Raw genomic sequence first — 67,119 nt, 5'->3', positions numbered from 1 at the left:
ACCACATTTTTTTCTTACAAAATTATAAATATTGCCGTATTAACCATTTTGATTTCTATATATATCAAAAAAATAAAATATGATTGAAATTGATTAAGAGGATGTAAAATAAAGGCAACAGTAGTATAACGCTGTTCAAACTCATAAATCCATGGACAAAAAACAAAATCGGGGTAACAAACTAAAACTGACGGAAACGCTTAAATATAAGAGGAGATCAACGACACAACACTACAATGTAACTAACACACACAGAAACGGACCAAGCATAAGAAAAAATCCCACGAAAATAACAAATATAACATCAAAACAAAATACATTTACCACACAAGTAACCCAATCACAACTCTCTCATCCCTAAGGGTGATTGGGATATAAAGGTATAGTAACTACAAGTCTTCTTCCGATCGGCAGTAAAACCCTCGTCGATGCGGTGAGTCCGTTTGGCTGTGCGGGATGTATCAAGTATTCAGCCACGTCCGATCAGAACGGGGCCGTTGAATCCGATGACTCGTACAGAGAGTGTCACGCTTTCTGCACGTTAAGAACCCCTGCAACAACTCAAATAAGGGTGATCTTAGGTGCTCCAAAAGGGTAAGCAGATCCTGCTCCACATGCGGCACCCGTCGTGTTGCTTATGTGATAACAAATCCGGTAAATAGTCTAATTCGGAAGGTCACATTCATGAAAGGGAAGGGGATTGTAGTTACGACGTAAGGAACAACATATTCGATATCATTTGTGAAACGGTTATTCCATAACGGTCAACCAACTCGTGATACTTATCCTACAGATTACATCGAAACTTGTTTGATCAACTGGTCAATGTTTTTTTAAGAAATACGAAAAAAATATACAGCAATAAATAAATCAATGGTCAGTACGGATTAAAATTACCAGTCACAATCCAACAGTTCCCATTCTCTCTAATCTGGAATGTCTTCTCTATTGATTTTCTAAGTGGCCAGTAGCATTTCCCCTAAAAAAGTAATTCATGATTTATTAATAAAATGTGATATAGAAGAATAATTATATTTTATCATGGTAAGGGAGTAGTCTTAGTACTTCATGTCCTTCTTATTGAGGAATTCATCTGTAAACAAATAATTTCTGTTTGGCAGCATTGTTTTGGTCCTGGTAAAACAATTTGTTGAATTTTAAATATTTGTCACTGGACGTTCATCAACCAATAATCGATCGATCAACTACGGATGATTTTCTACATTCCCCCCCCCCATTTTGACCGGACGTGGTTGCGTACTATTACAGTCAAACTGACGTTTCAGAGATTGTTTAAAGTATACTGTTCATGGTCAAATACATTGTTTGTTTTTGTTTTTTCAAGATCACTGACACTGCAATGCATGTTCGCTTGGTAAATCTCCGAGTATGGAGTATATGATTATTAAATATGAAATTAAAATCTGTTTAAGATTAAAGATTATACAAGATTATGAAAAACTGAACAAAGTACAGGTATAAGAACCCGTGGCGGGGCTTATTATATGATATTAAGAGAAAACTTTACAAATACTTTAGCAAAGGGGACATTGTCACCAGATTTGAAGAAGGACAGCCATTGGCCACAGGAAATGAATTGAATATATTAAAAAAAAATCTCAAATATCAGTCATTAAAAATAAATGAAAAAGACTTATATTTTACGCCAATGAAATATTAACTACCATTTCTAGAGGTCAACCCGGGCAATGTTAAAGACACAAATTTTATATCTGTTATCATAGATGGTGATGCCGACAAGGCCATTCAGTTCCAAGAAATTGTGTATCTGTTATCATAGATGGTGCTGCCGACAACATGGACAAGGCGATTTAGTCCAAAGAAATTGTGTATCCGAGATATGGAACAAATGGAAAAGTTCACAGTGCATACATATGTAGTAGCATTGAAAATGTACACACATCTGATGCAGAAAATAATGTATCTATAACTCAACAATTCCTCTGCAAGATATCCACACTCAGTCTTGACAGTCAGTCAGAGAATAGTCATATCGCCAATGATCCTGGAGAAATAAATAATGATCATTTTTTGGTTTAGCCGTTACACGAGGATTCTGTGAAAATTAAGGTTCATAGAGGAAATCTAATGATAGAAATGATGAAATATTTTCAGATCCAACAATAATGTATGCTACATTTTTTTGTATGTCAGTATGATATAACCACCTGGAAAATAAGATTCTGCAAAAGTGGCAATTCCGTTAATTGACAGTGATTTCAATATTTGGAAGACATAATATAGAGTAAACAAAAAAGGGAGAAGTGAAGCCCTTGGCCAGGATAAGAATTCTGAGACCTAGCAACTTATATGAGATTTACATACAGGAAAATAACACCGTTATAGCCTAAAGCAATGCAGAGTTCGAGACAGTTATGCTAAGCATTGGAGAATTTGTAAAAGTAGCACATGCACAACATAACAGATGAAGACCGGAAAAATTACGTTCAATTTAATGAAACTACAAATTCATTCAGCATGAATATACTTTGTATAATGTAACACTCTCAAACGTGTCCATCCCCCAAGACGTGTTCGGTTTTTTTTTTTACAATAACCCGAACTTAAACATAGAACAAAGTTGAAAGAAGAAAATTCAAAATGTAAAGTACACAAGGAGATATAATAGTACAATGATACTTGACCATATAGCTTATTGTCAGAGTTAAATATCGCTTCAGACTTGTCTGAGTGCAAAGAAGAGAAAACATTAAAAACCAAACTCTGAACAATTGAAGTTCTTTCCACATAAATTTCAAAATTATTTATGATAAGCTACTTCCGGTTTACACAAAGTTACTGTAGGCGTCCAAGCATAGGTTTCAATATAGTTTTGCCTGAAATAAGGGAGATAATTGTCAACTTCCGGTTTAAAAATGTCACTTTATGTCTCACATGATAGCTTTATTAACACAAATTCCAAAATTAAATGAATCTATACTTTTGCATTTAATAAGGAAGATATTAGGTACTTCCGGTTTAATGAAGTCTCCCTATGACTTTATCATGTACCACGTTGGAGTCATAATCAGTTTACCTTAAATTGAATCATTTCAGGTACAATAACTCCTATAAGATGTCATATGATTGTTTCAGACCAAATGTATCATATCTTAATCCCAATTAGGCAAACATTTTGCACTAATTCTTTTATATATATCTTTAAAAGTGACGGAGATGATCATTAAACAAGGAAAAGTGAAAATTTTGAACTGGACCTTTGACCTTGACCTCGATTTCATTTATATGAATCGAAGACCTCAAATCAATACGCCTCAGGTCTCTATCACTAACCATTCATGCCGTACATTTATATATCCCTTATGTCTAATGCAGAAGGAGAAATAACTCTCATATGGAGCTTTCGTATCGCTTCGGTCGAAATTTGACAAAACATCCAGAGGATTTAACGAACAATTTGGTAAAATATATTTGTCGCTTTCTTTTACGGTTATGGAGGAGATGCACTCACAACGAAAACAGTGTTCGGGGAGATAACTCCTACAAAAAAGGGCATTTGGTTACACAGGGTCAATTTCAAAGGCGAATTAACTGTTCGATAGCATATACCAAACATTTAAGCGACATCTTGCGAAACAAAATGTATACGCAAGAAATAAAAGTGTCAACAGATCTTTCCACAGAAAAGTGAAAAGACCTAATAAGTGAGGTAAAATATTAAGCAAAAACTTGTTGCGTTTTTTTCAAAAGTGATAGGACACACTGTAGGAGTTGTTGCCACTGAAATGTTAAAATTAATGATTTTATCACGTACTAGTTTCTGGGGCTTTTTATATGTTTCATATGACGTGATACTAAACAAAACGATTCATTTAATGTAATTGATATTATATCATTTCAGATTTATTTTACTCGATGAACCGTGTTACAATTTCTGAGTGGTGTTGTAAAATACTATCGTCCTAATTATTGACTTGTAATACGATTCATAAAGTGTAGAGTTTAACATAATTAAACTAGGAAGAATGCATGCATACTGAATTTCATTTCTTAGAATTCATAGTTATTCGAAAAATTCAACATAAAATCCTATTTTATAAAAATGAACGTTGTTAATCTCTTCAAAATGTAAGGTTTATAGACATTTGAACCAACTTCCCTACCCCGTTATTGGTCAGGATAAAGACTTGGAGTCTTTAATGTTTTTGCAAGTTCCTTAGCCGAACATAGAAAATTTGTAAATTTAACAAAAAGGAAAAAGGGAAGACCTTTCAATTGTTCATGAACAACTGACTTTTAATATGTTTCTTTTCTTTACCACGACATAGACAGAATTCAAATAAACGTTCGTGACATTGTACTTTTTCAACAAATGTCGTCATCAGAATTCATTATTATTCACAAATATGTTACACTACATGAAAAACAATCTACTGTATACATGTAAAAATGTAAGTTGTAAATATTTTTGTCATGTTATTTTGGTGACAAAATTAAAATTTATTCAATGACATTTTAAGGTACTTCCTGGTACTTTTATAGTGTACTACATGTACTATACTGCATTGTTTATGCAGATGGTTAAATGATGTACAGTTGCCTAGCATTATTCAAATCCGAAACTATTCTTTTATGCGGATAAGTTGCCTCCATGGCAATCAAATACATCTTTCTATTTGATATTGTATTGTTTATGAAAGGGTGTATTTGAAATTGTTCAAAGTATTAATGGTGGTTAAACTAAGGTGTGCTCTCTTAGGGAAAGAGACAAACGAAATGAAATATTTAACCTAGTTTAAAAGTCTTGTATACTTCAAAATACTTTTAAGACCTGGATCCTTCTAATTCAAAAATTGAGAAGTGGTGTAAAGCAAACCTAAATAAGATTTTAATTTATGAACAAAAATATATCTCGAATTTGAAAACACATTTGAAGGAACCTTTTTCTCAAATTGTTTATGATTACAACACATAATTATACATGATTTACATGATGTAGTTAAAAATGTTTACAAAAAGTGAGGGGTTTTCGACCAGTACATTATAAGAAAAAATAATTACCCCAAGCTTTGGTGAAAAAATTCCATCATTAAGGGAAAAAAATGTTTCAGCATATTCCTTGATTGCATGTTTTTTTCCATTTTGTCATACTTTGATAGAAATAATTATTTCAAGGCATACATCTTCTTAGAAGAATCAATTATTATTCTTGAATACACATAAACACTTCATTTTAATTCAGCCTTCAGTGATGCAGAAACAAAATTTTTTCCTAGTAGATCTACATGACAATATATTTTATAAAGATTATGGGTATACAATGTACAATTTTGTTGTATATATATTCTATTCTAGAGTAATGTTTTTAGATAATTTCTGTTAAGACCCAATGTCAGTTATATGTTTATTTCCATTCTAAATATGTTTATACATGCAAATGATTATTTATGTCAGGTCTATTAATGATGAACACTGAAATGTAACAACTTCTGGTCACTGGCATATAATATCATACCCTTAAAATTAAATTAATCAAAGTACTCTATAAGAATTAAGGCTTTACCAAAAAAGTAATGTCTATTTGTTTGTTAGTAGCAATATTACAAGGTAATAAAAATTGAGAAACATTAATAAATAATAAAAACAAAATCAGGGCTTTATTTCCTTTTGTATTGAGAGACTGAGTAAAAAAGTAAAATCTTTTCCTAAACAAATAAATGTCATAATTGCATTTTATCTTTAAAGAACTTTGTTTTCTGCAGTGGTTTTTCATTCCAACTATATTTTGAGATTTGGCCTGACATTGGTTGCAAACCAGTCATGTGTTTTGTTTTGTGCTGTCTCATTTTAGAAAAGGGGATATATTGTAAAATATCAATTATGAAATGTAGTAGTTAGAACTTTCTGTTTTTTAAATCATCCAGAACTTAATAGGGCTTAGGAGATATAAATCTAAACATAGAACATGGATACCCATACCCTTGAGTTGTCATGTCTGTATTTAACAAAATAAAGTAAATTGTAAATTTTTCTAGAATAAATACACTTGATGAAAGCTTAATAATATGATAAAGGAAATGAGATACCTTGTTTTTCTGAGTACTTATAGAAATATAAATAAATGCACTTTTAGTCTCTAACAGAAATGTCAAGTTACTTTATAGAACATGTGTATATATATATCCAATAGCAGTTATGGTCAATGCCAAGAGTATCAGGATATATTCTGGGTGTGACAGCTTCTAAGTATTTGTCAACTTAAAACCCAATCCCCAATCATTTATATCAAATAACCAAATATTGCTAAACATGCTATACACATGATAAAATTTAAATGCCAATATAGTTTCTGTAAACTGAAAATAGCTTTTTCACTAATTATATGTAATTTAGTGGGATAGTAATGCATGTACTCAAAATGAAAAAAAACCAATCACAACATAAAACAGAGCCATGGAGTGTGAAAAAAATAATTACATTATGAACATGAAAATCTGTTTTAAGTATAATTTGTACCATCAGAGACATATGATATAAAACCATCTCTGGTAACATATATAGAACTATATACTGAAATATGTGTAATAATGAAGAATTAAAAAAAAAATACCATGTTGACCTAATATATAAATCCTAATCAAATGCAGGTACATGCAGCTTAACAATAATTGTTAGATAGAATGAACTGAGATTAAATTAACTGCAGATTGAACAATCATCTAATGAACAACTATTGAATGACCGCCCAAAGAAAACAAAATGGACGATATAACCGAAATATTCTATCTACAAAAGATTAAGTCAACACTAGTAGGAAACACTGATCAGATCGATACAAAAACGGTGATGATTGCAATATTGAATACTTTACTTCATCTTAACGAAAAAATCGAAGTAAACGAAACAGATGTAAAGAAAATAGAAGACATCAACACAAAAATGTTATCGGTAATAGCAAGAGTATCGGAACACGAAGAGCTGTTAAATGACATCCAAATCAACAGCAAAGTAGTAGAGGAAGGTGTAGAAAGTATAGGAAAAATAGTCAATACTGCGCTGAACCATTGTGACAGAAATACAGACTCGATTGAGAACATTGAAGAAAGAATCCTGGCTATAGAAACGGAGGCAAATCAGAACAAAAAGAAACAATCAAACAAATGCAAGACACGATCACGGATTTAAAATGCAGAAGCATGAAAAATAATTTAATCTTTTCCGGACTAGATTTCCAACAAAATGAAATATGTGATGCAAAAATTCAAAACTTCTTAGAAGAGGAACTAGGCATACACTACCGCGTATCATTTGGAAATGTTCACCGCTTCGGCAAACCAGGCCTAAATGGAGTCCGCCCTATAGTGACACGCTTTATTTATCGAAGAGAAATGGAACACGTCCTCAGCCGAACTTATAAGTTAAAAGGCAAAAAAATTGGTATTAGCGAACAGTTCCCACCAGAAATTGAAAATAAAATAAAAGATCTCTACCCAATTATGAAAAAGGCAAAAAGTGAGGGCAAAAAAGTTAATCTTGTCCGAGACAAGCTTTATATAAATGGAAAACCATACTATAACAGAACAGCCTCCAACGACCAAACAAAAAGAATATAGGGATGTTCTTCTGAGCAAAAACCCTCCTATAACAATTACTGGATCCCCGCCAATACCACCACGTCGATTTAAACGCTAGAGAAATGACTCTGCCGAAGATGAAAACGAGGAAATTACTTTGTCAACCCATATTTAGGATGAATCGAGAGAATCCTTGAATGAGGAAGTCCATATAGAAAATGAGCAGAACATTATAAATATACTGTGTATTAACTGTTGTGGTCTAAAATCAAGAATCAATTATCCCGAATTTAGTGAACTAATTTACAAAAATGATATTGCTTGCTTTGTAGAAACTAAAACTGATGATTTGGATGTCATTCGGCTTAAAGGGTATAAATTTCTTTTGAAAAAAAAGGAAAAAAGTAAGTAGAATAACGTCCGGGGGTATAGCTCTGTGTTTTAAAGATCACCATCATGAAAATATTGAGGTTATAAAAACTGATTGCAAATTTGTTTTGTGGTGTAAAATATCAAAAATTATATGTTCTAACCAAGATGTTATACTAGGTATTATCTATATACCACCGGAATACACATCATACTCTTCGTCAAGTGCTCTCGATGAAATTGAAAACGAATATTTAGATCTCTCAAGGAAATTTGAAAAAGTATTTTTTATCGGTGACTTTAACGCGCGAACAGCAGAAGACAGAGATTTTATTTATGTTAATGAAAATGATATATGTACTTATGATGAGGGTGTGACTGTAAACATGGTGTGTGAATTAGACGAAAAAAACTTGACCCGGAAAAGGAATAATAAAGACAAATGCAAAAACCGTTTTGGGAATCAGTTATTAGATTTCTGTAAAGGTAATAATCTTTTTATCATGAATGGCAGAACAACAAAAGATAGGGAAGGTAAATTAACATGTCGAAATGCTAGCGTAGTCGATTATTGCATCAGTAATGTATCTTTTTTACAAAATTTTTTAAACTTTGAAATTTTAGATTTTTCCAGTTTATATTCCGACGTTCATTCCCCTTTACTGCTTTCAATCAAGTGCTTAATTTTAGATAAGGAAACAACTGATGGCATTGATAATGGCAAAGATGAGAAAATAAAGAAATGGGACGCTTCAAAATCATTGCTTTTCCAAGAAAATATTGATACTGAAATGATAGCCATCTTAATGAAAGAAATTGAAGACACTAAGAACTTTTTATTTTCACTTTTTTCAAATGACTTAGAAGATTTTCTATGCCAAGAAAATGTGATTGGTCTACAAACAGTAAGCAAAGACATTGAAACAAAGTTAGATATTTATTTAAATTTATTTGCTATACTTTATGCTGATAACACGATCATACTTGCCGAAACGGCGACTGATCTCCAGGCCTCCTTAGATAAATTTAATACGTATTGTAACATATGGGGACTCAAGGTGAACGTTGAAAAAACAAAGATAGTAGTTTTTACCAAGGGAAGATTACAAAAGAATTTATTGTTTAAATACAACAACTCAAATATCGATATTGTTAAAGACTTTAATTATTTAGGGGTATATTTTTCAAGAACTGGGAGTTTTAAAACGGGCAAACTTCATTTGGCAGAAAAGGCTACTAACGCAATGTACAATGTCTTACGAAAAGGAACGAAACATAATCTTTCAAGACGGAGACCAAAAACATTCATATACAATAAAAAAAAAAATGGTTTTCATATACAATCAACCGCCTACATTATGTTTATGATAAAATTTGCATACACAAAGCATTTATCAACGTGGCTTTAGCAATATGTTGCACAATATGAATACATTAACTGTTTACATGACTATAAAACAGAGTGTTCTTCCCTGTCCATTAAAACTTCCCACAGGAGCAGATTCATCAATTAAGGAAAATTTTAAGACCAGGTAAGTGAGAAGTATTATTATAGAATCGATCAAAACATTAAAGTCGTGATATGAACAGTACAAAGGAAGTATACTTTAAACCACTGTAGACTTTGAGATATGTATACAATATTTATTCGATTTGTTTCCAACCATCGTATGTAATTTTTAAGAAATAAAATTCTATTTCCATTTTCGTTTTTTTTTCATTTGATGCTGCAATTGCTAATGTAACACTTATTTTAATGTAGTTTGCTTTTAAGTCTTTTGTTCCGTTTCATTGCAAATGATTCTTTAGATGCAGCTGATCGGTATACGTAAACAATGAATCTTACAAATTGATGAAAAAAAAAGAATATTGTCAATGGTCAACATTAATATGATGTGGTTCAAAGAAAACCTGTAGAGCATATTTAAATTATTAAATGTTATTTTACGACTTAAAGTCATATGAAACGAGTGAGTGGTGAAAAATAATGTTTATCCAATTCTTGAACCAATGCATGTATATATCATAAACTTAGTCCTCTGTGCACGATTTTATCATTATTTTCGCAAATATATCATATAATCGTCAATTTCTTTTCTCTTTGTTTGTTATGATTTAACATATGGCTGCTCATCAAATGCCGTGATTTGACGCCGAGTTTTACCGATTGTCACCTTATAGTAAACAAATCACAAAACGCATGGGTATTGAGCACGTGTTTAACATGTATAATCAGATATTTGTTTATTTTAATGACAGATGCATGCGTATTGCGATCACCGGATTTTTACGAGGAGGGTTACGCTCGGGTCACTATGCATACGGAAAATATGTCGGCGAATTGCTTCCTGGAAGCAAGCAATTAAAAATAAGTAAACTTCTTCTTAATCTGGACAAATTAAGGAATTTTCTTCAGAAAAGTATATGTACATAAGTTGTATTATGAAAACTATCCATTTAGTTATAAAAAAACAAATGCATATTTTTTTCAAATTTGAGGTTTCTTATGACTTTAAGGATGCTGGTTTCTCATTGTCACATAAAATGAGTATGTATTTATCAACTCACGTGTGCGATACAATCCCGATTTGCCGAATTCTGGCAGGCCGCAGGGAATTGTGAAACACGACATTATAACATATATAAGCTACGATATACAAAAATAAAATTGTAATAAACATGATAAATTAGTTATGATTCTTATTTTATTTAAATAAGATTTTTACGTTTTTTTCTTTAATACAATATACACCAAATTACAGCATTTGGGATTTACATGTATGCACATAGTACTGCCTCGTTTAACATGTTTAAAAGCTTAAGGCGATGTACAACAATGAATAGCGAAATGCGTAAATACAACATAAAATTATGTCGCCCCTGAAATGTTGTGATCATATAGAAAAGTGTTCGAGGACACTGTTTCATAATGAAATACTGTTAATGACAATATTTCATTTTGACATTATGAAATTATTTATAAAATTTTGTCACATCCATCGGATAAATACTTCAATATAAAATACGGTCAATTACAATATTTTACTTCGAAATTCTGTCATTCCAATTTTTCACTATTAAACACTAAAACGGAAAGGATCTTATCAATTGAGAAAATCAAAAGATTAACACATCAAACTAATGGAAAACAACTGTCATTTTCCCGACTTGATAAAAGCATCCCCTTATGTATAAAATGGTGGATTCAACCTCATTTTATAGCTAGCATTACATACACCAGTTTGCATTTTGCTTTTTACTGTTAATGTGTTTGGAATTCCTTATTTTAAATCATAGAGTTACGTTGGACATATTTGTGACAAAATTATACAACAATATAAAGGTCAAACAGCGTCTGTCAACAGACCACAATAGGACTCAAAGTGCAAACATATGGTGTGTGGAATTAAAATGTATAATAAAAAATTGTTTTCATTTCCAAGGTAGAACTCATGGTCTCAATCAATGTACATATTTTGTTTTACATAACAATATTTCAATTTGGTGATAATGTGCAGAAATGATTTTATTGCAAAAGAAAAATAACTTCCTACGTCCGAAACGTCTGTCTGGATTTACCTTTATCTGGAACGCTCAAAGTTGAATAGTTGACATTTCTTCACATTCGTTACGCTGTTTGATATCTGGGTATAGTCGATAGTTTAATTTTGTTTTGGTTTTGTGGATTTTTTAAAATTAATCTTTGAGTTTTTTGTTGATGAGTGTTTTACTGAATAAGATGCATGTGTGTTTAACCATTTATAGCTAGCTAAACCTCTCACTTGTATGACAGTCGCATTAAATTCTATTATATTTACAACGATGCGTGAACAAAACAGACATAATAGGTAAAATTGTCAAAATATGGGTAGAGCAGTCATCACCGTGTCACAATCTCAATCAGAATTTTTTGTAATTTAAGAGCAAGCAGCAACTACTCGGACTTTGTAAAACGTCACCAGTGTCTGAACAGAAAGTTAATTAAAACAGGGGTATGTCAAAGAAAGTATCGTCCTTTTTCTAAAATAGTTCATCTGAAGGAACCAAGACCTTGTTGTTAGATATTCCGTATCAACTTCACAAATAATACACGATGGTCTTGAAGAATAGATTCTGGGTACTGACGTTGTTTATCATCTTAATAACGCGTTATACTATTCTTTTATTTGTCGTTATGATTATTACTTTTAGTTATTGTTTTATAATTATTGAATCCTTGTCTTTCATTTTTGATTTTGATATTATGTTTTTTTTCAGTATGCCTAAATGTGTTTCTTGGTTACATGTGACAAGGCTCTGTACTTAAACATCCCGTCATTGTGTTATTGTTCTATGATAATTTCTGTATTCTTGATAAGTTTTACCTTTGAATAAATATACTGTATGAAAATCTATCACATCATTCAACACGCAGAATAGAAATTCCCTCGGTCACACCATGGACGGAGCACGATTTGGTTCAATTTATTGCAATGGAGGGATAGGTAATTCGTGAATCTGAACATTTACATGCTACAAGCCTTATCATTATAAAAAATATTTTGATATGAACCTCTGGAACAGAACTTCACATTAGATTTCAATTCGTGTTGACTATTAATTGTATCAACTTCTAGATTCCAAATCATAAAACCGGTTCTACGATTTTGTAAAATTATTGCATTGGTTGAAAAATTTTCCATTATTTTCCAAGTACTTGAAACAGTAGAAAGCTAATGAATCGTGTTATGGTGGGACTATTGAATGAATTTGACAATTAAAAATAGCGCATGGAGATATGCTTGATAAATTGACATTTCGAGGTCTGATAATTCTTTTTTATTTGCACTTTGGCGATGGGAAATCGTGTTCCTGGGTCCAGTCTCTTTCCCTCTGTGATTTGTGATTGACTTCATTTCTGGCTTTTTGAATGTAGAATATATTTAATTAGTATGTGAAATATTTAATCATTTAATGTTTCGTTTTTTTCTGTACATTTTAAAGGGGAGGAAATCTTGAATAAAATCAAGCGCACCATTTAGTAAGTATCAACAACTGGAGGAAGATGAATCCTCTGTATTCGGCGGTCTTGATGTTTTTCACTACACCCTTGTCGGCCATTGGATATCCATTTGTCATGTTGGCCTTCTCCCGCCAAAGCTTTATCTTTAGTGACCGGGTTCTCCGGATGTTGTTTGAGACACACAGTGCTCTATAAGTGTTTTAAGATGTAGCATCAGATGGTTCAACCTCCAATGGAATCTATTTTATGATAAATAAACAATGATTGTTTTATATGGTTTATCTTGAATCTTTTATACAATAATTAATCAAAGATTTCAAATATTTAAAAAAAAAAAATAACGAATGTAAGAAGTGTTGGTCACAAGTTTCGTATTCTAATGCAACCAATACAAGGGCAGTTACAGAAAATTTCTGACCACAAACACTTCATGATGGTGATTGCGCAATCATTTGTGTCCTGGCATTTATCAATATCACAAGAACCATAACTCCTGAACAGTTTAAGTGACAATCATCAATTTTTAATTTGACCTCCATTTAGTCATCGGTAACAACATATTAGAAATATAAAACATTCTTGCTTTCCTCTAAAATTCCAATTGTGACGTCATGAAAAGGAGATAATGCCCGATGAAGTCACATAGAAAGAACTCATCTTTTTGCAGATCAATTAAACAGAAGGATTCAGTTAGAACGCATCTCATGTGAAATTCATCGCAGATTTTACTGCCTCGTGTTTTAAATTTGAAAATCAACCTGTCTACGAGTGGATAAACATCGTATTACACACGATGATATGGCGTAGTCTATATTTATCTTTTAATGTATTTAGGTTTCATTTTGTTGTTCCATTACATATTTGAACAAGTAACATGTATGCGTAATAAACCGTAGAAAATGCCTAGTTTTAAAGTCAAAATCTTGTAGACACTTTTAGTCCAAAGTGTTCGATTCGTAGTACTGATGAAATGCGTGAGAACAGGATCTCCCTTGTTCATTACCAGGATATTTAGTAAATATTGATAAAGCTTTCTACGTAAAACGTTTTGCTCTGGACCAGAACTTTCTCATCATCTTTTGACGTTAACATGCTATATGCTCTCCCTTTTTCAACGGCTCACAATTATGATGAGAAGCCTGTTATGCCTCTGGCATGTATTTATTTTTCATTATGTTCCATTACAATTTTGAATTAAAGTTACATGTATGCGTAATAGTGCGGTGACGGAACAGGAAAAAGTCGAACATTAAGAGAGTTTAATTTCACTTAATAGTATACGGCTTAAAATTAGCACAGTCCTAGAAAAATGATTTTACTTGAATTCAAGATAGGTCGTCAAAAAGTCGTATGGTGTAGTTTTTTTTATTTTAAATTTGACTTGAAATGTAGATCATTAGTGGCATGCAAATCGGCTTGTTATTCAAAGGCTGCCCTCAAATATCTTTTTTTTTTTGTTTTTTTTCAAACATCATACATAATTTTCTATACATTTAACGAAAACGATAATCCTTAGGAGCATTTTGATGACAAATTACGAAGGTAAAAATTTCTGAAAACGGGTACATTTTTTTGTTTCACCAGATTCCAACATCATACAATAACGCACTGATGAATGGATTATATCGTAACTACTATAAAGTAATAAAACTGCAATTTAAATCAAGTTAATAAAGGATTTCGCCATATGTGAAGCGTAATCACTCAGCTGATTTGTTTTATTTTTATTTATTATGAGCCGATCAGTAATATTCGCTAGTTTAAGGGGTGGGAATTAACGGCTGATTTCTTTCTATTCATTGAATCAAAATTGAAATAAGACGAGATAAAAGTAAAAAACAGCTGATGAATAATTTGATTGCAAACGTACGACGCGTTGTCAGCGTTTGATCGGTAGCGACAAACTCGTTAATAAGGGAGACATCTTTCATATAAAAAAATATAAAAATGAAATAGCCTTTTATCGGAAAATTGATATGTGATTGACTGATATTATCATTTACTGTCCTACAGTCATTCAGGAAAATCTGAAATTACAACTGTTGATGTATGATGTTTTACAAAATTATGATTTTCGTCTACAAAAACAATCGTAAATTATGTATGACCATGAAGACTTTTTAACCTTACTGTTTTGATTTTGTTTATTTGATTTTTCTTTTCCGTCGCAACCCAACACAATGAAAGTATTTTTATACAGATATATACATGTTAGGTTCTCTGTAATAGATCCATTTTTGTTTTTGTAAAATTAGCCAATGTATTTGAAAAAGCAAAATTAGTCTAGAAAATATACGAATTTGAAAAAATAAATGCTTTTGAAAGGTATGGGTAAGACACCTATGATCTATTACGCAGTTGTTAGTTGTTTTGCACACTATGTAAATTTGCAGTTCGTTTTTTCTCAATGAAATTAATTGTGGTTAAAAATCACTAATTTTGAGAACTGGAAACTCCAAAATAACTCGTTGGGTCAATAATCTTTTCTTTTCTTTTTTTTAATTTTTTTTTAAATAAAAGGGAATGTTGGACGACAGTTAAACAAAGCTTGAGTGAAAAATAGATAAATTTTACATTTGAGAAGTATTTTTTTGTGCTATGATGTCATAGTAACAAAAATTGTCTTTTGTAACATTTGAAAAGAAAAACTGTGGTAAAAGTTAAGATTTCGGACAAAAATCCCAAATTTAGGGAAACATCTTTCTGTGGTAGGGGTTAAACTAAAATTGAAATTTAGGTATTAAATTTTTTTTGTGCTTACTTTTAATATCTTTTTGTAATAGGATTTCAATGAACATTCACCCATATAACCTATTATGTTATATTGGATTTAGTTTCACTGAATCAAATTATCCGTTGGCCACAATTTTTGAATATGTTTTATGCCAAAAAAAAAAAGCATAATCAGCTCTTAGTTGAGAGAAAATTGATATTTACTTCGAACATATCCTACGTTTTTCCTTTGTGTTTTCAGAGCATAAAACCCTATTAAATGTATTGTTTGGTTTCTATTGGTATTAACTACTTGTTAAGGTTACGAATTTAACACTTTAATGACATATTTGGATATCTGTCGGTATAACTATTTATTTTGTTATCAATAACTTTCTTCCCAACTAAATATTGTTGCTACACCCATATAGACATTCATGGTCCTACATTCTATCGATAGCTACATTTTGGCATTGCACAAGCTCATGGTTTTATCATTTTTTAGCTCACCTGGCCCGATAATATTTACACTGAATTCATTGGATGTTTGATGTGTACAATCAAGGTCAAAGTTATTTAAATGAGGCTGAATATGTTTGAATACAAAATGATTTTAGGTTGCTTAGCCAATTTCTTCATATGTGATTGCAGCTTAACTTGGATATATGATTACATTTAATGAGAGGAAATCTCTTTTTATTTGGGTGTCACTTCATCCAAGGTCAGGATAAAACTATGACATCAGGTCATTATAAGTTTTTGTTCTTTATATTGGGGCGTGGGGAATGTGAGCTATAAAACCAGGTTCAATCCACCATTTTCTACATAAGAAAATGCCTGTACCAAGTCAGGAATATGACAGTTGTTATCCATTCGTTTGATGTGTTTGTGCTTTTGATTTTGCCATTTGATTAGGGACTTTCTGTTTTAAATTTTCCTCTGAGTTCAGTATTTTTGTGATTTAACGTTTTGCTCACTAAAGGGAATTTAATATTTAAATAGTATATTATTCAAGATCATATTTACCTTGAGTTAAGTTTTTACGTTTTTATTATTCGTACATAAAAAATAATTGAGCTAAAACTTTTATCAGTTGGAGGTAAACAAATTAAAAAAGCAAAACAAAATTGCTTTAAATAAGAAAATGTTTTAAAGATACTAATAAAATAACGAAAACAATATTTTTTTTCAGGATGCTGGCTCTTCAATTTTTTTTAAAAGTTTTGGTCATCATTTTGACCATCCATGCTGAGTTAATATTAGCAGGTAGGTAATTGAACTCTTTATAGTTATAAGGATATATATTGATTACGGCAAATATGGTAAATTCCGAAATTATTGCTATATTTTTTTTCAATGCGAATGTTTTGACTGGGTGAGTATCGCATTAAAAAAACTCGCAAATGATACTAGAAACATTTATCTGTATGCTGCTTTTCCAGAAATCGTAATAATTATTACGAATGTGAAATCAGCGGTCGGTTCGTTATTCGATATTTAATATCCAACTGTTATCGTAAATTCTCGTTGTCCTCAAATATAAACCCTTTTATAAATCGAATATTTCTCTTTATGAACTATAGGTATTTATCAATAAAATATAATCAAAGATGTACATTTAAAAGATGATGTTTCAAGAACAAAAAAAAAAACCGGCCACTTTAGTAAAATTTATAGATAGAAATAGAAACAAGTATGGGAAGCCAAAAAATAATATTTTCGATTGACTATATGATAATAAGAGGACCAAGGGGTTGGCTATATCTTCCTGATCTCTCAATCTTCATAATATTATACATATAGTTAGTCAATATATATATATATATAACTCGTCTAAACATCAACCCAACAATGTTAGATCTGTAAATTTGCTTTCGCAAATTTTTGGTTCTTCCCTCACCGGGATTCGAACTCATGCTACTGTGATATCGTGACACCAAATCGCCTGCACTGCAGCCGTCCCGCTAGACCACACGACCACCTGGGCTCTCAAAAAAAAGAGCTTTCGGTGGGCATGTGTTACCTTTCCACGCCAGTTTTAATCTAGCGGCGTACTACAGTACATGATATATAAGGCATGAAGATGTTATTGTTACAGATCAGCTAAATTATCTATAGTAAAGGATCCTACAAATTAATGTAAGATACAGTCACAGAAAATAATTATATATATATATATATATAAATGACATCAAAAGGAATTTGGGTAAACTTTTCGTCATCTATGTTTATGGAGGGCTGAAAGTGACAGTTTGATATTCAAAATTTATAGTGAAAAACCTACCGGAGACCGCTGAAAAAAACAGTGAGACCCCCTGATCTTTCAATATCCACAAAATTTTACAATCTTGTAGACTTTGTATATATACAGATGCTATCAAAAGGATTTCCTATGAAAATGTCATCTTCGATATGTACGGACGACTTAATGTGTCACTTTTACAAACAAAATCGTCCAAATTCAGTCGAAAGGGAACAGGGCGTAGGCTAGATCTTCCTGATTTCTCAATCTCAATAATATTATACAGATATTTATTTAATATATAGATATAAATGACATCAAAAGGAATTTGGGTAAACTTTTCGTCTTCTATGTTTATGGAGGGCTCAAAGTACCAGTTAGATATTCAAAATTTATAGTGAAATCCTATCGGCGACCGCTGAAAAAACAGTTAGACCCCCTGGTCTTTCAATATCCACAAATTTTACAATCTTGTAGACTTTTTATACATACAGATGCTATCAAACGGATTTCCTATGAAAATGTCATCTTCGACATGTACGGACGACTTAATTTGTCACTTGACCAGGGGGTCTCACTGTTGTTTCAGCGGTCGCCGATAGGATTTCACTATAAATTTTGAATATCTAACTGGTACTTTGAGCCCTTCATAAACATAAAAGACGAAAAGTTTACCCAAATTCCTATTGATGTCATTTATATCTATATATTAAATAACTACCTGCATAATATTATGAAGATTGAGAGATCAGGAAGGTCTAGCCATCGCCCTGTGCACTTTAACCTGAATTTCAGCAGATTTTTAGCTGACAAGTGACAAGTGACAATTTAAACCCTCCATAGATATCGAAGATAACATTATTCGGGAAAATTCTTTTGATAAGATCTGTATACATACATAGTCTAAAAAATCATTCAATTTTATGGACATTAAAAGATCAGGTGAGTCTCGTCGTCATTTAAGCGATCTCCGGTAGGTTGTCACTATATATTTTGAATATCAAACTGGCACTTTGACAAAATGTTTGAGGCCTCCGTAAACATAGAAGACAAGAAGTTGACCCAAATTCCTTTTAGTCATTTGCATTGTATCTGTATATTAACTAACTATCTGCATAATATTATGAAGATTGAGAGATCAGGGAGATCTAGTCATCGCCCTGTTGCCTTTGACCTGAATTTTAGACGATTTTTAGCTGAAAAGTGACGATATCTTTTTTTTTTTGGCTTTCCATAATTATTTCTATTTCTATTTTTAGATTTTACTAGAGTGATCGTTTGTTTTTGTTTCAAGAAATATAATGATAATGTATAGAAGTACTTTATTAATTGTATTTTATAGATACATTTGTAAAAATATATGTGTCATAAAGACAAATGTGCCATTTAAATAAAGGTTTATATTTGAAGACAACGATAATTTACGACAGCTAGCTTGAAGGGGTCATAAAACGATTTCACACATCATTTTATTCCTTTCAACTACGAATATCGTGCTTTTAATGTTATAGAGTATTTGAATTTTTATTATTTTCCACTAAGAAATTGGACTGTCGAAAAACTAATAACGAACCGGCCGCTAATTTCACATCCATATAATTATTCTCAAATTTAGTTTTTGTGTCAAAATCGTAATTAAAGTACTCGCAATAATTTTTGAATTTACAACTGTATACCATAGATTTTTCTTATATTTTCCAAGATACTAAAAGTGAATTGCTATATAAAAAACGATATTTTTGTCATGAAGTGGAAAAGATTTAGAAAAAAGGTTATTTTGATTCCAACAACATGAACAAATACACTGTCATAATAGCTTATGAATCTCCTACAAAATTTACAACTGAACACGCCGAACGAGGAACCTTTAGCAAGCCACCATTTAACCAACGTTATCTCTTTAGTCGAAAATGTTCAAAAAGTTAAAATGATAGGTCAGAAAGAGCCCAAAAAACCAAAAAGGACATGCATTGCAAATAAAAATTCAGACAAACAACAGCCTACATTTCACTATATAGAATACCAGGCCATAGACAACACGAACCCTAACAAACACTGGGGGTAATCTCGGGTGCTTTAGGAGGGTACGCAGATCCTGTGTCACCCGTTGTGTTGTTCATGGTCAGTACAAATTTGGTAGTATCAGAGTAGGTAAAACATAACAGTAACAGAACATATTGTAATTAACTTTGGTAGGAAAAGGGGGACCATCGTTGACTGTTTATAGCATGTTCTTTAACAAATCAGTATATCTGACTTGTAAAATGTTTTCCACATTATTTACAATTTAATCTATTCACTTTAAGCATATAACTAAATTTTCAGGAATTTCTAACAAGTGCCTGGCATGTATTTGTAAAGTAAGTATGTATACCAGGCTTCGATTCTTTTTTTTTTAACGTATTCGGTGACGGACATGCCAAAAAGAGACTGGACATTCAATCAATAAACATTATGTTAAATCACAATAATTATGATATGCTGTATGTTAAATCTCATTTCATTGGTGGATGTCATGGCAACCAAACAGTTTGTATGTGCATTACCAAGCCCAGGATGTCACTAGTGTTAGTGCCTACACATGCGCAATAGGTATGCAAGCATCGAGGAAATAATTGATCGGAACATAATTTTGAAAGGATATATTCAGTAAAAAATATCTCATTGGCTTCAATGCAAACCTATTACTGCAATTAAATTTACTCCTGGTTTATCTTTAGAAATCAGAAGCTTTCATATATTATTCATTCAGTACAAATATATACCCATCTTTCGCAACAATCAAAACATATGGTCATGAGGCATTTATGGGCCTTTTACACGGCCTTGTTTATAAACATTGTAGATGCGCACTAAATTTCTACACTGAACTTCATTACTTTTCAACCCTGTAGTAAATAAAGTTTTAGTATACAAATGAGTAGATGTTTTATGATTGCCAATGACACAAATATCCACCAAAGTGAAAATGAAGTGGTAGTAAGCAATTACAGTCCACCGTACGGCCTTCAACAATGAGAACAACCCATATTGTACAGTCGGCTATAAAAGGCCCAACACAAGCTTATTCCAGCAGTCTTCACCAGGTTTACCTTTTTACTGTTACTATATATTAACTAAATTAAAAGTGCCTTTTGCTTTTTATGCAACTACTGGTAAAGAGATTTTGAAATTGGTTTTAGCTAAGCCAAGGACAGAAATACAAATCTCAGAATCAATACTGTACTTCGTTTGCCAATCTAAAACTAACGGATCATTACATGTATATAGTTCATTATAATTTTTAATATCTAATTAATTCTTGTATTTCTTATTATTATGCATTGTGTTGTTCACAACAATATTTAATTTAAGGTAGAATCAGGATGTAAAAGGAACATAGGATGCCGTTTGGATGGCGGATCATATTCCTGTGGACCCTTTCAGATAAAAAACGTGTACTGGAAAGACTGTTATCGACCGGGCAGGGGTATGTGTATACCAAAGCTTATGAAACCAGTAGTACAATACATTTAAGCTGTGACATTTGGTTAGTCTTCCATCTTCAACCAAACAATTCTAGCTGAGGACGAGATAATGTTTCTTCCCACTTCTCATGAATTGATATATAGGTTATAACTTTGGTTTACACTAAAATGCGGAAAATTTATCTTTTCGTTATGTTTTTTTTTTAATATGAGAACTATTTTGGCAATTGAAATTTGAAGAAAAAAATGGACGTAGTATTAATTGACATAAGTTTAGATCACAAAAATTCCTCTGCTGTATGTTAAATCTTATTTCATTGGGCGACGTCATGGCAACCAAATAGTTTATACGTGAATTAACCCATTCCATGATGTTTCGAGTGTGAAATCATATCACTAGCGAAATAGTTTTGGATGTACAAATGTACAGTGAACTTCATTTGAATTGTAAAAAATGAGTATTGTTTTGAGAATAGCTACCCTTGATTTTTTTCGGATATCAATATAAGAGCAGTCTTCAGATGCTTCTGTTTCCTTTTCAGTACTACAAGGAACAAAAGCAGACATATATCGTTTCTTTCCATACACGTAACTATTGGTCTTTTTTGTGTATATACTCATATGAAAACAAACTGAACATAAGTCATCGAGGGTAATATATGCGTCTGCGCGCCAAGTAGCCAGTGCTTCTATATTGGTTATATTTAAATGGTTAATTTTCATGTAATAATACTTAAACCAAGGCTGCAACTGGATGTTTGACTATTCTGAATATGTCATTGTACCTTTTGTAGACCCAAACGTTTAACTGAATTTTGTATTCTGAACTTTGGACACGAACTTACCTGATTAAAGATGGATGGGACTTCTGCATTTCGGTAATCTGTTGTTTTAAAAGTAATATTCTCTACACAATATTCTTTATATATTTTGCCCATGGTTCTCTGTTCGTTATTTTTCCGGCCCGTTTTTACTATAAAGGTAGGCCCATTATTCTCTATTCAGTATACCACATCTAGACCCTGTACAACTATATTACTATCAAATTTTCTTATTTATAATGGAACTGAATTTGTATTTAACTTTTACAGGTTATAGACAGTGTGCGAACAACTACTATTGTGCAAAGAGATGTACAAAGACTTATATGAGACGTTACGGGGGTAGAAGATGTGGAACGACTTGTGAAGATTACGCACGCATGCATAATGGAGGTCCTACTGGTTGTAGGAAAAGTTCCACTAGATCGTACTGGAGAAAAATCAGGGCGGCAGGCTGCAGAAGAAATAGCTAAATGAACAATCATGTAAAAACAGGCGTGATGCAATCGGTTAATCTCTCACGCTTTTCATGCTTGATTTAATATTCTAGAAATATAGCAATACATGTTTATTTAAATAATTTTCTTATGAATTCTTTAAGATTGTTTTCCTTTTTCTCTTTCAAAAATTATTTAACGATGTTTGTCTTAAGTCAATTTATTAAATGTGGATGACTATTCTCATTAATTTACAAACAAGCCACCTGTGTACACCAATTTAACTCCATTGTATAAACAAGTAGTGAGATGTGTTAGAATTGACAATGAGACAACCTATTACTAGAAGCCAAAGAACGTGGATGTAAGCAACTATTGGTCATCGTATGATATTAAACATTACAAACAACCCAAAACATGACGTTCTTGTTATGACAAAATGTGACAAAACCAGCGACGTATTTTATACTTAAACAATATACTAACAACAACTATGGCAGAGAGCAACAGACAACAAAAAACAAGTTTCTGACCTGGGACAGGCACATAATGTGGCGAGATTTAACATTTTTCGGTCTTATTGGCAATTGAACCACATCTTTTTATTCTACATACAAAATAAATCTTGTCTGCCAAAACTAACATATCAATCAGTACATATTCAACGGATTTAGTTAAAGACGGCATAAATAGTATGAGAAAAGTAAAAATAAATGTATTACCTTCAGCAATGCCAAAATAGGTATGAACAAGCTGTAGATCAATCAGTGTTCATTACTATATATCAATATATATTTACGTATGCATTTAATTATTACAAACACAAACAATGTAAGTACCAATAGTGACAATTTTCACTGAACTAGTACACATTTTTAATTAGGGGCCAGCTGAGACCCGCCTCCAGGTGAGGGATTTTCTCGCTGTGTTGAAGACCCATTGGTGGCCTTCTGCTGTTTTCTGCTCTTTGGTCTGGTTGTTGTCTCTTTGGCCTATTCCTTATTTCCATTCTTAATTTTAGTATTCTACTCATCATTTCAGTATTCAGTGAATCTTTATTGTCATGATTTACAACATGCCTTTCATTCAATTCTCCATTGATACATGTACACATTTTCATTTAAGAAACAACGATTCCAACTCCTTCCGGAACAATTTAACTTAGACTGATTTCGCGATACGTTTTATGTCCAGTTTGTCAATATAGTTCTTCAGGTTCTTATACATGTTTTGCTTTCCAAAAGTTGGGTTTTGGTGTTATGAAAATATATCGAGAAGAGCTCTTCGGACACACAACACGTATTGAGTATTATCATTTTTATTTTCAAAGATCTTTGTATATTGTTAAATCGAAAACCTTTAGGAATATATTTGTTAAAAAAACAACAGACATACACGAATCGTATCTAAATATGTAGACTATATAAATAACAACACCGAAGAAATAAGAGATATACCGCTTGTCATAAAGTTTTTACAATTACAGCTAATCTTCGATTCAAATTTGTAATTAAAAGATATAATTTAGTCACATGATCATACTTTTCGCTGATGACTTTTGATTTCGTTACGCTAAATCCGTTGAATTTGTTCCGAAGTATATTTAATCATATTGATGAGTCAAGCCTTTGTAAAACAAAGTTTGAAAACAATACTTTAACAATTTAATACGTCTTAACCCTTCAACAGATTTTATACTTTTTCCTAAATTGTGTTGTTACACAACTGTCCCTGGTTAGCGGAGTACTGGGTACCCGCAGACATGCTTTACTCTTCCACATTCTGTGTGGGCCTTTTCTGGGTCAGGAACACTCCACAGTTAGAAAATTAAATTAAAAATGAGCCACAAAATGTTTTATCATCTCCTATTTCTGGATTTCTAATACATTAACCTTACTGTTTGTGTAGTACATGTGCATGTTTGTAATCAATATATTTTTATAGATTTGATTTTCAAAAGTGAAAAGGGTGAAAATTCATTCCTTTTATGTGTATCTATGGCTACATTCTGCTTTTATTTACCATAAAATATTGCAAATAGGGGGGTGAACATGTCACATATACCCCCAAAATTTGGATCAAACTAGAATTTCAATGACTTTGAGTGATATCTTTTTAGAAGCTGTTGACATTCATCTTCCAAATGATCAAATAAAAAATGGGTGTCTTTAACCTCATTTTTTCGTACAATCCAATCACAAAGTTCTTGCGATAAAAAGTTGGAAAAAAACATTACAATAATTGCCGGACCAATGTATGGTACGGACATTCAAATAAGGACTGTCATACAGAAAACAGCCTATATTACATACATTACATAACCTTCATGTTCATATAAAACCAATACAAAGACTATTTTAATACTCAGCTATCCAAAAATACATTTTATTGCACACTAGCTCTCATATTTGAAAAATCCACAGGGGCCAAAATGCGAAACTACACACCTAACTGAGGAGTGCTACCTAAGCTTAAGGTCACAACCCGCTTGGACTACATTTCCGTTCGGATTTCTCGGAATTTATCAATAACAACATAGCAACATATAAACAAACTCGCGAAATATTTAAAATTTAACTGTCGAGAGTGAAGAATTATCAAACATGTATTAACATATATTAACAACATTAACTGGTGGAATCTGTTTATGAAATGATATGTTGTGACAAAACACACATATAAAATCTATATTTCTTTTACATTCTGTAAAAATAAGTGTACTTTCTATATGGTTTTCTCTTTTTTGTGACGTCACAATAGATAAATTAAAAAAATTTACTTGTATTATTGAATTTTCACCAATAAAAAAATGAGTTTACACACCATATTGACAAATAATCTACACACTTTAGACTGTAGAGATATTTTTACAATACAACAATTGAAATCAAATTTCATTTTATTTATTACATGAATGAGACTGTTAAACTGTTAACATGATTGAAGCCCTGTTATAAATATAACAGTTATCACATTTAAAAAAACAAAAATATGTTCTCAGCTAAACAGAAGCAGGATTTCATAAGTCTGTTAACTTTTTAATTTCAAAAACAATCAGTTAAAAATATCAACACAAAGGTGAAGGTAATGAATAAAACAATTATTGTATGTGCCATGTCTAGAACATATATTTGTTTCAGATTTTTAATTGTTTTTGTTCATACATGTATAATAGGGATAATGCAAAGTAAAGAAGACGATGAAAATGATGAAAGTGCAAATGACTCAGGCAATAGACGCCTAACAAACCGTTCTGCAAGAAGATTTATGCTACAAAAACTTGACGACGCAGGATTTGAGCATAATCATATTAAACAGGTTGATACTAAATATATATATATATATGTCTATGATACGATATGCTACATGTACATTGTACTTAGAACTGCAAATTTGGTGATGTACAATGTAGAGCGTGTTAAAAAACTTTGTGCGGCGTTGACATTGTATGAGAGGTTTTAAAACACTTTCTGAATGATTTTTATATGACAAAACACAAATCAAACCTGAACATCTAAGTTTTTCAAGTGCAGAACCTTTAATAGTTGTCCTTTACTTATTATCTTTTCATTTCTTTCAGATATCTGGACACAAACACATCCAGAGTATTTCCACCTCTTCAAAACTAAATTCAAAGAAACATCATGAAATTTCGAGGACCATCTTGGCGGATAAAAATGAAAATATGTAACCGTCACAAACTACAAGAACGGTCACAATTAACAATAACCCGGTTAGGCAGACCGAATTTCAAAATGTACAGAAAACAGCGGTCTCAGAAAATCGAGTTTCTTTTGGAAATTTAACGGGCGCGCCAACGGGTCTAAGTTGTCTTTTTGGAGGACCAATCTATGGAGAGACATTTAACATTTACATGTCAAACTTACCGTCGATGTCACCATCGCCTCAAACAACCAAAACGTCGTCATTACGCTATAGAGAGTGACAGTTCTCAGAAATAATAACTCAGTTTGAATTTGTCAATTCTGCCTTGAACATGTGTCGATGTGATTTTGAAATTTACAACTTGTGAACTGTACTACGCAAAAAATAGGTCTAGCTAGAGATATGATTGTAACGTTATCTACTATCATAAATATGCATTTTTGTTTCAACTTATAAAAGTTTCTTGTTTAAAAATGTTCTTTTTTTACATAAATAAGGCCGTTAGTTTTCTCGTTTGAATAGTTTAACATTGTCTTATCGGGGCCTTTTATAGCTGACTAGGCGGTATGGGCTTTGCTCATTGTTGAAGGCCGTATGGTGACCTATAGTTGTTAATGTTTGTGTCATTTTGGTCTTTTGTGGATAGTTGTCTCATTGGATATCATACCACATCTTCTTTTTTATATTTGTTATATACTAATACTCATTTATTCCTAAAATGCCTAAATGATGTGTTTGCGTATCAATTTCGTTAATGTATGACGTAGAAATCAGGAATGTGAGGCCCTTAAAGGAAAATTTGTTTCTCAAATTGGATTTTTTTTTAAATCATTAGAGAAACACATATTACATTGTTACACGTGGATTATCGGATTTATCCAATCTCGATAGTTAAATTATCGAAACTATCTCGATTGGATAAATCTGATAATCCACTGGTACCAATGTAAGAATCTATATATATATATATATATATATATAAATGTCTAAGAATATAACTTAAACACGCTAATTAATACATTAAAAAGTTCTATTAGATTTGTATATGGCCTTCCAAATACCGTTTCGATCCCTACCATCACTGAAGAGACATATATTGTCAAAATCTAGATCTTGTGTACAAAAAAAAAAATATTGACACCTTATTTTTGTGGCATAACATCTGGGCCACAAGTTTATTGTTTTCTGTTTAGTATTAAATTTATATTAAGATCCGTTTTGTTACATCTCGTGATCAATTTTATTTGGCAATAATTTTAGATCTTATTGGTCTAAAAATTTTAACTATTTCATACTCCTTTGAAATATTTTTTTTGAATTTTGATGGTATTTTAGCACTGATAATGATATGCTGGTTATCGGGGACAAAGGGTCGATGTGCTTTGCGTAATGTCTATATCGAACTGTGGCTAGGGTTAAGATTGCGTGTGAGTAATTTTTATTTGGACTAGGGGTGGCAAATGTGCGTTTTTTTGCTATCCCTATCTATAGAATTATCAGACATACCTCTTGTGGAGAAATCAGAATTGAACGGCCGTTATGTTTTCTATGGTCAGCGTATTAACAAAAAAGTGATTTTCTACATTTATAACATTTTTCGTATTTGCCATAATATAAACTGTATTAATTTTACTATTCCTAGACGCCCAAAATACTTCAATCATTAATTCTAAATCTGTTTTGTAAAGAATAATTTCAATAATCGTGGACATTGCTACCCACAGACTATTCAAACCCGTTACTACAACTTCCTAAAATGAGCACAAACGTAATTTTCCTTAAAGTAGAAAAAAAGAAGAAGGTATATATGCTATTAATATTAGCAATATTTTCAACAAGAAAAAAAAAACTATACCTGGTTTCTGAAAAAATGCAGCTTCACTCCTAATTCCCTTAACTTACACCAAGTCTATTACAATTAAGATTTTGAACCATAAGAGTGTGTAGAGGCCTAAAACGTCAAAGATGTAAAATCAAGACCTCATGATTGTTTATTTGCATCGTCAAAATATATCCAACAAAACTACTTGTATAAAATGTACACAAAATACAATGCTACAAATTCATATTTACAGTTTAAAAATGCTTTAAGTAGATTAAATAATATACAATTAGTTTGATAAACAATTTATAATCCTCATAGTCTGTTTTAGTAAAGTGCTTTTCGTGGTAGAATAGCTATCATTTCTACTGATTACTTCACCTTACGTCATTATTTTATGTATGTTTTTGATAAGGGATGTGGCATGGTTGCCGATTCCAATCAACCAACTAAAAATGCGCTACAACTTCGTACAAAGTTCGGCCTTTTTAACTTTTTTTAATTTTGAGCGTCACTGATGAGTCACTTTTGACGAAAAGCGCAAAAGTTTAACACTGGTTTCTATGATGAGTTTATTTACCGTATAAGCTGATATAGGTTGATAATTTGAAAATGTTAAAACAGGGTTTTAGAGGTTTCGTTATTCCCAAATTTGCAATTAAAAAATTCAGTATACACATACTGCTTAATTGGAAATATTTACTATGGTAAGAAGTAAGGAAAATAAAATGAATTGTCTAACAACGTCTACGCTAAATATTTTATATTTGATTTACAGAGGTTTGATTGTATGAATGTTTCTTCATGGTACAATTATGTGAAAATAGCAAACCAAGATCAATCTGACTGGCGTGAATAATGTTGTATTTCATAATTTTATTTATATGATTTCCAATCTATTTGCAACCTTGCAAATATCCAGTATTTCAAAAATAAGTTATATTGATATATCATATAAATAAAGGCAACAGTAGTATACCGCTGTTCAAACTCATAAATCCATGGACAAAAAACAAAATCGGGGTAACAAACTAAAACTAAGCATCTTTGTATATAACACAATAATATAAGGTATCAACATTATATTGCTATGACTTTGAAGGCATTTAAAGTGAATTATTTGTAAAACAAAATAATGAAGTGCAGTCAATAGCCATTTTTAAAATCACAATTTAACCTTGTTTTATTACAAGAAGAAAATACACGATGAATTAAAATAGGCCTCGTTCTTTTAGATTATAGTTCCTTCATGTCAATTCCATTTCAGTATTCTATATATCTCGTTTTAGGAAATTCTTCCGATTCCAAACAGAAGACAACATTTGTATGAAACAACATTTGTTATAATAATAAAGATTCAATTTGGTACAATGCTTGTTAGAACTAGCATGTTCTAATTGTAAAATATTAAATTAAAAATAAAACTCAAAGTATATAATTGTCTATCTTAACTCTCTGGTGTTTGCTAAAATGAAAAAAAATGCATAACAGTCAGGAAAAAAACAACAATATTTCTAGACGTTTGGTATCACAAGGTTCATTATGACACATATGGTACACAATACTGAAACGACTAGCACTTCTACATTTTCTTCGTGGACATGCCAAAATCAGATTCAATCCATCAAAAGGTCCTGAATCCTGGACTTAAATATTTATAGTTTTTCTTAAGTTTTGATTGTCACATTGCAGTACTAGTGAATACACTAATAAAAGTTTTGATTGTCACATTGCAGTACTAGTGAATACACTAATAAAAGTTTTGATTGTCACATTGCAGTACTAGTGAATACACTAATAAAAGTTTTGATAGTCACATTGCAGTACTAGTGAATACACTAATAAAAGTTTTGATTGTCACATTGCAGTACTAGTGAATACACTAATAAAAGTTTTGATAGTCACATTGCAGTACTAGTGAATACACTAGTAAAATTGATATGATATCTTATATTTACTTTCAATCATTGAAATTATATACAATTTAGAAATACAATTTATCTGTTTGAATAAACATTCTTCATTAACTAAAGTAGGAAAGATTACAAATTAAAACCATTTATTACAATGTTACAACTAAGTCTATTGTTAAACAAAAATCCCGATTATAACAAGTCAAACTTGTGGAATGGAAGAAACATGCTACGGTTAAAATATGTAAATCTAAGCTGATTTTTTGAAGAGGTCATGTATGTATCTGCTGTAACACACAGGTATTTGAGTTCAATAGCCTGCGGCTCCTCCTGAAGATTTTTCAAAGTACATGAAGTCCTGAAAAATATTAAAAGTAATATGACATGTGATGTTCAAAATTAAAACAAATCTTGTATAACAGGAGTGCACTGCTTATACATATTTATTTTGTTTTTGGTTTTTTTTTTTAATAAAAGAGAAGATATGTTATAACTGCCAATTAGACAACTCTCCACATGATAGTATGACTATTTCTTCTTCGAATATACAGTAAAAAATGTCTGTAATAAACCAAATTGCGTTTTGTTTTATATTTTGCCAATGAATATTTGATAATTTAAAAACCATGATGAGTTTAGGATTCTGCGTCAACAGTAATTATGAAAAAGAAATAAAAACTCCAAACTAAAGTATAGTCATCTTACTTTTTAACTAGTCTAGACAATATGTGGTCATAATTTATTTTAGATTGGCAACATTGCTAATTAGGATTGAAAAATGAAATGTATACAATATAGTTATAAACGGATAGAACTTTGTATTGATAAACTATAAATGCTTCTATACAATTAACACAACATAATACAATAAGCCCATTTAAGTGTGTACAATAAATGATTTAACAAAATACAATTATGTAATATAAATGTATATGTACATATTAACAATGTCCTCTTTATTTTTCGAAGTATATAATGCTTTGCAAAACATTCATGTTAGCACATGGTCGTCATTTTTTTATTTTTCACTTTAGAAGAGAATTCCAATTGATGGCGGTTGAAAAAGAGGGACGAAAGATACCAAAGGAACAACTCAAACTCATCAATCGAAAATTAACTGACAACGCCATGGCTAAAAATGAAAAAGACAAATAGACAAACAATAGTACACATGACACAACATAGAAAACTAAAGAATACACAACACGAACCCCACAAAAAACTAGGGGTGATCTTAGGTGCTCCGGAAGGGTAAGCATGTCGTGCTCTACATGTGGCACCCGTCGTGTTGCTTATGTGATAACAAATCCGGTAAATAGTCTAATTCGGTAGGTCACATTCATGAAAGGGAAGGGGGTTGTAGTTACGACGTAAGGAACATATCCGATATCATTTGTGAAACGGTTATTCCATAACGGTCAACCAACTCGTGATGGCGTCCGTAAAATTTACGAAGGGATGATTTCAACTTTACCATTTGGAACTCTTGGTTTAATAGCTTCCTTGTGAGTAGCAACCCTCTATCAAGAATATCATGATAGGAAATGCAAACACGGGAACATCGTAGTAATTGGGAGATATATACCCCGTATGCAGGTGCTGCTGGAATGTTGCTACTAAGAAATGGAAGGTTCACAATTGGAAAGCTGAAATCATCTCTTTTGTCGTAAAGTTTTGTTTTCAACCGACCCGCATTGTCAATTTCTAGATGTGAGTCAAGATATGAGGCCGACTTGTTAAAAATGAGGTCTTTTGAGCGAGTGCTTATCCTCGAAGGAGTCGTTTGTTTTATTTTGCTTGCCATTTCTAAATTTTATGATTAAATAAGGGTAATGAAAAACCAAAATAGGCCGAAAGTCATAACATTGAATAAGGATTACATTAGCGGATTATATAGACAAATTATAAATCATTCGAAGAATTCATATCATAGCGATAAACAGATTATCATTTGTCTTCTCAATTCGGTTGATTTTCTCACTTTCGTCGTACCGGCTCAAGCGAGAAAACCAATCTCGTTGAGATAATCAACAATTATCTATAAACATCATAGGAAATTTATTTACAACAGAAAAAGCAAATTCAAAAAATCACAACTGATCTATCCAAAAAACATTATAGTGTAGTGTTTAGATATTGGGAAAAGTGATATCAAAGTCATAGAAAGATCTATAGCCTGTCACTCCAATTATGGTCATTTTTATGTAGGGTGGGGGCATTATATATTTGACAGACTGAGATCTAGACATACTTATATTTGACCATTTCAAACTTGACCAGATCACTACTTTACCTGAATGTAAACATTAAACACGCTGTTAATACATGAAATGTCACCTCTCTTCTTACTATTTTATGCCTTTCATATGCAGAAATGAATTTTGAAGGTGTAAGAAGAAAATCTACACAAGTTATACATGATCCGACGGATCGGAGATAAGCTAATGTCCAAACAAAGAACAATTATCCATTTTTATCGACACTTTTACTCTTATTGTATAGGTGGGTAGTTTTATAGTTTGGAAATCATGACAGACTGGGGAGAGAAGTAAAGTATTTTATGGTGACCTGAACAATATCGCACAAACTTGTACACTGGTATTAAAGTAAATATGATTTCATTTCGGTGGAAACAATTTTTTAGTAAACCAACTAAATTATCAGTAACCTTTTTAAACTATTGTATATGTTTTCAAATAAAAATGATATAAATATTAGTTGGTTAAGGCATTCAAAATCAAGAACGCGTCAGGAAATGATAGTAACACTATACAGAAACAAAAAAAAAAAATTAGGAGCACACACCCTACCAAAAACTGAGGTGAACTCATGTGCCAAAATTGACAACATAGATTATTTCAATTCCATCTCTGTGTGGCGTTTTTCAAATACCTTTTATAATGATAAATACCTCTCGAAGAATATTTCAGCAGCGTCTGTTCTGAAAAAATATCTCCAAGATGATATGATAATCCAGGGATTGTGTTGCCGATAAGAAATATTTGATGGAGGGTTGTTGATTACAGAGTAGGTTTCTAAATTAGAATTGAAGCCATCCGTTCTGAAGTTTATCTGACCGTTTTATTGTTGGGTTGACCGTTATGAAGTGTCTGTGTTATACGTAACTAAGGATCGGTTCCCGGTTTATTTCTAAGGGGCTTCTTACAAGTTAAGCATTGAATTACAGGACATTCGCAACATACAGTCGACTTTTAATTTCACTTTTAAATAATTGGACTTCACATAATGGATGGCGATCAAATAATAGAGGTGGTTTACTTTGTCTGTATACTTAGGTACCTAGACCAAAGCAACACGGTATGAGTATTTTGGAGAAATAGCACAAATAAATAAATCATAAAAAGGAAAAATATTTATTTAGAAAAAAACATGTAAAGATTCTATAAATTTATCACAGATAGTAGGAGCACAATTCAACAATACACAAAGAAAAATTAAGATACATGTTCATTTCTAGTTTTTGTTCCTCATTAATACAAAATAACTCCTACAAAATTTACAGAGACTACGCAGACTACAATGCTACATAATTATTTAACAGTTTAATTAAAAACGAATACCTGGATTACATAATGTACATGTCATATTAGATTATATTTACTTGTGTTTCTATAGCATATTTCATTAGACTGTTTTATCTCGATTTTAGTGTGTTGCAAGTACTTAGTGTGTCTTTGTTAAAGTAAAACAATTCAAACGAAAAAACTAACGGCATTATTTATTTATTCAACTGGTATTTCTATAATACATCTCATTAGATTTTTTTATCCCGACTTTAAGTGTACTGCATGCATGTCTTTGATGCTGAATTGTGTGTCTGATTATATTTCTCACAGGTGCTTCTGATTACTCCTAATGATAAAGATTCGATTTCCATATTGAACTAGCATATTCCAAAGGGAAAATGTAATTAGTTTAATAAATAGTTAATAATCCCCATAATCTGTTTTAGTCGCAAACTTTTCATGGGAGTAGTTTTTAAGGACATGCTATATTTATAATTGATTTTGACAACTTGTTCCGGTAAATTATATTTGTTTAAGAGTAATATATTACATAGTATGTAAGGATCTTTGTATATTGCTTACTAAGTTCGGTATGAAGCTAGTATGACTACTATTTTATTTAATACTCATTATTCGTTTAAAGTGCAGTTACATAGTACATTTTTAATGAAATGATTTCTTTACCTAATATGAATTATGAGTTTTGTTAAACTTAGAGACTAGATATTGATTCAAATAGTCCTTGTACTTTTACAATATAGTTCCTTCATGTCAATCCAATTTCATTAAATTTTTTGAAAATCAAACAATGAGACAACGTTTTTTTTCTAAGAAATATAGTGATTTTATACAAAGTCTTTTTTATGTAATAAAAGTGAACTGTTTAGTTAAAGATAAAATTCAAAATATATAAATATCTCCTTGTATCTTATCTCTATGTTTTTTTTTTGTTTACATGAAAAAATATATTACAGTAAGGACGAAATACAACAGATTTGAAGATGTTTGGTATCACTAGGTTGATTATGACACATATGGTATACAATATTGACACGACTAGCACTTTAGGAAGTTTATACAGAACCAAAATAATAAAACGAAATGTGAAATACAGGTAAACTAAACAAGGACTATAAAAAGATGAATATTGTATAAGAACAGGATGCATTGAGTATCATAATTACTTCCAATCGTATGTCCTTGTACGGCCATTTCTTTTATATAAAGGTCATGAACGCACTATATACACAAAAAATACAAATTGACTTTAATGTGCACGCATACTCCATGAGATACCCGTTCCTAATTCTTGACATATGCATAATTTTAATGTACATCTTCGGTTCTATAATTATTCAATTAATAACGTTTTCTATGATCATAAATAATCCGATCTTGATTTATATAATTTGTATGAATAGTGTGGTGACGTCATTTAAATGTTGTTTAATTGTCGCCTTTTAAAATAAAAAGTCGCATTGTCTTATGACCTTGATATATAAGCAGTCTGATAATTGAATGACCTAATGTTCCTTAACCCTGGACTTTTTAATTATTAACTGTTTATTTCAATTTGTGAATGTCATATTTTAATGAATACAATTAGTAGAATCTATATTGTTATATTTACTTTAAATCGTTGAAATAATGTACAAAATAGAAATAAAATAAAATTATGTGTTTCAAGTGTTTGAATAAATATTCTGCTATTACTTAAGTATAAATGATTACAAATCAAAACTATCTGTTTGTTACAACGTAAGTCCATTCTTAAACAAAAGATCCAAATAACAAGTCCGACTAGAAATAGACGATGAATGCTACCGTTAAGATAAGTAAAACCAAGATGCTTTTGATGAGTTCCATATTCTTCTACTGTAACATACAGCTTTATAAGTTCAATAGCCTGCGGCCAATCATTGTTTTCTTTCAAAGTACATGAAGTCCTGAAAAATTATAACAGCATTATGCCACGTCAAATTCATATTAATCAGAATCAAATTTTTATAACATGAGTATAGCACTGTTGCATATTTAATGTTTTAGGTGTATATATGTTTTTTTTCTTTTTCCAATATGCATGCTTAATGAAAACATTTCATTATAGTCTAACTCTGTTTGGCTAACGAATGTGTCATCGCCAACATTTTAAAACAACAATGACGAGTTGAAGATTCTTGATCAACATTTTTACATAAAAGAATTAAAACTTTCAAACCAATGGGTGTTTACCCTATCTCTTTAACTAAGCTATACATATTGTCATTATTGGTTTACTTTTGTAACATTACTACTTAGATCCGTCATTGACAAATGATTTTGTACTGTAACAAACTTATGTTAAACATTTGCCATTATACCCATAGTTATCAAAGGTATAAGGCTTATAATTTTATACGCCAGACACGCGCGTTTCATCTACATAAGACTCATCAGCGACGCTCAGATCAAAATAGTTGGAAGCAAAACAAGTATATAGTCAATGGCGAAACTTGCTCTATACACGCATTACTAATCAATAGGTAAGGGGTTAAATTGCAGGTCACATGAATACAGATTCAAGGGGGTTGAATTATTTACTTGCAAGTGGATAATTCATCAGCGATGTTTATGCGTATTTTGGCAATGTTAAACTAAACTGGCTGCTAAAAGCGAATCATTATTTCACCATTTCACTTTTATTAATGATTAAAAACAAAAAATATTCTACGTGTTATATTTCGTAGATTTTTTATGTAAAACTATTAGTACATATTTATCAGTAAAGTTAGTAGAATTGTTATATTTAAAAATATAAAGGTCAAAACCACGGGTTAGTTAATTTGTGATCAAATTTGGTATTAAATTTTCTCAACAAAAGATTATAAGACACAAACGTTTTCAATTATTATACATTATTATTATGTAACTTACCAGTCTTTATTGTTATCCAATACTTCCAAATATTTGTATTATTCCAAAAGGATGAAATGACCAAACGTATCAGAAACAGTAACCACGCTGTATCTCATTCACAAACTTGCATGGTAACTTTATTTAAATAATCGATAGCGGATTTTTCTCCGTACATTTCACGACACATTGTGTGTAGCATATTTACATCGATAAAATTAGATATAAAATTATGATTATTTATAAAGGAATTTTATGAAATAAAATATGTTTTACTGTATATTCTTCATTGATATTTAGTAATAATTGTGTGTAACAGGGATAGTTGATGAAATACTATACATAAAGTGTTTTGCTGGCGGAGATTTATTTCCCGAGGGTATCACCAGCCCAGTAGTCAGCACTTCTGTGTTTACTTGAGTTATCATTGATATGTTCATAATTATAAATTAACTGTTAGCAAGACTTTGAATTTTTGAAAAACTAAGGCTTTTCTACCTCAGGAATATATAACCTTGGCTGTATTTGGCAAAACTTTTATAATTTTTTGGTCCTCAATGCTCTTCAACTTCGTAATCTATGTGTCCTTTTAGCGTCACTGATGAGTCTTTTGTAGACGAAACGCGCGTCTGGCGTAAATATAAAATTTTAATCCTGGTATCTATGATGAGTTTATTTATTTGTTAAAACAGCAAAGATCGCAATAAAGTATTTATGAATGTTAAAAAATAGTAAGAGGCCTTAACTTTTTTTCTATTTGGTTATAAGTTTAGTTCACTGTAAATGAAATTAAATCATTGATTTATGACGACTTTTTAAATATTCATGTGGTACAAATCCTAGATCCTTCAATACACATCTTGATATCCAAATTATAGTTATCAGTATAAATCAGAATTCCAATTTGTATTAAATGTAACTATTGATATCCTATTTGTACTAGGAGAGTCCAAGAGTCTTTCTGAATTAAAGTTTATATTAGAGATATTATGGATCTCACTAGACTCCTAGTTGTAATGTCACATACACATACTTGTAAACTTTACAAACACATTGCAATATTTCCCGTATTTTACTCCAAAAATACCCTCTAACTCAACATGTTTGAAATGATTACGTTTCCTGCTGACTAGCTACAGACACATTTACAATAAAAGGGAAAACGTATCATATGGAACATGCTAACATTAAATGCAATTACATATAAACATAACAACGTATACGTAAATGTTAATTTGAAAACAATCGACGAAAACAGCCAACATAGATAATGAAATGTATACAAAATGGTTAAAAAATTATACAATTTTGTCATGATGAAGTATGCAAATATCTAAACAACCTAACACAAAACACAAAGCACATATAGGTGTGTAGGGTAACGATACAATTATTTGATATAAATGTATATATACATATTAACGTTTTCCTCCGGATTTCTCGAAATACATAAAGTCCTGCAAAAAACATTCGTATTGATACATAGAGTACACAAGATTTTTAATGAAGCTATGTATTCTTGTGGACATGTATGGGATTTAATATATGTATATTCTTATCTCCAATATAATTTCCGAAATTATATCTATAAATTATACTGTGTTAAAGTTTATTTATCTTTTTTTCTTATATATTAACTTATAGAGTTAATAAACTTTTGGATAGAAAATGAAAGAAAAGAAATATATGCTTACAGTAGTTATAGTGAGACTTTGAAGAAAATAAAAAAAAATGAATTTTCAAGCAATATCAGTTTACTTACAATTAAGAATACTGCTCCAAGCATCGCTGCTTTCACCTTTACATCAAGATCTTGTGGAACTACAACATACAACATATAAGACTAGAAACATGTTTCGAGATGAAACACTTTTATAGACATGTAGCTAAAACTTGTCTGGTTGGTCCGCTCTAGCTTTATTTAAGGAAGATTACAAAATGTTTTCGCATTTTTGTTTAATCGACATGATTTGACATAGAAGCTTATCATGTGTCGTATGTACTATTGTTTGTCTTTTCATGTTTAGCCATGGCGTTGTCAGTTTATTTTCGATTAATGAGTTTGACTGTCACTCTGGTATCTTTCGTCCCTATTTTATCATGTCGACACACTTGTTCTTATTTTTTTAGGCCATATGATTCCTTCCCTTTTTCCCTTCAATTTGTATTCGTATTGACGATATACGAGATTTAAACACCGATGAACTACTGTCGTCTTAATTTGCCAAAATGTCAAAATGAAACAAAAGAAATTGTTGTAAAATTTGAATCCCTATTCAACAGTAAAGATAAAATTGTTTAAAACTGTCAGTTTATGATGTGTCAAATATACCGAGGACGAACCGGTTAGTCGGTTCGACTTATTATAGTCGGATACGAACAGACGAAGGTGGTAGTGAAAAAAAAAATAAGTTAATAAAATATTTTCTCTTCGAAATGGTACAATGCACCTCGACAAGGAACGTTATCTTTGACATGTCAACATTTGGATATTTTGTATTACCATACGTTCATTCAACAGTGTGCCCGACGAAGATTATTCGGTTTACACGTGTTGTGTGTACGTTAATCGTAACAAAAAATTAGGATTTGTTCCACAATTAGTACTGCTATTGTGATGTACCTCAAATAGTTGTACGTCTAATAAATGATAAGTATTGAGCAGGTATTGTTAGTTTTTTCATAAATAGAATACTTACATGTTGCTCCGAATGTGTTAGCATCCACAAAGAATTCTTGTAAACCTTTTTGTTTACAGATTGTGCCAACTTCTCGCGTATCATCTTTTGACCATACCTGGATGAGATATTTGAATATTTAATTAAACTGCACTACTATCAACAATATTGTTATTTCTTCAATACAATTTGTTTCTTTGTTATCACCACATATTGTTTTCATATATTGATCAATGTTTAAACAAAAACTGAAGGCAACGATTACAAATATTGTCATTCAATGATTAAATGTAACTTATTAAAACCAATTCACCAAACATTCGTAAAGATAACAAAGCAATGTCATTAAAGTAACGGAAGTCACTATTGGAGCAGGAACTGCTAGACTATACACTGTTCACTTTCAGTGTTTTGTAGGGATCATGTTAAACCATCTTTTGTTGTTTCCGTCATATTTTGGGGCAATTTTATGTCTTAAGGTTTTTTCTTTAGGCCATGATTGTTTTCTCTCTTATTGTTTGTGATTGTCATCTGAGCATATATTCCCCAGAAATATTCGCCAAGGGAAAAGTATGTATTTTCTTAAATCGATTGATTAATTATGACAAAACGTTTAAATAATTTATGACTTTTCACAGTTTTTATGAAGTAAACCACGCTCAACTATTAAATATATATCTGATGAATTGTGATTCAGTTTTAAGCTCGCAACTTTACTTTAGATATTGCTTCCTGTGTCGTGTTAAAAGTTTTGAATGTTATTTTTTATCTACGGTAATTCCTTTTTCTCATAAACAGTACTTTAAATTCAGAAATTATTTCGATGTTTTTATTCTTGCGAATAATGCGACAGGGTTAATATCGCAATAATAAGAACTCGCATTCTGAAATCTGCAATAAACATTTTTATGCAGTTTTTTTTCTATAATTTCAATAATTATTGTCGACTTTTGGTTGATCGTACCAAAAACGCTTAATAAATGCAAACAACAATTTCTGAATTTACAGTATGAGCAGACAGCTTACATTAAATGTATCTTCACAACATGGCATATTGAGAACACAACATGGACCATGAATTCTCAATATTGGATTCCGGTCAGCATCTCTCAATGTGAAATTCGGAGACCAACTGCTGTATCTATTGGAAAACAAAAGGAAAATTAAATTAACGCATGAAAAATAAGTTGAAAATATAAAGTCAAATAAACTATCTCAGTTACATCACAAAAGAATAAGGTCAAAATATAAGGTCAAATAACCTATTTCAGTTATATCACAAGACCAATTAGATTTAAGTTTGATTTTTTCCTTTGAACAAGGAGTGTTGAACATTATCATTACAAAAAGATATTTGATACAGTTGGTTGACCATTATGGAATAACCGTTTCACAAATGATATCGGATATGTTCCTTACGTCGTAACTACAATCCCCTTCCCTTTCATGAATGTGACCTACCGAATTAGACTTTTTACCGGATTTGTAATCACATAAGCAACACGACGGGTGCCACATGTGGAGCAGAATCTGCTTACCCTTCCGGAGCACCTGAGATCACCCCTAGTTTTTGGTGGGGTTTGTGTTGTTTATTCTTTAGTTTTCTATGTTGTGTCATGTGTACTATTGTTTTTCTGTTTGTCTTTTTCATTTTTAGCCATGGCGTTGTCCATTTGTTTTAGATTTATGAGTTTGACTGTCCCTTTGGTATCTTTCGTCCCTCTTTTATAGTAATGTATCACCAACATCATACATATTTTTATTCTACTTTATGCAAATTTCTTATAGCATCCATTGAATTCATTGAACAGTCGGCAGTTGTTAATTTTTAATCGCATTTCATAATACCTACATCATTTCCGTCGTTTTGATGTTTTTATTTTAAAACTTTCATAAAATTTATGACTTTCTTTATTTTTACAATTGTGAACACCTGAATCATCGGGAATTCAGTATAATGAAAACATACTCTTTTGGATGCAGGTATAAGGGTGATTAAACAATGAAAATAACACGTATAAATTGCATTGATCCGAAGCACTTTTCTAGAAGATGTAGAGATTTTGATTAAAGATTTACAAATTTCGTTTGATAAAAATTTTCTATTAAACATCGTTAAAATTCATATTACATTAAAGAATGTTTCCATAATATGAAACGATTTTGTATCCGTTTAAGAGTTATTTAACTTACTCTTGTCTTGCGTATCCAACTACCTGCCCAACAGGAGCTTCTATCATTACCTCATGTGCGCATCCATCAGCGTTTGCACACCAACAACATCCTGCACAACATTTAAAGTCCCTAGACAGACGTATTACTTCCTGACAAATACAAAATATAAGAGTAAAAAAAACATCGAAAATTAGGCCTGTTTTTTATTTATTGATAATGTTTGACTTTTTCCTGCTTTGTCTATAGTTACAAATTAACAGATTTCATATTTAATACAAATAAACTGCAAGGTCATAGATAAAGATCTATTCATAATGCATTTTGTGACTGTTGGCCTCATGTTTTGGGATACCTGTCCAGAGATGTTGATACACTCAACCTTTTGAAGTCACACAACAAACTCTTTTGTCCAATGTTGTCAAATATTTACGGACTTGTGAGGTCAAAATGTAAGGGGGTTCGACATCTTATATTCATTAATAGCTGACACAAAGCTTTCAGATGTTTGAAATGAAAAAAAAAAACTTTCTACATCGTTATGCTCTTGGTATATTTTACAAATCTCTTGCGCAGAGATCATAATCGTTCCATTCAATACTTCGTAACACTACAGACAATATGACGTCATATTAAGTGCAGTCTTGCGGAGCAAGAACGGAACGGATATGAACTCTGCGCCGGAGATTGATACTTACCTGATTCATGTTGTCTGTAATGTGTATCACAAAGCTTCTTTGAGGTCCACAACACTGTCTCATGCACATGTCTGTATCTGTAAATATATATAACATTACTATCACTTTGTTTATCAATTTCATTTATGCAAATCCTTAAACGGATGGAGTTTGGAAAAAGAGGCAACAAATATCGAAGGAACATTCAAACTAATAAGAAAGCAGATGTAGTACGATTGCCAATGAGACAACTATAGGTCACCCTGCAGCCGTCCACAATGAGCAAAGCCCACAACGCATAGTCATAAGTCGGGAATAAACTGACAACGCCATAAAAAAAGACAAACAAACGACCAAACGACACAGAACAGTAAACATTACATAGAAAGCAGAAGACTGAGCAACTCCAATAAAAAATTAGGACTAATTTATGGTAAGAAATGCAAAACCACATAGATTCTTAACATTATATTTTTTCTAGAATGATCGATTATCATTTAATCATCTAGATATTCACAATTATGCAAAGATACCTCAATTTTCACACCTATATATAGGTGAGGGCAATAGTGTGATTCAATTCTTTATATAAAGAATTAGAGTAATCTTAAAATATGAAAGGTATTATAAATCCTATAAGACTTTTATAATTTTAAAATCATTGAAAGCTACTAGTATTCTTCGTTGTTTTATTATTAAAGGGAATGCTGTTTATCTTTCTTGTTAATTTAAAGTGAAATGAAGGCAATCGGCTTTCATATTTTGCATGAAGCGCTTAAATGTGACTTTAGATTACTTTCATTTTGCATTTTAAAATAGAGCATAAAACAATTATATTAATCTTTGAAATAAATTCTATTTTAATAACATTTTAATCTGAAAGTCAAACTTTGAACAACTTTGGCAAACATTCTCTAGAGGGATGAAGGCGATAAAATTACAAGTGAAACTAATAAAACGTCGTAAAGCTGACATATGCAAGATGAAAATGTTGGTTTCAACGTTGATGTGCTTATAAAATATTAATTAACGTCAATAATTATAAGTCGTTATATCATAGAATACTAAGTTATTGTTTCAAAAATTTGATTTGATCCCTTATATTTGTATTTATAATGTTATTTAATTATTTTTTTGGAAAACATGTCATTTTGTTCCAACAAAACAATTAATACAAAGTACACGGACGATGATTAATGCAGTGTTTAAGTAAAAGTTTATAATTTATAAATATGACCATATCAATGACAATTCATGTCAGCACAGAGGTACTGACTACTGGGCTTGTTATACCCTTGGGTAATTAAAACTCCACCCTTTGTTGATTTCTGTTCTTCAACAACACCAAAATTTTATAATTTCATCACAATCGAATAAATGTTTTACTACCAGATTACATGTTGTTTCAATAACGTCCTTAAATTCTCTTGGATATGATTAAACCTTTGTATATTGTAGCTCAGACTGTTTTTCACTTTGCATATTGTATGCACAGTCTATTTTTTACAATACAATATCAAATGTAATATCTAAAACATTTTATAGCATACCTTCTGCTGCAAAATAAACTTGTTGGCCTTGATTGTTCATTACTTTGTATTTGTTGTTTTGTTCCCAGCCTGTAAATGCTGCAATTAAAACGAAGATAACTGAACATACCACTTATTACATTTCACTTTGGTTTATTGTCGTTTACAGTCTGTTCTTATATTATTCTGCTGCATCACTGTTCAAAGTCTAGTGAAGGCTTACTAGCATGTTTAATCCCTCCATATTATACATGTGCCTGTCCCTAGTCAGGAGCATGCATTTCAGATGCTGTCATTGTTGCTGCATATCATATTTGTTTTCGTTTATTGTTTTTACACAAAGCAGGGTGTTAGTTTTCAAGTTTGAATTGTTATACATTATCATTTCTTTTTAGAGCATGCTATACTATATGGATTTTTGCTCATTGTTGAAAACTGTAAGGTAACCTATGGCTGTCATCGTCTAGTGGCAATTATGTCAAACATTCTTATTTTTCTATCACTGGAAGAAACTCTAAACTTTAGCATTAACAGAATCAATAGTCTAAAGAGATCTACGGTCGATTTCTTTATTGAATAAGACTTATTTTTCTTGCAGCCTTTCCATTATAATAGTGTATTTAAATGAAAATATGGAATCTCATTTTACATTACAAGTGACATCATGTTTATTTCTGGCAAATGACGTCTCATACTTTATATATCTATATTTATATTAAAACATTGATAGTCACAAACGAAAGAAAAATACCTTCTAAAAGTTCAATTTGTTGTTTGATTAAAACTTGATCTAATGTTGTCAGGTATTCTAAACCTGGGGGACATCCGGGCATACTCTGTACTGCTGGAGCCCATTGCTGTTGAACATTTGCTAAACCTTAAAAAGAAATGTATAAAAAAAATAAAAAAAATATGGAAAATCCAAACCAAATTCATAAAGTTATCAACAAACGGAACCTTGTACAGCTGGATGCCATTACTGTTGAACATTTTCTAAACCTAAAAAAAGATGAATAAAAAAATCATAATATAAGCATTGTACAGATATCCATACTAAATTCATTTAAGGGATGTCCATGAAAAGTGACAACACCAAACGTCATCGACCTAAGGAACAAGTGGTATGAATAAGAAGTCTATTTCTAGGTAATACTAATTGATTTATGGTATAATATATACCGCCGGTGACACATATCTTACTTACACCATGGTATTAAAGAAATAACAATTTTCAGTAATTGAGATGAGGGGGTCTTTCAGGAACCTAAGATGAAAGAATTGATCTTAATAAATACAGGATATTCATTTACATATAATGACACGTATATTGATAAATGTCGGTAGATATTTGATTTAAGTTGTACAAATAACTTTAAAAATGGTTATATGTAAATATAAAATTAGACTAAAAGAAGAATCACTCGAAATGTCTTCATTCCTTTACTATTAAAATGGTGTAAAATATTCTTATCTGTAAAATTGATAAAAATGACACAATATTACAATGGTGTTAGACTATTCATAGCAAACAGAGCTCTTTGCGATCGCATTATTTCAATTGTTGAAAAACAGATTTTATCAACAATTATTTCAACAAAGCATTGGTAAAATTTATTTATTCAAGCCCTATATATTAAACGGTACTCTAGAAACCTTTTTGTGGGGATGTTTGAAAGTGGACATGTGTGCTTAAATCTTTTTGAAGTTTTAAACCCATGTAGCGTAAAAGTAAAAAAAATCACTAAAAAATCCAACAACCGGCAGGAAAAATACTTACTTGAGCAAGGACAAACAGGGAACAAAACATGATTAGGAAAGAAGGGTCACATATGTTATATACTACAGAAAACTAGCGGGGATAGCAACAGATATAGCCGTTTTGATAATTCTGTAGTTTTCTATGTTAAGTTATGTGTTCTATTGTTTGTCTGTTTGTCTTCTTTCGTTTTTAGCCAGGCGTTGTCAGTTTATTTTCGATTTATGAGTTTAACTGTCCCTCTGGTGTCTTTCGTCCCTCTTTTAAGGTCAACGGAATTAATTTTGTTTAAAAACGAAATTATGGCAATATTAATATTCATTTGGATACAGCAAATATAGTTCCCTATCGAGGGTTATCTCATTGGGACTCGTACACATCTTTCTATATCTATCTAAAGGTTTATGCAACAATACTGATAGAAGATAAAAACATACAACAAGATGAAATAAATCTATAAGCGGTGCATGTTAAATTAACAGAGTTGGTTGATGTTCGAACCCATGCTTTCATTGAAAAACTTTATATTAAGTACATCGGCTTGTATTCATTTATAAGTGAGTCGACCGAATTAATACCTCGTTAAACTTCTTCAAATTACCTTTATTACTATTATATAACTTTCTGTTATGCTATCACTCAATGCTCTTTATATGTACATGTATGATTTATTCAACGTTCATTGTTGACATAAGACCTACATTATGATCTTCAAATTACCCGTATTATTGCATTATCTGTGTGTAGTATCATACATACAATACGTCTAATACAATCAATACGATATTCAATCGACTGTCCAATTCTTTCCATTTTCATTTTTACTTTGTTACATTATGACGTCGAAAGGGCTTTATTTCACGTATTGTTATCTGAAATCGATTATATTTAAAGGGACTCATAGAAAATTCATCCGTCATATTATTATATTTCTGTTTCGGAATATCAAAAATGTATTAAATAGATTCCTGTCAATAGAAGTTTAAAGGGAAATAAAGTACATGTCTGTGTAATATATATTTCATGTTTATTTGACTAGAAAAAAATCAACAAATCAAACATAACACTGTGTAATCAATTTATATTTTTATTTAAAAACGAAATTTAAAAACGAAATGTAAATAAACATTCCGAAATTTTAAAGACATATCTAACGGGAAGTCTCTTATCGAATGGAAATCGAACACATTTAAAGAATTTAAAGAATGGAAAACAACTTTCACATTTCTGCCTTGAGATAGTCTATAGAATCAGACGAAAATCGCAAATGCAAAACACAGGGAATAACCTTTCTATTCATTATATTAAGGAATCATTTTCGGGAAACAATCTTTTCTTTTTCGAAAACTTTAAAACAATGTCACGCTCTTTGCCTTTAAATGAGATCTATTATTTTCAGAATGCTAATCGGCATATTTGCGTGCACTAAATATGCGTTGGTTACCCATTAAAAAGCGTATTTGTTCAACAATAATGCAACAAATATTGAATAAAAAAAAGGTAGTTGTATATGTGTATTTGACCTTGGTGTCAGATAAAATGTCCTTCTCACAAGACGATTACCTGGTGGAGGGTTTCCATAGCCTGGTTGCATTCCATAGGCTGGCGGTTGTCCATCTACAGGATTCACTAAAATATAAAATATATTACTGAAAGTTCATCCTTATTATCACCATGAGCGTCGTTGTCGTTGTCATCATACTTTATCAGTACAGTATAAATAACGGCAACAACAGTATAACGGTGTTAACAAGTCATAAATCGATTGAAAAAAAACCAACAAATCCAAGTTAAAAACTAATTCGAGGAAAACACACCAACTGTAAATTACTAATAATCGGGCAAAAAGATTTTATAATGTAAATAAATTATCTTCATAGTAGTGTATTCCTTATCACAAAATATCTCCTTTTTATATTCATAATCCATTTCCGGTAAATAAATATGAGAACACTTAACAAGGTCCTGACTTCATCTTAAATAAAATATGAAATAACAAAAATAATGAACGCAAAAGAAAACTAGTATTAAAAAATGATCGTCCTTAAACAATTTGCAAAATCATACATATCAAAAGAATAGAAAACAAATGTCATATGTATTGTATTCCTGACTTGGTACATGCATTTCTTCATAACTAGCAAAACCTCTCATTTGTGTGACAACCGGGTTTTAAGTATTTCAATATTTCTGGGATATCTTGAAAAAATAGAACAGGAACAGAAAGATCCAATACTCTTATTTTAAACACTAGTTAAATAGGTCGTAAATGTATATACACATTTTTACAAGAATTTGCAAAAATTCCGGTTGTGTTTCAGAACTGGTTTATGTGAGTCTCTGAAATCAAAGCAGTTGTTTTGAAGGAGATGCGAAATACAAAATGAATATCCTTTTTTGAAGGAGCAGCGGTTTGACAAATGGAAACACTTAATAATTATTCGTTAAAATGCATGTATTCAGATTGGCAAAGTAATAAACTAGGTAAAATTACAAACGTTTAAATGAAATCCTGTACATTTTGTAAAGTGGATTCGTGCAGGGCAATAAATGAAGAAAACAAAATGACAAAAATCTATAAATGGCAACTAATGCTCCTCAGTTACCATTTGTAAATTTAAATTTTAATTCTGTTTTTGTCTTATGTGTCAAAATCTGGAAGGAGTGCAATTTAAATTAATCTAGTACAGTATTGTGGCATGTTGTACATTTCCAAATACTCCCGATTCAACGAATTGACTATTTAAATACCTTGTGCAAATAAAAATCCTTGTGAATATTTATTGATAAGTTAGAGACACAGTTCTTAAACTATGATTCAATCATGTCAATACCCGGAAAAACCTTTAAAGTTAAATATTGGAATGATCAAATGTGATCAACTTATGATATGAAAAAAATATGTAAATCACATTTTAACGCAATGCACCTACGAATGTGATCCTTTACGTGCCCGTGTACGTAGCAAACCTACCAAAGATATATATTGTATTTTCTATGATGAACCATACATGAACGAAAACATGATATTTATTTTTCACGATATTTCATTTCATCCTTTCTTTATATGAAGTACAAATCGCCTAATGTCACCCATTCAAACGAAAAATTAAAATGTTATAGTCTTGAACCACAAAAAATAAAATATAAGCTAAATTATTTATTAGGTTCACCTTTAAAAACAATTTAACTAAAAAGTAGCATGAAAGTAAAGGGTTGTAAACTTCGTCACAAAACGTATCTGAAATCTGATTTGACGCACAATAAGATCCAATAAGTCTGCACACATATTTGCATTATACATATTAATGCACAAGATTTTCACGTTACAGAATGTATAGCATGCTTCAAATTAAGTACCTGTCCAAAGTAGGGAGCAGTGGTTGTTATGTATTCCGGTATATCATATTTGTTATTCGTTCAATTTTTTTGTACATTACTCCGGCCCTTAGATTTCTTATTTGAATTGTTTCACATTTGCCATTTCGGAACCTTTTTATAGCTGGCTATGCAGTATAAGTTTTACTTATTGTTGAAGGTCATACGGTACGGTATTTTTTTCTGTCATTTGGACTCTTGTGGATAGTTGTCTTGAAATTTTGAGTGTTAAGTGTGAGAAATTTGATATGTCAACATGATTTCAAAATGCAGAATGTTTGAACACTTAATCGGGGTAACAGCAATACAACTGTTTCAAACATAAAATAATAACAATGTATATTATATTTCAATACAACTTTTTACCTTTCAAGATAGTTAAGCAAAATACAACTATGTATTCCATCAAAATGTTAAATACCATGAACGGTATCTATTTTCTTGTGCATTTTGACAATTTCAAAATATCTTTTCAGTGATTCTAGATGGCAAAATATTGAAAAGACGATCAAAATGCGTGGAAATTTAGCTTTTCAGTATGATTAAAACTACATATTTTCTTGTGAAAATTGGAAGAAAAGTTCGCAAAGTCGTTATTTTAAATGATGATTTCCTTATGCATACAATTACTATTCAATATCGTGTGCGTGCATATACCGATATGCCATATGTTTGGGACCAAGTTTTAGTCAGGAAGAGCATAATGCATTAGCCGTCATTTTAATCATCAGAAAGACATTCATGCATTCATCTCACATTTTGAAATAAAACTAGGACACTATCAGTCTAAAGACATTACGCCGATTTACTTTATCTTATGCCCAGCATAGTTACTCGTGTGGTATGTTTGCATATAATATTAAATGATGTATTCTATTAGGTTTGTGAATTATATTTCTGCAATGTAAATAAAATGAGATGTAGGATATTTATACATTAATGCCTGTATGCATTTTTCATAATGAAGTATTTTATATAACACATCAAAAACCTAAATGAAATAAAATAAGATGTAAGATATGTATACACTCATGCCTGTATACATTTGTCATAATGAAGTATTTGATATAACACATCAAAACCCTAAATGTAAATTAAATAAAATGTAAGATATGTATACATTAATGCCTTTATGCATTTGTCATAATGAAATATTTGATATAACACATCAAAAACCTAAATGTAAAATCACTTTCAAACATGTCACTACTTATACGGAAATAGCGGATGCATTTCTACATAAAATATACGATAAAGGAAGAAGTATAGGTTTGTTTTCTATGAGTTAATCAGACAAATGTGTATGCTATTATCATCATTATAGTTTAATCCCAGCAATATGCAATTTAATGCATGTCGTGCACACCAGAAAAGCTTTAAAATCAAAAACAAATCCATTTCGAATGATAATTTAAAATTTATGACCATCATTTGTGTAACTATAAATTTAAAACCGTTTATGTCATGAAAGCATAGTTCATTTAAAAAGAGTCGTGTTTTAATTCGTCTACTAAATACATAAGAAAACAAGTCAATTTGTTTATATATATCATAAACATAGGCTTTCTTACCTTTATTTTGTTGATTCATTTTTAAAAACAACGTTTGTGTATCGCCCTTTTACCTGTACCGTAAAGTACTCTATTGTAGCTGTTTACTGCTGTTTACGTTAGTAACCAAATCGGATTTATTGGATTTTCACCTGTGGACAGTACGTGTATATATATAATTCAGATTATTTTTGTCACACAATTTCAGATTTAATGATTTAGACGAAATGAATTAAATGTAGGTCTGTTTAAGTTAAGAAATATATCAGTAACTTTACCTATTAACTAGGGTATATTTCTATATACGTTTGCAACTATATTAACTAGTTTATTTATTAATTAGGGTAGGACTCTATATAGGTTTGGAAGTATTTAACTTATCTATCATCTAAGTTTTAACAAAAACTGTTTTAGACGGCACACGAAAAAAATATTAAGCGGATATATTTAATGGTAATTGGTGACCTCACTTCAATGCATGTGGGTTGGTTTTTAAATTTTTCAAAACAATGACTCCGAATTCCAAATGCTTCATCCGCAAATAAATTGCCATTTCAGTTTCGACGCCATCAAACGTTGATATAACTACATTTATAAGTCTTTTGCTGCAAAATAATATTTCCATGTGCATACCTAATTTTTTAAATCAAGTTTTGATTCTTTTGAATTTTTACCTGGACTTCGACTATTCTATTCTATTATAGTTAGGTCATATAGTTCACATGTAAAATAACTAATCCTATATTTCATACCATGAAAATAGAAATCTGGGAAACAGTATATCGAACAATATATATATATACGAGTCTAAATTGAAAACTACGTTCAAACCTATGATTGCGTTGGATAAAAACTGCAATTTTTATACGTGTGCATGTAAAACAAATTTCGTTGTAGAAGGGTCTAAAAACAGCACAAACAACATTTTCCAAAAAGACCAAAAAAGTGAAAAGTATATTTAAACAAAACGCATTTGACTAACAGGTCGAACAACTGATGTTCTTTAACCCTGCTGACTGCCATTGGCGATTGCCAAATAATATTGATCACAAGATGTAACAAAATCTTAATATAAATTTAATGCTAAACAGAAAAAAATTAACTTGTGGCCACGATATTATGCCACAAACATATGGTGTCAATATTTTTTTAGTACACCAGATCCGGATTTCGACAATATATATATATATATGTTCCTGGGAAAATTATCTTTTATATGTCCTCAACAGAGCTTCATGTTAAGGAAAGAAGAAAAAGACATTTAACAAATATGGATACAAATGTTGATCGTTTGCAACAGACACAATATCATGATGAGCATGGTACTCTATTGGAGATATATTAAGCTGGTTTTTTTCGGGCTGCGACAAAGACGATCTATATGGAAAACCCTATTCAACATTTTTAAAATAGGTAAATTATGAAGTATTAAAAAGTAAAATCACAAAAATACTGAACTCAGAGGAAAATCAATTCGGAAAGTCCATAATCACATGGCAAAATCAAATAACAAAACGCATCAAAAACGAATGGACAAGAACTGTCATATTAAATCACCCAGTAATCATAAATAAATACAGTAGTAAAAACTTTTATCAAGAGAAACAAAATATATCAGCAAATGTCATTGGTATGAAATAAAATCTGAATATCTTATTACAGAGCTGCTAATTATTTGATAATCACATGTAATGCAACGCAACGGTTTGCTAATAAAAGGTTGCAAATTATATGTTTATTAGAAACCTACAAAGGTCTTGAAATACATGTGCATACGAGTGCGCTCTCAATAATAATGTCAAAAATCTACAAATGCATCTTGATAAATCGTAATTTAGAATTGTGTAGTGATCGTATGATGCGATCCATAAATGGAAATGTCTAAACTGGAGGTCCTGTAATACAGGAAAATGTTGACGTACTGATGGTCTATATCGTAAGTCTTTTTGGCGACAATTTTATTTAAGGGGTAGTTAAATGCTCATCTGGACTATGAGTTCCTCTGAAAACGGGTTTGTCACGTTTCTATTACCAAGTGCAACTTAGATATTACTTCAACTATGTTACTTTAGACCATTCAGGTTCAATATCCCTGAAAACATTGGAAATACTTAAATTTTGTTACCTAAACTCCTATATATGAGACACGAAATAGTAATAACCAATCAATCTAACTGTAAGTTTGAGAAATTAAGTAAATTTTGTACATTTATTGGTCTTGGGCATAACAACCAATAGGACTTAATCAGTTCCACCAAAACAGTAATGTTAACCTTTAGTACATGATAAAATATATATTAAAATAAGTAAAATATGTGGAAAAAAAGTATTGTTGTAAGTGAAAGTAGTGATTTGGCCAAAATGAAAGTAGGGAATTAGCCTTAGTCATTTTAATATACAAGATTCATGTTTGAAGTGGTGCAAATATTTCAATTTAATTTGACTTTTACCAAAAAATGCATAGCAGCAAAGGGGGAGAAAAATTGTGGTCTGATGGCAGAAACGTGAAAATAATGGAATTTAATAGAAAGGAAACAAATAACAGACTTTGGAAAGAAGGGAGGGCTTTTGACAACTTTTCTGAAATTCTCCAGACATAAAATCTTGTACAAAATATCCTATAACAGATTACAAGCTGTAAATTCCAGCGATTTCACAGGTGTGTTTATAAGTATTATTAAAAGGCATAAAGCAGTAAGTAAGATAAATATTCCCACAATGGGTATTTACCCAAATTAAAAGTCAGGTGGGTAACACTTTTCATCAATTTGATAGATTGTTAAGTATTTTCAAAATGTTATTCACCAATTTATTATTTTTGTTTCCAGTATTTTGTTGGGAAAAGCAATTTTGCTGTAATGACATAAACAATAACGGAAAATTTTCATAATTTCTCAAATAAAATGATTTCTTCCATGCATAGTTACAAAAGAAATCTGCTGACATTTATATCCAAGTTTCTATTTTCCTATATAATTGATTACCTATGTGAAAAAAAGTAAAATCACAAAAAAACTTAACTCTGAGGAAGATTCAAAACGGACAGTCCTTAATCAAATGTCAAAATCAAATGATAAAACACATCAAACGAATGGACAACAACTGTCATATTCCTGACTTGGTACAGGCATTTTCTTACGTATAAAATATACTTGATTACTTATATGTGAAATTTCACTGATTAAATGTCGGATTTAGTTGTTTAACATCAAGTTCAAAGGTGCCCCAGAAAAGGTAGCAGTGACAACAATGATGCTTTTTCTTATAAAATCCATTGACGAAACACATCCGAGGATATGTTATTTGTGAATATTAAATAAAACAAATAACATGTTCTTTAATAATGGTTTATTTCAATACTAAAGCTACAATATATATATACATATCATCAATAAACATTATAAATAAAATCCATATAAAGTAAAGCATTATGTAATTATGCCATGATTATCTTTATAAATTACATTTGCATAATTATGTATAAAATTTTAATGATAAGATTGAAAATATAAATGAGTGAAAACATTACAATGTAACCTACAAGATTGACATTACTGTACAAAATAGTTTCCTTTTTCTAAATTAAATCTAATGTAAAAAGTTGAAAATTAACTTCCATATTTGCCAATAAAAATAGTTAAAACTGTTTGTAACTATAGTAAACACTAAGCTTTTGACTGCTATCAATAAAGGCATGGTAGTATATTGTTGTTCGAAATTCATAATGGATTGAGAAAAAACCAAATCCAGGTTACAAACTAAAACTGAGGAAAAAATAAAATATGAGACCAGAACAACGACACAACAGAAACACAACACTTAAATGCAACACACAGAGAAACAAACTATAATATAACGATGGCCATTTTCCTAACAATAATAGCTATCAGGCTTATAATTAAATACACCAGATGTGTGTTTCGTCTACATAATAATTGAGGTAATGTTAAAAGTATATATAAAAATAGATTATCTTTGATTAATATGGAAGTTGCTCAAATAAAGATAAATTCAGATAAAGAAACATTTTTCAAAATGAAAAAAACAACATTAAAAGCTGCCAACTTATAGTTTAACATCATGTCTAACATAAGATAATGAATTTCAGCATCTTAACTGATTATTTAAATCCTTTTGATTTTATATTCTTGTCTTTTTTGTGTTTGACAACTGTAAACCAACTACTGTACATTCAGAAATTATATTGTGCATTTATTATTGCAATTTGTCATTTTAATCTAAAATGTGATCTTAATTTTTGCTATTATAACCCAGTCACATTTTTTTGCAATTATAAAAACATCCCAATAATTTTTTAATTTACAGTAATTTACATGAACTAATTATCAATACACTTAGGAAGAAAAAATAATGCATGTATAAATTGTCACAAGATTTCCAATTTGGATCATCTTGACCTCTTTTGCATCCACAAAATTAGAAAATTGTGAAAATATATTGCTGCAAGTCTTAAGCTGGGGTCACACATTCACGATTTTTACTGCCGTCCTTGACAGGACCATTCCCGATTAAAATTTGTCAAAAGTCTGATCAAGATCCTGTGAATCGTGGATGGAAATTCGATTTGTATCTTTCGCCAGGTAAAATTCGACCGAGTCTGTCACAACTGCGTCCCGATTCTACCGAATGTAATCCGACAGAGATCAGATAGTGACATGACAGTGAACCGACGCTGACGGAAGTTATCCGTTCGAAAACTGTCGGCATAATCGGGATGATCAGGTACTGTCGGAACGTAATCCTATCACGGTCCGCTCTATCGCATTGCAAACGGCTTTGTCTGGTCTCAGTCGTATTGTATTCTGTTATTGTCGGGACTTCTCCAGTTCATTACCGTTCCACAGGACACCGTCCCGAATACACAGAACATTGTTAGGAATTCGATCCGATACAGCAGAATCTGTCACGACATAGGCACGATTGTAATCCGACCAGAAAAAATCGGCTGAGTTTCCCCGAATGTTACGGGACGCACCTAACTGTCGGGGTGCTTTGCCGAACTATTCAGACCCTTCCCGACCAGTAGGAATCTGTTACGAGCTAAGACGACTGCGTTCAGACAATAATAGGACATTCCAGATAATTGAGGATACTAATCCGACTTTTTCACTTTTCGTGTCGTATCGCTGTCTGATCTCAAACGGGAGCAATAATTGGCAATGTGTGAACCCCGCATTACATAATTGAAAAACATACAAGTAAGTATTCCAAAAAAAATAATTAGTTTTACAGTTTTATTCACTTTATAAATATGGAAAAAAACATTTCAATACAAATTCAAAGATATCAAATATTGAATAATTGTATTTTTGTTAAACCACAAACATTACAAATTATAGATTTACAGGGGTATACATATATACTTAAACAATTATTTGATTATGAAGCATATCATATCATGAATTCTACTAAATCTCTGCTATTTGGAATCAGGAACAGTCATTTTTAAGTTCCAATGTCAAAAGATATAGATTTCCACAATTGTACATTTCTATAACATAAGAGGAAGTTCTTCAAAAAAAAAATAACATTTGCATCCTATTTGGTAAAATAAATAGTTTGATTATCATACATGGATTTCTGATTGTAATTTTTTTAAGATCAGCCGAAGTCTTAAAATAGATAAAAAAGATATTAACATAACATAATATTAATATGATGAATTAATAAAGTAATCATAAACGGATTTCTATCTTAAATTGTCATGAACATGTAAAATATTACATTACAATATCATAATAATCACATAAAACAAATCTATATTATATAACACTATACTGTTTTCAACTGGTTTTAAACATTTTTGAACAAAAATTGAACTGCCAGCTTGGTTGTAGAGCAATTTAAATTATAAAAAAGAGAACATACAACCATTTACCATTAATGCCCATCCTATTGCTTCCTATTGCTTCAAAAAATACTTTTCATCATTTTATTTTGAAAACAAATCTTTGCTTACATTTCATTTTTCTTTCCATTGAACACATACTTGAAATGGCACATAAAACACATTATCCACTATGGTTTGGATTCTTACTTTTACAACAATTGTCCTTCTTTATAGAGGGGTTTCTCAACACTTGGTTTCAATGTTATTACAGTGACCTATTTTCTTTTAAGGTGTCAAACCACTTATTTATAGCCCCATTGCTTTGTATGTTTAATTATGTACTTTTAAGCATTATTAGCTACTTGTTTTAAGTTTAAATAAAGTGGCAATATTTTGGCTGAAAAAAATCAACATTCCTTTAATTGCATATTAAAGACTACTGGTTCCCAGAAGTTAGATACTACAAAAACAGGTACTTCTGATCTGAACAACAGGGCAAATATGACCTCCTATTAAAATTGCAAAGTCGTTTTTATTATTTAAAAAAGAATCTAAAAACTGGAATTCACATTTTTTTAAATGTTAATAAATTGAGTTGTCTTTATTATTTGACTTTTGTGGACTACTACTATGGCACAAAACAATTACAATGTTAAATTCTGATTGTGGTAGTTTAAAGGTCCAAAAAGTAAAATGATGAAATTTTAAAATAAATGCTTGCATGAAGGGGTGTTAACTCTTTGAAGTGACAGAATGAATCATTTATAATAATAATGGATTATCTTACTTGATTGATAATAAAATCTGGACAAAATTGATAATACCTTTAACTAATGTATTACATCTTTTTTTCAAAATGGCATCAGTTCAAATTTACCAAATCACAATTTGATTAAAGCTTTCAGTTTTGATTTTGCACAGTTATAATGCTATATTCTTTGTGTAATGAATAAACAATACTGTCACTCAAATATGCATCACTTCAAATTGTCACGATCTCAATTTGATTAAATAAAATTCATTTCTGATTATCATGCTATATTTTGTTGTGTATAAATCATAGTACACTACTAACAGCAAAAAGTTTTGATTAATACATTTCATAAGTAAAATACATTTTTTTTTTATCAATATGACAATTGAAAAATACATTTCTAATAAAGTTTAATGCATGATGCCGTAACAAAAAATATTTATGGTGTACCATTTCAAAGAATTTCGTTCAAAATCTGTTAAAACTTTGAATTATAATACCTAATGCGATACTAATAAAATGTGCTTTGTGTGGGAACACAAAGCAAGGAGATGTAGACCAAGAATAATATGTTTAACAACCAATCTAAAATCAATAAACAACCCTTTCCAAGTTTTCCAAATTATATGCCCAATTCATACAATACTATAGCATGGCTACATTTAATCAAGAAAAAAATCTAAAGAATCCAATGCTAAAATGATTAAGAGATCTACAAAAATCACCACCTACAATAAAACCATACAGATAATAATTCACTGGAAAATAACTTTTATGACAATTTAAAAATAAATGATTTTTGATTTAAATCATCATAAGGCACTATGGTTAGATAATACAATCTTCATAAAAAGATAAGGCCTAATTCAATATTGTATGACATCTTTCTTATATAATAGAGATAACATCTTTATATATAATCGTGATAACATCTTTCTAACATAATCGTGATACCATCTTTCTTATACAATCGTGATACCATCTTTCTTATATAATCGTGATAAAATCTTTCATATATAATCATGATAACATCTTTCTAACATAATCATGATAACATCTTCCTTATATAATCTTTTATAACATTTTTCTAATATCTTTCTTATACAATCCTATATCACATCTCTCTTGACTAACTAATGCTGATTGTATATATTTTATTTTTGAAATTGTAAAATGGAATTAAATTATAACAAGTTTAAATAACAATAACATTTACAAACATTAAAAGTTACATACTAATAAAACAATGAAATCACATTTGTAATTCAAGGAGTTGCAGACATGCAAAATTTGCGTAGTTGCAGATATAATGGTTTTTGTTCCTAAGCTATTCCAGAATACATTTAAAATTGACTACACTTTGAAAATGTTACTGCTTATACAGGAACAAGCCAGAAATTAAAGGATTATGTAAGTACTGATTTTAAAACATCAAACATTTTTCTAAATTTCAGTATTGTTACTCAATTCCAAAATTAGAATTTTAATGTCTTAAAGTTTTGTGAAAGTTCTAAGATTAATTTCTTATCAGAATGAGTGTTTCCAATTTTTTTTTTATTAATATTAAAACTTTTCTGTCTTGTTCCTAATTAGTTCAAATCAATTAAATAATGCTTATAAAAATTAAATTAAATGCAATATACACTTCACTCTAAAATCACATTTAAATTATGTAACGTATTTCCAAGAGATTTTCATGATTTTAGAAACAAATTAACTCAACTACATAGCAAATAATTTAATGTTTTTTGTTACAGGTTCCATCTTAAATATGAAATGAGTGGTCAGAACTACAGCACAGGGAATGTTCTTCATGGTTCTGGTTACTTCTTTACTGTAAAGTTCTTATCGATTGTTATTGTTCTGTTTTTGTTCAAAGAACATGAAATCCTGAAAAAGAAAAAAAAACAACATTACAATTAATCCTGGAATTTATATTAATTTTACAAGGTCTAAATCTTATATTTTTACTATAGTTATGCTTAGGACTATTCAATTAAATTGAATGGGGAAGGGGAGGTAGGATATTCTATGTTTAGCATTTAGTGGTGTTTTATTGGTGTATTATGTCCGTTTCATGTATGGTTGTGGGAAATTCAAGTACCTTCATACCCTTCTCCATTCATTTAAATGGAACAGTCTGATTGATAAGACATCAGTTACACAAGATTTCAAACAATAATATCCAATTATTTCCTGTTTTTGATTTGAATTTAAAAATGAAAAGTACAGAAAATAATGACAGACGAGATAGATACCTTTAGAGCATTACTAAATTTGAGTAATACATAAAAGATAAAGATTTAAACTGAAAACTGGATGAATTGACAATCCTAATGAATCTTATTATAAGAAGTTCTTAAAGGACTACACAATTAAAATGGCGATAATACTTTTCTTATATATATTTTTTTTATGATATTCATATGATTTACCCCTTTTTGTATTAAAAATAATTGATGTAATATTAGTTGATTATAATAGAAATTAAAGTAAACATAAAACTAATTATTTAAAACCATGATATAAAATATCCCAGAGATAGTGTACTTCAATTTTGTTCAACAGGCCACTATATTTCTAAGGTAACTTACAATTAGGAAAACTGCTCCTAAAAGTGTAGCTTTGACTTTAACATCCAGATCTTTAGGAACTGTAAATAAATTACATATACATTACTATATGAGATTTTACAAATTATTAAATGTGTGAACAATAAACTTTCCACAACTGTTATCCACAGTATGTGTAAATATTTACAGTATAACAAGCTCAAATTGACAGTAATATTTATAGATTATCGTTTTTTATCTCAACGAGATTGATATTCTCCCTTGAGCCGGTTACGGCGAAAGCGAGACTAGCAATCGAGTTGAGATGACCAATGATAATCTGTTTATCCCTATTTTACCTATGACGATGTTGTCAATTTCATGTCAATTTCGTTAGCAATGCCAAGTGGCTCCTTAGTTTCTAGCGATAATTTTTCATCTCAAGTGAGTAGCATGATATGAAAATTATCACAAAAAAAGATCAAAGGAAAAATGCACAAAATAGCGATAAAAGTTGATTATTTAAAATGTTTTTTTGGTTTAAGCGTGAAGTTGAATTACTTACTATATTGATGAATTACAAATATATTACCTTTGGTTTAAATTTTCCTTTCCATTTACAGTTAAATAATTGCTTGTTGTTTGTTTGTGTGTATCATATTTGTTTTTCATTCATTATTTTGTACATAAATTTGGCAGTTAGTTTTCTTGTTTGAATTGTTTTACATTTGACATTAAGAGGCATTTTAAAGCATACTATGCCGCATGAGTTTTGCTACTTTTAATTGTTAAAGGCTGACCTATAGCTGTTGGTTTCTGTGTTATTTGGTTACCTGTGAAGAGTTGTCTCATTGACAATCCTATCAACATCGTCTTTTTTTATATACATGTATTAAAAAATGTTTTCCCCTTATGTCTGATGCATATATGTAAACCAGTTTCAACCACAGCGAAATATTTATCTATAACAAAGATTTGATTTTTGGTTGGAGATTTTTCTACAATATCTTTTAGGATATCGGACAAATATCATGTACTACAAATAACATAAAACATTGCTTTCTATGTGCATGATACATGTGTCTTAAACATTGTTTGCTTAAAAACTAGACAGGCAAAAAAAACAATCTTTGAAGAGCCCAAAAACGTCCTAAGCAGTATATGTTTAAATCTTCCAATCTTTTGAAGAGCCCAAAAACATCCTAAGCTGTATATGTTTAACTCTTCCAATCTTTGAAGAGCCCAAAAACATCCTAAGCTGTATATGTTTAACTCTTCCAGAGATTATCAAAAGAACTAGAACAGGCCAATATAAAAATAAAAAGATGTGATATGATTTCCAATGTGAGCAATGAGTAGGCAACTGTATGACCTTCAACAATGAGTAAAAGTTCACTTTTGTAAAAATTTGGACTTTATTTTTCAATTATTATAAACTTAAACTAGAGGCTCTAAAGAGCCTGTGTCACTCACCTTGGTATTTGGATATTAAACAAAGGAAGAGGATGGATTCATGACAAAATTGTGTTTTGGTGATGGTAATGGTGATGTGTTTGTACATCTTACTTTACTGAACATTCTTGCTGCTTAAAATTGTCTCTATCTATAATGAACTTGGCCCAGTACAAAAATGAGTAGATTCAGTGGAAATTGTTAGTAAAAATTTACAAAAATTGTTAAAAATTAACTATAAAGGACAATAACTCCTTAGGGGGTCAATTGACCATTTCAGTCATGTTGACTTATTTGTAAATCTTACTTTGCTGAACATTATTGCTGTTTACAGTTTATCTCTATCTATAATAATATTCAAAATAATAACCAAAAACAGCAAAATTTCCTTAAAACTAACAATTCAGAGTCATCAACCCAACAACGGGTTGTCCGATTCATCTGAAAATTTCAGAGCAGATAAATCTTGACCTGATAAACAATTTTACTCGTGTCAGATTTGATCTAAATGCTTTGGTTTTTATGTTTTTAGCCAAAAACTGCATTTTACCCCTATGTTCTATTTTTAGCCATGGTGGCCATCTTGGTTGGATGGCTGGGTCACTGGACACATTTTTCAAACTACATACCCCATGTGGCCAAGTTTGGATTAATTTAGCCCAGCAGTTTCAGAGGAGAAGATTTTTCTAAAAGATTACTAAGATTTACGAGAAATGGTTAAAAATTGACTATAAAGGGCAATAACTCCCAAAGGGGTCAACTAACCATTTCAGTCATGTTGACTTTTTTGTAAATCTTACTTTGCTGAACATTATTGCTGTTTACAGTTTATCTCTATCTATAATAATATTCAAGATAACCAAAAACAGCAAAGTTTCCTTAAAATTACTAATTCAGGGGCAGCAACCCAACAACAGGTTGTCCGATTCATCTGAAAATTTCAGGGCAGGTAGATCTTGACCTGATAAACAATTTTACTCGTGTCAGATTTGCTCTAAATGCTTTGGTTTTTGAGTTATAAGCCAAAAATTGCATTTTACCCCTATGTTCTATTTTTAGCCATGGCGGCCATCTTGGTCACATTTTTCAAACTACATACCCCAAGATGATTGTGGCGAAGTTTGGTTTGATTTGGCCCAGAAGTTTCAGAGGAGATGATTTTTGTAAAAGTTAACGCCGGACGACGGACGATGGACGTCGGACGCCAAGTGATGAGAAAAGCTCACTTGGCCCTTTGGGCCAGGTGAGCTAAACAGTCAGGGGCATTACTTAAACAAGTAATGTTTAAAAGTTACTTATATAAGTAATTTTTGTTTTTGAAAATAAAAAAAATTACTTAATAGAGTTATTTTAAATTTCAATAAAACATAGACTAAATGTAGTTTTAATGAGTTTTTACATAATTTCATATCATAAAGTTAAGAATGTATTATATTTGAGAGGATTATAGAGATGAAGGGTTACTTTAAAAATTATGACAAAAATATTACTCAAATAAGTTATTTGATACATTTTTAATAAAATTAGTATTAAAACTTATTTAAGGAACATGTGTACTTTGTTTGGGTTACAAATTATAAATAACTTCAAGTCTTAATCAATTCACAAGTATCTATATATTTATATCAGTCTACCTTCAAGATTTTGGAGGTAAATGAGAATTTAATTGTCCCAAGATACCAATCTTTGACCAAGAAGCGTCGGTATGAAACATAAGTGCGTCAGAAAGTTAATTAGTGTTTCAGAAGGATTAGATTTAATATGTCAGGGGAAAAATAACCAGATGACTGTGAAAAATTGTTAATCTAGTAAAATCTGTATTATTGGACACCTATAAAAATAATATTCAGAAAAGTTACTTATATAAGTAATATTTAAAATAGCCTCGTTTTCAACATTACTTAAATAGGTAATTTTGATTGTTACTTGTTTAAGTAATGCCCCTGACTGCTAAAAAGGCCACACTTTTGTTCTTAAATGGAGCTATTTCAAAATCCTGAATGGTTACCCTTTTGTGAAACTACTAATTTACAGAACAAGTGTATCATTTATAGCATAGCACTACAAACTTTTTATAGAAGTTTTAAAACTTACAAGATACTCCAAAGTTGTCAGCGTCTGTAAAGGCCTCTCTCATTAGTCCAGTCCATTGTTTACTGATCTTCCCTACCTCATTGGCACCATCTTCTGATGAGATCTACAAAATACAAACTTTAATTGACTGGGATTTTGTACAAATTCTCTTGACATTAAAACAAAATAATTTAATTTTAGATGTAACACGTCTTCTGATCGGCTGACGTCGTTTTGTTTATCATATCATAGACTCAATTTTGTCATTGACGTCATCAACGTTTTTTTTATGATGTATGCCTGTTTTAAATGATATTTAGAATTAAATTATAAGAAACAACTGTTATACTTTGTCAGTCTATTCCAAATAACATAAAAAATGTGGTGCACACTGTTAAATAACCCGCTAAGCGTTATTTAGTGTGCACCACATTTTTTATGTTATTTCTTCATAGACAGAAAAAATATTAGTCATTCCTTAAATAATTTAACTATGGATGTTACGTGTTTTCTGATTGGCTGACGTTATTTGGTTTATCAGCTCAGACATAATTTTGTCATGTGACTGTGACGTCATTAATATTTTTCATGATTTACTCAGGTTTAATATGGAATTAGGAATTAGATTATTAAATTAAAGGAATGACTGTTAAGTAAGCAAATAATTTAATTTTTAGAATTTCCATCTCCTTCCACAAAAATTCATCCATTGGAGGATTGATATTTTGCATAATTTATTCTTAATTTTAACATGTTGCAAGTAATTTTCTTGGGATCTTTCATCTTCATAGGTCAAAACAAATTAATTGACCCTTACTACAATCACCCCTTATCTGCAGAACTGTGTAGTTACAGAAACAGCATGATCTTTGAACATAGTTCCTAAATTTTGGACTGTACTAAAACTATAAAGATAGAAACTCTTGGTTAACAAAAGATTATAGTCCCTGTAAATTATACCACTTGGCCTATCTAATCCAAGGATGAATGATTGACAATATTTACAAAATTTCTGACACTAGATTTATAGGCATTCTTATATTTTACTATAAACACTTGGTCCTGAGAAAACATGGCCCTAGTATAATACAGACAGGTCCTTTCATTCTGAGAATGGGTTGATGGGCCATACTTACCAGCCTTCATGATAAACATTTAAGTCATTGAGTTTTTGGAAAATTTTAATTGGATTCTATATATTGGGTTTAAGTGAATTTGACAAGCCTGAAAGCAACTGGACAAGCCAATGACGTAGGACTTGTGGCTAAGTGTGAAGACGGTCTTACTATAAACTCTTGGTCCTGAGGACAACATGGTCCCTGTATGATACAACATGGTCCTTTCATTCTAAGAATAGGTTCATGGTTAGCATCTCTGATTGTGTAGTTTGGTTCCCAACAACTCTGCCTGTAAAAAGAAAATTGTTAAAACAAAAACTCAATTTTAATTGCAAGCTTAAGCCAATTCAGTATTTGAAGGTTTTTCTGTTATTAAAGTAACAAACAAGACAAAACAAAACAAACAAACACAGATAGATACCTTTCCTTTTAAATAAAATATCATAAATTGTTTTAAGTAAAATTGGGTGAAAATGAGTAAAGGATGTTTGCTCCTCTATTTTTTGATTTTTTGCCAGATTTTCGGAATCCTCTGGTTTTATCCATGTATTGACATTAAAAAAATTGCCCACTAACCCCTACTTTTCTTTTCATATTTTTATTACATAAAAGTGTAAAAAGCCATATTTCAAAATCTTATAAAATCCTTGTTATTTTTTCATAGTTTTTGAAACAAAAAAGATACTTATGTTAAATGTATGGAAAATCTAGAGAGAATTATTTTCCGCCAAATTTTCAAAGGCATATATTTCGAAAACAAGCACACAGACCCTCCATTTTTTCCGACTTTTTTAGTTTCTTTACTTATATACTATCAATTCATAAAAGTCTTTTAAAAAGCTTGTTATTTTTAAACTGAGTAGCGAACATCCTTAACAAAAGCTTTTATGTTCTTATTATTGGTTATACATAAAAGCTCGCTCAAAGTTTGGAATATATTCTAAATTGATCATTGAACATATCAAAATAAAGTGTGTGTGAGCACTGATTGCATTCATTTTGAAGTGGTAACTAAAACCAAACATTGCATTGTATTAAGCATTGGTTCAACTATATATAGCTATAAAGGTACGGCCAAAGGTAGACAACTCCAATTTTAATTATTACTTTAACAAGAAGTTAGAACATCTTTGATAAATCTTTAACATTGTTCATGGATATACCTGTACAATGTGGTGCTCAATGCACTATATTTTCTTGATTATCTTGGAAGTACATGTAGTGTTAAAGTTTGAAAAATTATTAGCTACAAAGCCAGCCCCATGATAATTTTGAGTTCATGAATGCAATCTTTGGTCCTATTAAACAAGAAATAACTTCTCTTCCATTTGTATGGATTAAGCAATTTTTGCTTTTAAATTTTTAAATGTATAGAAAAAGTCCATGTCTCACAATAGGTACATAAGAAACGTTTAGATAAAAAAAATGGAAACTGCATGTTCTGTTAAATATCAATGAAACCTGTTTTTTGGTTTAGTAGGAGTTGTAAATATAATGTGGTGTTGAACACAATCATCTACATACATATAACACATATTCCATAAGCAGGTGTATAATAATTGGTTGGACAGTAAATACTTGTTAAATATAGGGTAAGTAATATACACAAACAAAAGGATAATAGATCCCAAAGCAGACTGTTGCTGTTATATTTGGTATTATTTTCAAAATATAAGATAAAGTAAGCCGTACAGTCCTATTTCTAGGCTGTGTCATGTGAATTTACTGTGCATCAGAATTTATCTGAATTCATCTACTTTCAACCCATTTACGATCTAAACTTACTCTTGTCTGACATAACCCACAACTTGTCCAGGTGGTGCCTCTATCGATATTTCATGTGCAATAGAATCAGAGCTAGCACACCAGCAACATCCGGCACAACATTTAAATTCTCGTTTTACCTGGATCAATTCCTAAAAATACTTTCTATAATAAGCATTCATGCAAATTTAAGCAGTGCAGTAGAATTGATATATTTCCCCGTAAAGAAATGAATTTTCTGCCAAGACTTAAAAAGTTCTGTAATTAATGAATGAATCTGATGAAATGCAGTGAATTATGGACTAGTTTTAATTCAATTTGTGTAGCATGCCTCACAAAACTATTACAGATTTTAAGCTACTATTATAATGAGCATGATAAGCTACATGTAAATTATTTTAAATATCTCATGGATTTAATTGATTTCATATTATATTTTAATAATTTAATTTTGGATGTAACACAATTTTTGATTGGCTGAGAGATTTTGTTTATCAGCTCATAGACATAATTTTTTTCATATGACCATGACATCATTTTTGTTTATTTCAGAATTCATTCCTTAAAAATGGAATTTATAATTAAATTATAAGGAATGATAATATAAAAAAAATTCTGCCTATTGGAAATAACATAAAATTTGTGGTGCCCACTGTTAAATAACCCGCTATGATGACTGAAACATTTGTTTGTCACTCAAATACTCATTAATTTTTGATTTAAATAAGCTATGGTAAACACTGCACAGGTAACATAGTACGGAATCAACCTGGTTCCTTCATTGTTTGAGTCCACTTCCAGTTTTAAAAGATGAAACATATTAAAAAGTTTTTTAGTATCTAAATTTTTATTTCAACAATTTTGTATATCTTTGTTGATCATTAGACCATGAAGCACACTAAAAACTGTCCAATCAATACCAAACAGAAAGCGTTTGAAATGTTCTTTTTGGCAATGGCCAAAAATAAACAGATTGTTGTTTAGAAATAGAGAAAAATGCAAAAGTTAATTAATTTTGACTGATGAGACATTTGTTCACATTTATGAAAAGCAAAAATGGATACTGTGGATTCGTTATTATTCATTGGATACAAATTTTTCGTAGATTTCATGGGTACAAATGAACCACGAAATTAAATGTTTAACGAATAACAAATTTTCTATAGATTTGTAAGGAGATTTTGGTAAAACCACGAAATTAAATATCAGCGAACATGAAAGTTTTCCTTTATCCACGAAAAATAAATAAATCCACAGTATAGCATCAAAAGTCAAGTGGATTCCATACAATTAGTAAGCAGGGTGAACTAAGAACAAAGAGGTACAATCCTGTTAAAAAATACAGCATCATTCTTACCTTAAAGCATGCATATATATTTCTAACAGATG

At 30.7% G+C, this 67,119-nt stretch overlaps 4 protein-coding genes across 9 annotated transcripts in view; 2 read left to right on the top strand and 2 right to left on the bottom strand.

Annotated features, from left to right (window-relative positions):
• Positions 1-7,178: 7,178 nt before the first annotated feature.
• On the top strand, positions 7,179-7,595 carry LOC139500450 (uncharacterized). The gene has a single exon (XM_071289188.1). The coding sequence runs from the start codon at positions 7,179-7,181 to the stop codon at positions 7,593-7,595; it is 417 nt and encodes a 138-aa protein (XP_071145289.1).
• Positions 7,596-9,339: 1,744 nt separating this feature from the next.
• Positions 9,340-22,848, top strand: LOC139502254 (lysozyme-like). The gene is made up of 5 exons (XM_071291687.1): positions 9,340-9,457; positions 16,832-16,905; positions 20,207-20,241; positions 21,236-21,350; positions 22,440-22,848. The coding sequence occupies exons 1-5, from the start codon at positions 9,351-9,353 to the stop codon at positions 22,640-22,642; spliced, it is 534 nt and encodes a 177-aa protein (XP_071147788.1). The 5' UTR covers positions 9,340-9,350; the 3' UTR covers positions 22,643-22,848.
• Positions 22,849-29,590: 6,742 nt separating this feature from the next.
• LOC139502252 (phospholipid scramblase 1-like) lies at positions 29,591-50,328 on the bottom strand. Of its 3 annotated transcripts, none has more exons than XM_071291684.1 (10): positions 50,188-50,328; positions 46,802-46,867; positions 44,234-44,359; positions 43,504-43,581; positions 41,975-42,051; positions 41,298-41,428; positions 40,131-40,245; positions 39,126-39,222; positions 38,189-38,247; positions 29,591-30,365 (listed from the first exon to the last, which is right to left on the bottom strand). In XM_071291684.1, the coding sequence occupies exons 1-10, from the start codon at positions 50,204-50,206 to the stop codon at positions 30,318-30,320; spliced, it is 816 nt and encodes a 271-aa protein (XP_071147785.1). In that variant the 5' UTR covers positions 50,207-50,328; the 3' UTR covers positions 29,591-30,317. The 3 variants fall into 3 exon arrangements, with proteins under 3 accessions (XP_071147785.1, XP_071147787.1, XP_071147786.1); XM_071291686.1 differs by lacking the exon at positions 29,591-30,365 and adding an exon at positions 33,368-35,480; XM_071291685.1 differs by lacking the exon at positions 29,591-30,365 and adding an exon at positions 37,823-37,883.
• Positions 50,329-56,152: 5,824 nt separating this feature from the next.
• Positions 56,153-67,119, bottom strand: part of LOC139500026 (phospholipid scramblase 2-like) — an 18,990-nt gene continuing 8,023 nt past the window's right edge. For all 4 annotated transcript variants that reach the window (XM_071288719.1, XM_071288722.1, XM_071288720.1 and 1 more), the window contains 5 exons: positions 65,752-65,882; positions 64,135-64,255; positions 62,870-62,972; positions 59,366-59,424; positions 56,153-58,661 (listed from right to left, as the gene is read on the bottom strand). In XM_071288719.1, coding sequence (XP_071144820.1) covers positions 58,617-58,661; positions 59,366-59,424; positions 62,870-62,972; positions 64,135-64,255; positions 65,752-65,882 — 459 coding nt within the window. In that variant the 3' untranslated portion in view covers positions 56,153-58,616. The remainder of the gene's footprint in view (positions 58,662-59,365; positions 59,425-62,869; positions 62,973-64,134; positions 64,256-65,751; positions 65,883-67,119) is intronic.

This window comes from Mytilus edulis, chromosome 13 (genome assembly GCF_963676685.1).
Source record: "Mytilus edulis chromosome 13, xbMytEdul2.2, whole genome shotgun sequence".
NCBI lineage: Eukaryota > Metazoa > Mollusca > Bivalvia > Mytilida > Mytilidae > Mytilus > Mytilus edulis.
Note: the sequence above shows the minus strand (reverse complement) of the source record. Positions and strands in the feature narration are given on the sequence as shown.

Coding starts and splice junctions, on each gene's coding strand:
- LOC139500450 (XM_071289188.1), top strand. CDS start 7,179: ATGAAAAATAATTTAATCTTTTCCGGACTAGATTTCCAACAAAATGAA.
- LOC139502254 (XM_071291687.1), top strand. CDS start 9,351: ATGAATACATTAACTGTTTACATGACTATAAAACAGAGTGTTCTTCCC. Junction 9,458..16,831: donor AAGGAAAATTTTAAGACCAG/GTAAGTGAGAAG, acceptor ATTTTTTTTCAG/GATGCTGGCTCTTCAATTTT. Junction 20,242..21,235: donor GCCTGGCATGTATTTGTAAA/GTAAGTATGTAT, acceptor ATTTAATTTAAG/GTAGAATCAGGATGTAAAAG.
- LOC139502252 (XM_071291684.1), bottom strand. Junction 40,246..41,297: donor GTTGGATACGCAAGACAAGA/GTAAGTTAAATA, acceptor GTTTTCCAATAG/ATACAGCAGTTGGTCTCCGA. Junction 38,248..39,125: donor TAACACATTCGGAGCAACAT/GTAAGTATTCTA, acceptor TGTATGTTGTAG/TTCCACAAGATCTTGATGTA.